Below are 72,089 nucleotides of genomic sequence, written 5' to 3' on the forward strand. Positions count from 1 at the left end.
GGCCAAGACTCAGAGACTATAAAAACCAGATCCCGGAAGAGAAGAGTGCAGTCTCCTGCCCCCACGCCTGACTGTCCTCGCTCGCCAGGACCCCTTGGAGGGGAGCGGGTTGAGCTTTCCTCCCCGCCCCGACCAGGGCTCCGGCAGCCAAAGACCTCCAGGACCAGCCACCACAATGCTGAGACCACTCTCCGCACACATGAAGGTACTGGCAGAGGGACAAAGTCACGCGGGTTCCGGGGCCGAGATCTCCAAGCCTACTCAGATTGGGGCCTGGCATCCTCCATCCAGATCCTCCAAACTCCAGTAGGTGGGGGTCACATCCACCAACTGGCCCCCTGTCGCTGTGTAATCCCATCAGCGGCCAAGACTCAGAGACTATAAAAACCAGATCCTGGAACCGCGTGGCCGCATTTGCGGCCACGCAACATCTTATTATGACATCTTATTATCTCATTCCTACTTTGGACAAACTGGCAGGTTACCGAATGTAGCCTGCCCACAGGGCAGAGTCTGGCAAACTCCCCTTGGCGTACCCAATATGCCAAATACCAGTAACAACGATGGGTCTCATTCTCCTAAAGAGCCTTGAATATAATCTCAGGGCTAGGATGAAGGAGGCGTTACTGGGGCCTGCTCAAGGCAATCGACGAATAACAGGATGATTTGTGATTTGTGATTAATAATACACAAAGACAACATAAACAAAGGCCAGGAGGACAGGTCCACAATAGGAATCTTGCCAAAAGAGGGAGGGGGACAAGCATGTGATCATCTAATCTTTGATAAGGGGGTAAGAAAAGTGAAGTGGAGCAGGGAAAGCCTCTTTAACAAATTGTGCTGGCAAAACTGGACGGCAACATGCAAAAAAGTGGGCTCAGATCTCTGCCTAACTCCATGTCCAAAAGTAAGATCAAAATGGATTAAAGACCTCAAAATCAGACCAGAATCCATAAGGTATATTGAAGACAAAGTTGGCAAAACCCTCCATGGTATTGAAGCTAATGGTGTCTTCAAAGATTTCACGCCACTGGCCAAGCAAGTGAAAACAGAGATAGACAAATGGGACTATCTTAAACTAAGAAGCTTCTGCACCTCAAAAGAAACAGTGACCAAAATACAAAGACAGTCTACAGAATGGGAAAGGATATTCGCTGAATACACATCCAACAAGGGGTTGATATCAAGGATATACAACGTACTGGTTGAACTCCACAAGAAGAAAACATCCAACCCCATAAAAAAAATGGGTCGATGAAATGAACAGAAACTTTCTCAAAGAAGAAATCCAAATGGCTAAAAGGCACATGAGAAAATGCTCTACATCATTAATCATCAGGGAGATGTAGATCAAAACAACAATGAGATATCATTTCACACCACATCCAAAGGAATAAAAGCAACTGGTGCTGGCGTGGATGTGGCAAGAAAGGGACCCTCCTTCACTGCTGGTGGGAATGCCGACTGGTTCAGCCCTTTTGAAAAACATTATGGATGATTCTCAAAAAATTAGAAATTGAGCTCCCATTTGACCTAGCGATACCACTCCTGGGAATATAACCCAGAGAGGCAAAAAAGTATAGTCGAAGTGACATCTGCACTTGTTTGTTCATTGCAGCACTCTTTACAACAGCCAGAATCTGGAAAAAACCTGAGTGCCCGAGAACAGATGACTGGTTGGTACATATACACAATGGATTACTATGTAGCTGTTAGAAAAGATGAAGTCATGAAATTTACATACAAGTGGTACTACATGGAAAGTATCATGTTAAGCGAAATGAGTCAGAAAAAGAGGGATAGACATAGAAAGATTGCATTCATCTGGGGAACATAAAGTAACCAAATAGGAGACTAACACCCAAGAGTGGCCGAGCTAAGTACCAGGAAATTTACTCCATGGCTTGGAGGCCAGCAGCACACTTTAGGTGTAAAGGCAGCTCAGATAGAGAAGGGAGCACCAAATAAGGGGTGTTGCGAGGATCCTCCTAGGATGGGAGAAGCATACTGAAAGTGGACTATAGACCAAAGATGATTGCCACTCAATGCCTTTTTTGCAGACCACAACACCCAAAAGGAGAGAGAAAAAAGGGAATGCCCTGCCACAGAGGCAGGGTGGGATGGGGGGGGATGGGGGGTGAGAGGGATACTGGGACCCGTGGTGGTGAAGGATGGGCACTGGTGGAGGGATGGGTACTTGATCATTGTAAGTCTACAAAAATTTGTAAGTCTACAACTGTACCTCATGGTGTTTCACTAATAAAAATTTTTTAAAAAAGGAGGAGGGGGAGTTCAGTGAGGACAGAGAAGGGAACACTATGACAGTGATAGTTGGAAATGATCACTCTGGACAAAAACTATGTGCTGAAGGGAACTAAAGTGATTGCATGATATCCTTTCAGTAACAGTATTACAAACCACAGTGCCTAAAAGTAAAATAAGAAAGAGAAAGAGAAAAGGGTTTGCCACTGAGTCAGTTTCTGGGAGCAGGCCTGGGGTGGAATGTGTGTGGGGGAGGGATGTGGGAGGGGAGAACCAGGGACATTGGTGGTGGGAAACATGCACTGGTGAAGGGATGGATGTTGGAACACTGTATGACTAGAACTCAATCATGAACAACTTTGTAACTGTACATCTCACAATGATTCAATAAAAAAATTCTTCATATGACTAAAATCAGAATGCATGAAGTTCCCATTTTGATAAAAAAAATTATAAGAAGTTGGGCTGATCCCTACCTCCTCATTAAACTGGAAACTGTCTGAGCTCTTATGGCAATGTCACACTCTTCTCTGCTGATATACTTTTAAGCACCTATGAAATATTCAGATAGACTGGACACGGCCACAAGAGAAAGTTCAAGATTTTCAGCCTGAAGAAGGAAGTATTATCATTGACTGATATAAGGAAAACAAGGTTAGCTAGGAAAAATAATGGAGATTATTATCTAAGAAGAGAAGAAAACATCCTTCTCCAGTGATGTTGGAGAAATCCCAGAAGAGATGTAAAATTATTGTAGGTGACCCATTCTGAATGTCCCAGGTGAGCTGATGGTGAAGTACTTTTATTACTATGGGATTTAAAATTTTTCTCTTAATCATACTTATTAACTGGTTTTGAAATTGTCAACCTCACACACTTAGTACGTAATGCACATGGCCTGGGTGGATTTTAGGAGAAAAACTCCTTGGCCACGTAGATGTTTGCCTGAGGGTCTCTAGGAGATTCCCACAACCTATGCAGTATGGTCATAATTTCTTCATGAGTAAATAAGAAATGACAAATCAATTCAAATCAACTTTAGATACATGAGCCCTACTCTACTAATTGATCAGTCACGGTCCTCCCATTATTCATCAATTTTCTCGAGCGGGCCCAGTAACATCTCCATTGTGAGACTTGCTGTTACTGTGTTTGACATCTCCATCGTGAGACTTGTTGTTACTGTGTTTGGCATATTGAATATGTCGCGGGTAGCTTCCCGTGCGGGCGAGATACTCTCGGTAGCTTGCCAGGCTCTCTGAGAGGGGCGGAGGAAATGAACCCGGCTCGCCCGGGCCGGCTGCATGCAAGGTGATAATGGTATTTATTACTATCCCACAGTCATATCAGCTTTGTCCATCTGTTTTATAACAATAAGCAATCTGAGCTTTTATGCCTATCAGGATCCCATCTACCCTTCAAGTTCCAGCAGAAAGTCCTATTCCTGCTTCTGAAACTGAGGTCTCTCTCTCTCTCTCTCTCTCTCTCTCTCTCTCTCTCTCTCTGTCTCTCTCTGTGCCTCTGTCTCTATCTCTGTGTGTTTGTGTGTCTGTCTGTCTGTCTCTCTCTCACTCTCTCGCTCTCCCGCTCTCTCCTAATCCTTAATGGTAGTCATGGCATGGATATATAGCAGTTATATGTAAATATAGCTGCACATGTGTATATACACACATATACATGTGTGTATATGTGGTATGTGTGTATATCCATTATATGTGTGTGCACACGCACACGGACATGCGTGTGTACCCATTCATGGAGAACAGGGAATTTTGCCTAATTTTATTTGGAATCCATTCATATTCAAGAATATAATGAGTGGTGCAAATTGATTAAATATACTTCCTTTTGTTTTATATATTTGTTTTTATTTGGGGGGCCACACCACACCTGGCTCACTCAGAGCTTACTTAGTTTTGTGCTTAGGGAATCACTTCTGGCAATGCTTGGTGGATTGATGGGGTGTTGGGTATTGAACTGTAGTAGGCTGCATGCAAGGTAATGCACCTTAACCTCTCTACTATCTCTCTCTATGTGTAACTAGAGAGAGGGGAGGACTGAAGAAAAATGTAAACTAAGTTATTCTTACTTTCCTCCTTCTAGCAACATTCTCTCCATTTTGTATACTTGCCTCTTCTTTCATTAACTCTCCTCCAAGTCTAGTGCGAGATCTTCTGCTCCATTGTGACCAGATGTTGGAGCCCCACACTTTTATGCTCCATTATTTTAGTGCTCTATGAAAAGTCAACTAATTAAAGCTAACCTACCAGTGCAATTAAAAAAAAAAGATTTAACATCTATGAGGCATGGGAAAATCTGGACTTAACCTATGGTAAAGACTGACTTCAGTTTGAGAGCCAAGTTAAAACTTCCTGCCAATATAGATTAAATCTGCAAACAATGCCCATTTTCTTTGTAATGATTTCTATTATTTCCATAAGAATTAGTCATGGTTGTAGATTTGGGCATGACTCATTAAGTTCCAAACAGCTAAATTCACATGGATTAGGCATTGCCAGAAAATCTTGCCTTTAGGGAAGCAAGAATAACCCATCTGTCAAAAAGTCATCAGTTGCTTCATTGCTCTGGGAAATACAGTGAAGTGATGGCAGCTAGGCTACTGAGGTAAGATTTGGTTTGCCTGGGCTTTTGTGGTAACTTCCTCTTGCAGTGGGAGAAACTGCCAGTAAAGGAAGAATGACAATTTACATACCATAGCAAGGCTAATTGGCCAGCCCCTGTCTTAGTCACTGCCTGTGTACTTGAGACATCCTGGGAAATCCCTATCTGGAAGAGAAGAAAAGCTAAAATCTCAGTTGCCGTGCTTATAACCTTATTCTCTCCAATTCACATGCAAGTGTCACTATGGATCATTTTTAATGAAGAACTATTGCTGTGACTTTCTTTCCTAAGTTAACTGTATGTTCTTTCAAAAACGTTTGTATTTTTGGTCTCACCCAAAGAGGTCTAGGAGATTTGTGTTTCTCTTTTCCCTAATTTTCCAAGACTCCAGGAAAAACAACTTCGATGGAACATTTTGTAGAGGGCACAACTAGAACAAGCAATCCAGAACATTCTGCAGAGCATTCTGAGGTAAGAACACACATTTCTAGGAGGTGACTTAGCCATGTTTAGAATTCATAGAATTTCTAATAATTATGCAATGATAAGAGAAGAAATGAGTTATTTGCTTTAAGATATGTTCTATAGGTTTCAACAACTCCATATAACAAAGAAAAAAATTGGGTGATGATTGTACTTTTCTTAAGCCATCTGAACAGTTTCTTCTTTTACAAAGTAACATTATATCCTATCCATATTTTTTTACCTCCCCAATTCATTGTGCTCCAAATATTTGCTCTTTATTTTTAGAAATTTGGTTCAAATTAAAATTTGAAGAGATCATCATATTTCTATAGTAAACAACAGAAGATATTATAGTAATAAGGAATCTGTAATGTAATATATGTATACACAATACCATAGCTTTTGTTCCGTTAGTGTTTATTTCAACAGTGCACCTTGACTGAAAGAAATAATGAATGTTATTTCTAAAAATGTTCAGAGATAAACAAAATATACAGAAAACTTCTTGTGTTCACAGAGATATTTAATTTGGCAGCATTACAATTTAACTCAGAAGCTGATGTGAGTGTTAAGGTAAATGAGAAATGTTCAGCTACTTTTAAAGTACAGACTACAGCAAAAACTTGTTCAGAAGTGGATCCTTAGTAGAACCAAACTAGAATTACTTGTATTTACTGCAATATTAAATGCCATCATTAGCAACTAGAAAGTCAAGCAATGACAAATGAAAAATTCCTCTTTAAACTCTGTTTGTTTGGTTTTGTTCAATTTAATTAACTTTTAGTAGAACTAGGAATTGAATCCATGCTTCATACAATCAAGGCAAGTGGCCTATCATTGAGCTAGATCCCTCACCTTTGCTTCCATCTAACATATATCTCAATATATATTTTACATTATATTATATGTTTAATATACACTAATCTCCAAAGAGTTCCCTGATTAGACATGAATGATTAACAAACCATTTTATTACTATAGTTTCTCTTAATATTTAGTAAGTAGTTTTTAATAATTCTTAGTTATAAAATAAAAAGGGTCAGGAGATACATAATTTTTCTACAGAAGATTATCTATGGAAAATATATTTCACTTATTACTTTTTTTCTGCAATTTTTTTACTATTCTCATTGTGTTTTGTCTGTCTTTGTTTCGGGGTGTTGCTCAGATGCCAGAGGGACCATGCAGTAAGGGGTCCTAGGCTCCCCTATACAGTGTCTGCTCCATCTCTTTGTCCCTCTACCTGATTAGTCTCAATATAGATGCCCAGAAGGCGGGCATCTAGATTGAGAATAGTTGCTTGGCACAGATTTTTTTAAAATTCACATTACAAACAGAGAAAGGATTTTTTCAGGAAACCAAATAGGCATTCTAAAGGAATAGAATGGGAGAACCTTGAACTTTAGTGTGAATTGTAATACACTGTGGAACTTATTTAAGGTGTGACAAATATGAAGAACAAAGGAGAATTTTAGGGTAGTTTACTACTTTTAGACATTTGTCATTCTACATTTCTCTATAATGTTTGATCTCTCTAACGATCAGCCTCAAGAGTAAACTCTAAGACAAACTATTAATTAGAACGGAAGTGATGTGTCTGTAGTGGTCCATCTATTGCAATAAGTGCCACTCTGGTGAGGTTGTTTACATTGGGGGAAGGCTAGATACGTGTGGATACAGAAAGTATCTGGAGAACTTTAGACTTCAATACCATCCTTTCAGTTTTGTCATGAACAGAAAACTGTTTTTGAAAATATAGTCTTTCAAGAAAAGACATGTTATGCTTTCTTCTTAGAAATTCTGGTCCCATGATTAAGATGCCTCATGCCTAACATGCCCCCACAGGGACTGGAAGTGTTTTTGCAGTAAGAACCAATGGTCCAGAGTCCAGGCTCCATGTGCCTTTATGTGTTCAGACTGAGGTTGGCTCACAACATCTCTCATATCAGAGATACCTGTTATTTAGTCTGTCCTAATCCGAAATGAGTCCTGTTTCTTAGCCAGCTTTCAAAAACTCAGGGAAATCCCAGTTGCAGAGAATATAACGTACTTGTCACCTGAATTCTACAACATTACTTCTGGAAAATAGCCAAACCAACTTCTTGAGATCAGAAGCAAGAATATTATGAATTTGTTGACTCAAAGAAGAATACTTTTAAAACGTGGTCTTAAATAGGAAGAAGCGAAGCTTCCTATTCATCAGCCTGAATAGGAACTATAAAATATCATCAAAACATACAACACAAGTAATTAGTGAAAATATAGAAAAATCATTTTAAAGTATTTTTGGGAGGGCCACAGGAAGGCCCCCCAAGCAGTGTCAAAGTTCTAGAAGCTAGTCCTAGCAAAGTTTAGTCTGGCAATGAACAAATGCTCCAGCCCTGCAATGCTGTGGGCCATTCACTAAAGCTACACTGGATGGTGATTAGGGGTCCACAGAGTGCTTGGATCAAACTTGGTTTCATGCAGAAGTAAGGCATGCATTCCTGAGCCCCAAGCCCTTTCTTAGGCCCATTATAAATTACTTCTAATGAAAAAAAGCCCTTGAAATTCCATGATTGCCAAAGAGCCCTCCCGTTGATCGTCGATTTGCTCGAGCGGGCCCAGTAACGTCTCTATTGGAGACTTTGTTGTTACTGTGTCTGGCATATCGAATACTCTCGGTAGCTTGCCGGGCTCTCCGAGAGGGACGGAGGAATCGAACTCGGGTCGGCCATGTTGGCCGCGTGTAAGGCGAACGCCCTACCTGCTGTGCTATCGCTCCAGCCCAAAGAGCATTTCCTATAATTAACTCTAGCAAAGACCATCTTGTTTTGAAAATATTTCCCAATTATTCATTAAGATCTTCAAGAAATTTCATGGTCCATAGTAACTACTGTCTGTACCGTACTGTACTGTCCTCCTGTTGTTCATTGATTTGCTTGAGCGGGCCCAATAACATCTCCATTGTGAGACTTGCTGTTACTGTGTTAGGCATATCAAATATATCACGGGTAGCTTGCCAGGCTTTGCTGTGGGGGTGAGATACTCTCAGTAGCTTGCCAGTCTCCCTGAGAGGGGCAGAGGAATCAAACCCAGGTCCGCCGAGTTGGCCGTGTGTAAGGCAAACGCCCTACCCGCTGTGCTATGGCTCCAGCCCTCCACAGTAACTATTGATCATAAAACTGATTAACAGATTGAGGGACAACACAAAGCACCCAATTCATTGTATTGTGTATATAATTCAGAGATGTCACAGTAAAAAGAGTATTGCGTTAAAATAGAAAAAACATTTCTCAAGTGAGCTTTGCTGGTGGTTGATTTGGACAGAGGACAGCCAATTTCCAGAGCTTCTGAACTTTAAATGAACACCACAAACCCAGGGGACTGGGGAAGAATAAGTCTTTAACTGTCTGTCACATGTTGCCAATGATTTATTAGTAATCTAAATTTGTAATACTTGTGGCTATATCCAGATGCCTAAAATTAACAATGCTAAAGAATCTATGTCCACCTTTACAACATAACTATTCTGTTTATTGTGATAACTAGTTGACTGCAATTTTTAAATCAGCTTCCAGCCATTTATTTATTCATTCGTTCATTTATTCATTTAACTCATAACTTCACACAAGCTTGTGATGTGGGAAGCTATATGGATTCAGCTATATGGACTGCTCTTTACTTTTTTCTTTATGGTGTACCACTCCGTTGACTCTTTAAATTATTGATACATCAACAAAATTCACTTTTTTAGAAATGTTTACTGTGTAAATACCTAAAATATCCTTGAGACTGACTTGATTCTGACAAGTATGCTCATGTTTCTTGCAAAATTATTGAAATCCAAATTTTATGAAATCCTAAACTCTTTTGTTTTCTATTGTAGAGATGTTTTGTAATTTATGAGTGGATTGTTTTAGTAAATAATTCACAATCTAAACTATAATACAGGGTTTATTCAACAACAGATCTATATGAAGGACTATGGTGAGAGGATGGTTACTGGCAGAATAAGATCTTTTTATGAATCACAACAGAGAAGTTGGTCAAATATGTGGAGTTTGTAAAGGACAACATTTGTCCTGTTTATTGACTTATAAACTATTTAGTTTGTTTCATCTATCATTTATTTACTTATTTTTAGTGTGCCCAGTCATCAGGAAGAAAGAATTTGACAAATTCTCTTGAACAAAAGATAAGGTGTTTGGAAAAACAGAGAAAAGAGGTAATTTAGAAATATTAGTTGAAGCAGCAGGTTTCATGCTTAAGAGGGTATGACTTAGTCTTTTTAATTTTGTTACTGAGTCATAGTACTTATTTCTAGGATACTGCACTACATTTTGACAGCAAATAATTTTTTTCTATTCACTTCCCTATACTCAGGCACTCTGTGTTTGGGCAAATAAATTAAACTGGAAGTCACAAATTCCATAATTATAAATTTCTTAAAATGTATTTGTTTCCGCTATAAGGATCATGGAAGTTTCTCACCTCTGCCCTTTATGCTTTGCAATTTGACACACCTTGAAACTCAAACTGTCAGCGCTTTTCAGTATAGTTGACTTTGGTGCTCTGACTACATGAGTTGGGGATCCCATTGCATAGGGCTAAAAATTGTCATTCAAAAATTTAAAAAAATAGAGAAAAAATTTCTGAAACGTCATTGGGAATGTGACTGATATGAGTTACATTTTTCTGAGTTTAAAGAATGTTAGAACTTCTTTATTCTTCTTGACAAAGAGGTGAGAAGTGTGACAATTTTAGCATTCTGTTTGTTGACAAGTTTCGTTGTCTTTTATAAACCATTCTAGAGGTCACATTCTTCATATTCTTTTCTATGATTCCTACAACTCCTTCCTAAGACTGCATAAAATACTGTGCCCTTTTGAAAATTACTGAACTATGCAAAGAAGTGTCACCATAAAATAGAGATGCTAGTCCCTAAAATACCAACTAATCTGGCATCTCTATATAATACTATATAGTTGTATGCAAAATGACTATCTATTTCAGCATAAGAGTTCCCTAGTAATCGCCATCCTAACTGGAAGTAAGTCTTGCTATTTTTTTTGTCAGTGTGACTGCTTTTCATCTTTTGGCACATATTTGATTAGTGTTAGAATCTCTCCTAATGCAGGAAATTGCAGTTTTCTCTTACAAGAAAATGAAAGCACTGACCATATTGCTTCTTCTTCCTTCTATTAGCATGTAATGTTAACACTTCAAATTGTTTGGAGCCTAAATGACTTCTAAACTTTGCCTCATGTAAAGCTTGTTTCTTGAGAATCTTTACTTTATGAAAAGTAATAGGATCCACTCACTGAATATCTGTTACAAATCATGTGTTTATTTTATGAAGCACCATATTACAAGCAAATGACAATCTATTCACAGGTTTTGGAATGTTAATATAAATTCTATTTTAACAAAGCTGGAAAAGGGTCAAAGAGACAGTACAGAAAGTATGGGCACTTGCCTTGCTCATGGTCAGTTTGATCACTGGCACTGGTGAACATGGCCAGGAGTAATCCCAGAGCACTGAGCCATGAATGAACTTTAGCACCACCGAATATAGCCCAAAAAGCAAAATAAATAAAATAAAAAGCTGAAAAGTATTTTGTAGAATCTATGAAAAAAAACCAGAAATTTTTGAAAAAAAAATCTTCCTATATGAATAAATATATAAGAAACCATCTTTATGATTTTTTGCTGAATTCTAGTTGAACTAAACAGAAAGGATTAATTAAGCAAAGTAAAAAGATAGTGACAATATGTTCAACAAACTCACCAAAATTTGAGTTTAAGACTTCACAGTTTTTCATATGTGACCCATTTATCAAAAGTTGGGTTTGTGTTTAATTCAATATTCCCAGTTCAACAATTTTTGACAGAAGGAACACTTCCTTCTTTGTGGCTATCAAAATCTTACTTTAGGAGAGTAAGTTGAGAACCAGAGCCAGAGAGAAAACAGCAGGTGAGACCTTGCAGTCCCCAACACATATATGGTCAACCATGGTTATCAGGATCCCTGAGTGCAGAACCAGGATGAAACCCTGAGCACTGCTGGGTGTGACCCAAACCCCACACTCCAAGTCCAAAAGTGATTTGAGGGTCAAAAAGATTGGTTATAGATAATACCTTGCATGCAGCCAACCTTGGGTTCCTGGCTCTTCATCTGATTCCCCCCAGTCACGGCCAAGGGGGTTCCCTGAGCACAGAATCAGAAGTAAGGGCTGATAAGAGTCCAATGTACATACCCCTCCCCCAAAGAAAAAAATTTAATTTGACCAATCTTCCAAGCAGGTAGAAATCCTTTGTTGATTTACCAAATGTTAATACTTTTAGCTCCTAGAAGTCAACCAGCAATGGGATCAGCAATTTCGAAATATGAAAACATTATATGAAAAAAAGGTAATGCCTTCTCTTTGTTTGGAGTTTATTTAAATTGGTAATATAGGGGGTCCAAGTGTGTAAAGATTTTCATTGATTTCAGTTGAGACAGGTTTTTTGAAAATTGACAGAGGTCTGGGTGGCAAGTGCATCATTGGCCTTTTGATGCTAAAGAGTGTGGCAAAAGAGCTTTCTCTGGAGGTTTTATGCACCTTTATCATAATAAAATAATTACCCTGGTGTTAGCTTTGTTACCAGCAATGATACTTACAGCAGGTATATCTGAGGTGAGACATAGCTTAAAGTTCATACTTTTTACATAAGTCTAGCACACTATTCTTACATTAGAAGGTACAAGCTACTTCTCACAAATAAAGACAGAAACAGTAGTAATTGTGTGAAGAAAGGAGGGTATTCCCTCTACTCGCTAAAGTTCTCTGCCCAGGATCTTTAGCTTTGATGAGAAAGGAATTTGGGGATAACATTATCCTTAAGTTAGTATAAAGTCCATTTACAATTTTCAATCAATCCACGCTTAAACAGAAGAGAGAAGAGAGAAAGTAAATTTCCCCCAAATAATTCAGAATTAAGAAACTTGACCACAAATGACTAATACATAGTACAGCTCATTTCTTCCCCATTTTTGATATTCAGAGAAGTATTGAATTTAGGAAATGTCCCCCACTCCCCCAGACAGACCAGGGCCAAGGCCGCTTTGTAATTTTCAATCTTGTGATCAACTTTGGAAGTCTCCAAACCTGAAAGACCCCGAGCCCACGTTGAATGTTTAGACTGCCTACCAGTGGAGAGTGGGGCTGAGAATCCCCAAGCCTGGGGAGGTGCGTTCGTGGCCTGGCTCCTCTGGACCAGTCTTTTTGATTAATAAGCAACGAATGAAACAAACAAAAAATCAGTATTCTCAGTGCTTGGGGCATGCAAAGGCCAGTGTAGTCTGTTGCTCCCTGTAGGATTTGGAAGTGTGCAGGGAGAAGTTCGGTTTTTCCCTTATTTTGAGGAAGTTCCATTTTTACGTGCAAATAGCTGGATCTTTAGCGGGCCAAGTGGGCTGTGGGAAGCCGAAGCTTCGCTTTGGGGACTCCTACAAGTGGCAGGTGTGGTTGCTAGCGCACAAATGACGACGAAAACACTGCCTCTGTGTGTTCAAGCTGTCTCTCTCCACGACTTCCTCAGGTCACAGAATTGAAAACGAAACTGGACGTGGCCGAGAGATTGTTGAGTGCGCTGGAGCCCGACCCGCCGCGGGAGGTCACCGCGGAGCCGCTGCAGCGCCCAGAGGTGGGCGCGCGCCCGAGCATCCCGGTCCTGCTTCTGCAGGAAACGCACGTCTGCAGGGAGATCAGCTCCTGCTGCTGGCACGGCTGCACGACACGAACGCCAGCCCCTAGGGACCCGACCACTCTCCGGAACCCGAAATAAAGGGAAATTCTCCAGAAGCTTTTGGGCTTTAGCAGCAGACAGAACTGATTCATAAATTTCTCGAGCCGCTGAGCCAAAGAGCATAAACGGGTTTTTTTCCCCTTTTTTTCCTACAGCTACTTATGATTTTAATTACTAAGTGTTATTAATAACAGGATGGCATCTTTGGGGTCAACAAGAGCTTTATAAACAGACAGGACTTTGACAATCACAAAACCAACATTTTATAATCAATGCTCGACTGTTAGATTTTTTTATAATATTACTGAAACAGGGCCTGATGAGTTACTTGCGTTCGCGTCGCCATGCCAGAAGCTTTTTTTAAATTACATTTTCAAAAGTAGGTCATTCTCGCGATCTCTAATGTGTACCAAGGTCAGATGACTTGAGATGGTCAAGGAGTACCAGCAGAGATGGAACCTGTGTCTAGATTTTAAATTCAAAGTTTCCATTAATTCTTGGTGGAAACATGTACAGTAGCCATTCAGATGGTTTCTCTTTTTTGTTTTTAGTTATTGGATCACTTAGGCTGGAAAAAGAAAAAGGAGGCATCCCTCAAGGTCTTGTGGCTTCTCACTTTTTTGTAGATACAAAAGAAGATATTCAGAGATGTAAATATCTGTATACAAGTACAAGTATAATCTGAAGCATTGGTTGTACTTTCAAACATGCTTCCATCTGAGGTCACTGTCAGCCTGGAAATTCCTAACTGGCTGGGTCTCTGTCACAGTGAGTCAGGGAGACAAGGTGTAGCACTTCCCTTTGGGCAATGTGCTAACTCTTTCCTGTTCCATTCACACCCTGACCTATCCCCCACCCAAGCCCAGCAGCTGGGAACTTTTCTTTTAAGTGACCCTAGAAGAGAAAAGGATTGGTTCTTTTGTTGAACAAGAAACCTGTTGCAGCTGGAACAAAGAGCCCTTTATTGGAGCATTTGCAGCTATAGACAGAGACCCCAGAAGCTCTAAATACTGTTTCTGATTACAGAGGGACAGAGAGGGCTGTATTTAGAAAGAAAAGAATCTTGCAGTCAGGTTGGCTAAGCAAACTAGGCCCTGAAGTGCCTCAAACTAAAATTGGTGGACCAATATGCACATTTAATGATGCACTGGTGAATGAGGGACTGGTTGACTTCCAATCCCGAGCTGTCTGTGGCTGGGAGTTGCAGTTTCCTCCAGGAGGCAGAAGTGTGCAAGCATACCTAAACTGGACTTACACTCTTGACAGTCTCTCAACTGTTTTTGCTTTACTCAAACCCTGATGCAGTTCTTGTTTTATAATTTTATTTATTGTGTATTTTTTAGCATTGGTTTTTGTTTTTTGTTTGGGACCACACCCAGCAGTGATGAGGGCTTACTCCTGACTCTATATTCAGAAACCACTCCTGGAAGTAGTGCTCAGGGGGACCATATGTGGTGCCAGGGATCAAATCAGTGTTGGCCACATGCAAAGTAAGCACCTTAACCCCTGTGCTATCTCCTTTGCCCTTTGTTTTACAATTTTCTAGGTGCATAAGCCCATTGAATTTAGAGAAAAGCAAATAAAATGCTTTCATTTTTAAAGAAAGTCACCCAATATAGACCTTCTTTTAAAAAAAATTGGGGTCGCCATACCTAGCTGTGGTCAGGGAATACTCCTTGCAGTGCTCAGGGAAACATATGTGATGCTGGAGATCAAATCTAGGTCAGCCACATGCAAAGCATCTTACTATCTCTCTGGCCTAAAATAGATTTCTTAAAATAGATCATTTAAAGCAAATTATTTTATTAGGAAACATTAATTCCTAAGCTACCAAACATGTATAGCTACTTTCTCAACTTGCTTTACCTAAATTCTAAAATATTAATTTGATTAAGTTAAAATTTCAGTCTCTTGGTACGGAATATAGCTCAGTGCTAGAGCACTTGTCTTGCATGTGGGAGTTCAATCCCCACTTACACACACACACGCACACACACACACACACACACACACACACACTGATAAAATGAAAACAAATCTCAACTTCATTAAGAATCCAATTCACTCCTCCTCTCAACTTCATTAAGAATCCAATTCACTCCTCCAGTTTATTATCTGCAATATATATTTGAGTTAGAAGACAAACATTATCTGAATTTAAAGCCTGTTCGTGCCTAAGCAGCTAGCTTTGCTTTAGTTATTTAAGACGTAGGACTCTGGAGATAATCTGAAACTTGGATGAATGATGGTTTTATAGCAACCAGGTACTGAACTCAAGGTCGCTGACAGGAGAAGTCTTGACTCTGACACTTGAGTCACATCCTCAGGCCCTAGTGCTGGTGGGGGTGGGGTATGAGTCGTACTTTCCAGAAGTTTTCTCCATCCCTCCAATCTCTTCTCTGCCTCTCCAGTACAGAATGAATAGATTGGGTTTTAGTATAGTGAGTATTTCTATTGCAATGATTCTTTTTTATCTTAGGAAACCTGAATTACTTTCACAGAGCACTTGCTCCATTATCTTTCAACAGTGCATAGAATCAATTTACTCAGTTGAATGATTTTGACCCTTGGAAGTGAGGATTAGAGATTTTTATATCTTTTTTTCTGGGGGATGTCTTTTTCTGAGGTGGTGGGTTTGAGGGGAGAAAACGTCCCAAAACTTAGGAGCACTAAAGAGAAAAAAAAGATTTCTTGTACCATAATCCTCTCACCCAAAGACTATATGACATTAATGTTATAAGAAGGTCCTGTTTTTGTATTTGATTTCATTAGTAATCCTACAATATCATTTATATTTGATTTTCTTGTTTTTTACTTCAGAAGGAAAAGGAGGGCCTAAATGAAGAATTACATGACTTGAAGAAAGAGAATATGCTTTTGAAGGAAAAAAATGCTCTTGCAAAAAAGAAGAAGGAACATTATGAATGTGAAATAAAACGTCTCAATAAGGTATCAGGGCTGGTCAAGCTGGGAAAATCAGACTTAAGAGAAAAGGAGCCTTTTTTTTCAATTTGTAACAGAATTTCTTGAATTTTTTTTTTTAATTTTTATCAGTGAAACACCATGAGGTACAGTTGTAGACTTACAAATTTTTGTGCTTGTGTTTCAATTATAAAATGATCGAGTACCTATCCCTCCACCAGTGCCCATTTTCCACCACCACTGATCCCAGTGTCCCTCCACCCCTCATTCCCCCCATCCTACCCTGCCTCTGTGTCAGGGCATTCCCTTTTGTTCTTTCTCTCCTCTTGGGTGCTGTGGTTTGCAAAAGAGGCATTGAGTGGCAATCATGTTTGGTCTATAGTCTACTTTCAGCATGCATCTCCCATCCTGGGGGGATCCTCCCAACACCTTTATTTGGTGCTTCCTTCTCTATCTGAGCTGCCTTTTCCCCTAGCTTGTGTGGCTGGCCTAGAAGGAGCCTTTAAAAACATTCAAGACTAAAAGTTTCAACAAAAATCCCTTCTGCACTGGGACTCTCAGACTTGCAGAGAAGAGTCTTCTTAATTTTATAAATCACTCCTATCTGCAATTTTCAAACGGCCCTGCTTGGAGCTTACAGAAATCCATTCTACAAAGAATCACTATGAAAAAGAGAAATAAAAGAAAATGAGAGAGGACAGTTAAAAAAAGTTTTTTTAATTTTTTTTGTTTTTCAGTTCAAAGAACATAAACCAAGTACTTATATGAAATGATAGCATCTCTTTCTGTCAACCACAAGAAAGGATCCTGAGAAAATAGGCTTCTCTTTAAAATAATCACTGTGGGGCTGGGTGCTCGGTAGATTGCACTGAAGCAGGCTAAATGAGGCCCTCTCACCCCCTAGCCTCTGCTCCTCAGCCCTCCACCCCCACCCCCAGGTCAAGATGGCTTCCTTCCCAGGAACCAATCTGAAATTCACCTTTAATATGGTTGAGGTGGAAGGCATGTCTCTTGGGAAAATCCAAGTGGTTTGATATTTTTGCTCTAACTTTATTGCAAGGTGTTACCTGTGATTTGCTGCAAAGGAATGATGTAGATGTTTGTGTGTGTGTGTGTGTGTGTGTGTGTGTGTGTGTACATGGTTTATAGACAAATAGTTTACATTCCAAATAGTTTACTTTCCTAGGGGCAAGGGATCACTGACTTATTCAGGGAACAACTTAAATCCCTTGCTGTTGCTGAGTTTTCTAAGAACCAAATTATGGGTGGACCATGTAAGCTATGACTTATTTTGATAGGCATCACTCAAGCACAATATATTTTGACCAAAACTAGAGAAATTGTCTTCTAGAATAAATGTGGGTGGTTGGAAAAATTCCTATACTTTGGACTGTGTGTAGCATTATAGTTAACTAGTATTCAGAGATGTCACTTAAGTATCAAAAGGATAGTTGAAAGAGTATTTTAGAAATGATATGTTCAGTTTGTTTGCTGGGAAAATTATTGTGCAGGAGAAAAGGGAAAGTGGAGAATAACTTCATAAACATGTCCGTCTCTGTCCTCTCATTTCATTTCATTTCATTTCATCATCCTGTTAATCGTCGATTGCCTCGAGCAGGCCCCAGTAACGTCTCTTTCATCCTAGCCCTGAGATTATATTCACGGCTCTTTAGGAGAATGAGACCCATCATTGTTACTGGTATTTGGCATATTTGGTAGGCCACGGGGAGTTTGCCAGACTCTGCCCTGTGGGCAGGCTACATTCCATAGCCTGCAAGTTTCTCCAAAGTAGGAATGAGATAATAAGATGTCATAATAAGATGTCACGCGGCCGCGTGGTTCCGGGAGCTGGGTTTTATGGTCTCTGAGTCTTGGCCGTTGATGGGATTACACGGCGCCAGGGGGTCAGGTGGTGGGTGTGACCCCCGCCTACTGGAATTTGGAGGATCTGGGTGGAAGATGCTCGACTCCAAATCGAGTAGGCTTGGAGGTCTCAGCCCTGGAACCCGCGTGGCTTTGTCCCTCTGCCAGTACCTTCATGTGTGCGGAGAGTGGTCTCAGCATGGTGGTGGCTGGTCCTGGAGGTCTTCGGCTGCCGTAGCCCTGGTCGGGGCGGGGAGGAAAGCTCAACCCGCTCCCCTCCAAGGGACTCCGGGAAGGAACACCCAGGCGCGGGGGCAGAGACTGCACTGTTCTCGTCCGGGATCTGGATTTTATAGTCTCTGAGTCTTGGCCGCTGATGGGATTACACGGCGCCAGGGGGCCAGGTGGTGGGTGTGACCCCCGCCTACTGGAATTTGGAGGATCTGGGTGGAAGATGCTCGACTCCAATTCGAGTAGGCTTGGAGGTCTCGGCCCCGGAACCCGCGTGGCTTTGTCCCTCTGCCAGTACCTTCAGGTGTGCGGAGAGTGGTCTCAGCATGGTGGTGGCTGGTCCTGGAGGTCTTTGGCTGCCGTAGCCCTGGTCGGGGCGGGGAGGAAAGCTCAACCCACTCCCCTCCAAGGGACTCCGGGAAGGAACACCCAGGCGCGGGGGCAGAGACTGCACTGTTCTCGTCCGGGATCTGGATTTTATAGTCTCTGAGTCTTGGCCGCTGATGGGATTACAGGGAGAAAAATAATATTTAGAGAAAAAATTCAGGAAAATAAATCTTCCCCTTTTTGTTTCATGCTAGAAAGTCCTTTCCCAAATGAATTAGAGTCATTAACATTGAGATTCTTTTAATATTGTTCTCCTTTTTGATATTTCTCTAGTTCATTTCCCCTAATGCAGGCACTAACGTCTAAATCCTGTAAATATCAGTAGTCAAGAATTCTTTTATTCTTTAAATTTTTTTGCTCATGTTCATGTGGACCTTCAGCTTTTTGTGTTTTTATAGCTATCAAGATATAGTAAGTCAGAATAATACAAATTTTTATTCTACTGTCTATGATCAAGTCTCACTAAGAAAAATTTGTATCAGTAAATATTTTTGAGAAATATCACCTTAAAAGGACTTTTCTGCTATGCTAATTAAAATGGCATACTATACTTATAGTACTTACTATTTTGTTGGTTTTCTCTTGAAATTTCAAACTACCTAATATATGTTTAATGACTCATGTTTATTATGTTATTTGTTTTCTGTTTACCAATCATGCAGGTAGGATTTTGCAGGCCAGGTGCTATATTAAATAGTGGGCAGAATTGAAAGCTCATAATACTTAATACAGGAGTCCTTGAATATGGTTAATTATTCTTGAAATGCAAAATACAAAAGAAACGTTTTAGTTGAAAAATACTTTCATAGTAATATACTTATAACAATGAAGTTACAAACTATAATTTTAACATGTACATAAATGAAAAAAGAGCCATAATGTAATAACTATCATGTGTTTCTGAGCTTTTCTCTTTTGTTCAATGTTCTGGGTGCTAGAATAGGACCTTGCTTATAGCAGGTTCTTAAATGTTTGCTAAATAAATGATTTAATCGACTTAATTAGCTGGTTTATAGTTTGCTGCAGGTTTTAAAATGTTCAATAGTCAACTCTGGATCTAAGATTTATACTTTAAGAGGCATAATGCATTACATACAAGTAATGATGAAAACAAAAGGGTGTTCAAACAGGAAAAGATTTCTTTCCACATAGCTATCCTTTAAGCTGTTTCTTTAAAAAATATAGATAAAAAAGTGATGAGTGGTGAAGTGGGTAATTTTTCTCATTTAGCACATGCATAGGGAGATCCTGAGATGTAAGAAATTATGCCATTACAGTGAAGATTTTTCTGTTTTTCTTTTTCAATCACTATAATAAATAAAATTATTCAAAATGTCGATTTGTGCAGTCAGTTGTGCAAACCCTCAACTTTAGCCTGGGGTCTGGAGCCTGCCCTTCCCGCACAAACTGACTGCCTGCTGAGTCATTCACCCAGAAATTTGTAAGAAGTCAGCTTCATAATTAACATATGGTTTTCAGAAGTCCACATGAGAATGTGTACTCAGTTCTACTTACTGGCTTTGAAGGAACTACCCAAGGGCATTGTTTTCATCCAGTTCTTAAAAAGCCAGATGTTTTAACTAATGGGAAAGAAATTACCTGAGGCTAGGCAGTCAGTGCCACCCATGGGCAAAACTGATTTGTCTGAGGTCTCACTAGGGTGAAGTGGACTGAAGCTTGTTTAATAAAGTATACTGGTGCTGATGGTCACTATTTTAGAATAGTTACAGGGTTTTTCTCAATAACATAAAAAAGCTCAGTCACTATTCTAAAATATTCAGTGATTAGTCTAAAATAGTTACTTACTCCCCTGCATTATTAAACAATGTGGTCAAGAGAGAAGATAGTACCAAGCAAATGTATGATCTTGTCTCTGTGAAAAGAGAGGAGGATAATAAATAGATAAATAGAATAAATAATTATTTGTTCTAAAATATAGTCACTATCTTAAATAGTGACTATCAGCACCAGTATACTTTATTAAACAAACCTTCAGTCCATTTCATGCTGAAAAATGTCTGAGTTAACCATGATTCAAAATTTGCTGCAAAAATTTTAGAAGAATAACATGAAGGGTAGATCTAGTCATTTAAATATAAGAAGACCATAAAATATTCTACTGGGGCTGGAGAATAATACAGGGGCAAGGCACTTGCCTTCCATGTAGCCAATCCAGTTAGTTCAACCCTACAATTGCCAGGAATGACCTGGAGTCTAAAGCCAAAAGCCCAAAGCCTGAGTCCTGCCAGGTGCAGGCCACTTCCCACCCACCCCTCCCCCAGTAATCAATCCTTAGAACAGTCATTTTCACAGGTGCTGTTTCATGAGAGTAGTACTGGACTCTAGGTGTGAAATGGTTGGAAATCACTGGTGTAGGATATGAAAAGTGTTATATTTGATTATTGTGACTTAACCTCTATCTTGCTACTACTAACCTGTTTTTAAAATTAGAATTTACAAAATTACGGATTATATTTCCTTGAACTATGTCATTTGGCAACAAAGGCTAACAAAGCACAAATTGTTAAACAGCTTCTTGTTTTGTTTCTTTTTAATTATTCTTGGAGGAAGAGAAAAAAAATTGTTTCTCTTACAAATTTGGGTGGGGGTGACCAATTTACATCAGAGTGGACAGTGTCCACAGATTTTAAGACATTCTGTTGGGAAATTCCTCCTCTCTTTTCACAGAGACAAGATCATACATTTGCTTGGTACTATCTTCCCTTTTGACCACATTGTTTAATAATGCAGGGGAGTAAGTAACTAACATTTTCATCAAAAGGACATTATTGAAGCTACTGAAGAATTCCCAGAGGAAACACATTCTTCTTAAAGCTCTGAGAGTGAACCTTTTCTTTTTATGTAAAGTACTCATCCGACAATGTGAAAGTCATTGTATTATGTGTGAGCTCTGAAGCATCACTAGGATGAGTTTTGTTCTTTTACTATTTGGGGCAGTCATTTCACTGAACTCATTCTAAACCAAAGGTATTCAGAATTGAGAAAAGGACTGGTATTTGTCTTTTGTGTTTCATTTGACACAGTATAATCTATGGGAGAGTATTGTGGGCTAAAGGGTAAGGAGGATAATCTTGTTAGTAAATGTTCCTTCCTCTCCTTGCTTGTTCGATGATAATATCAAGATCCATAAAAGCAAAATTCTCTCTCTGCCCTGTGGTGAATTAATAGATGTTGAAGAATATATATAACCGTGGCTATGTCAGATCACATCATGTGTAAAGGACAGGATTAAAGAACAGTATCACCTACCTAATCAATAGTGAAGCTACATGAAGTCACACGTAGAAGATGTCCCTCCTACAGGAAGTACAGTTAGACAGCAAGTATTACTCAATACGCCATCTAGAGGACTAGAAAGATTGTGCAGGGCTTATAGCACTTTAACCTTGCATGCAGCTGATCCCAGCTGAATCCTTGGCACTACATATGGACTTCCTGGTACTGTCAGTACTGACCCTAAGTATAGAACTGGGAGTTACCCCTGAGCCCCTGAGCATCACTGTTGTGGTCATCACACACACACACACACACACACACACACACACACACACACACACGCATACACACTGCCACCTGAAGGAATACCATCAACTTTTTGAGTAATGCAAATTCTCAGATCCTGTCTACAGATCAGGATATTTGGGGCAGTTTCCAGAGATGGGCACATTTATCACCTATCCACCAAACATCAGATGTTTCTAATGTTTCAAAGTTTCATTGTGACAGAGTATATCTAATTGCTGCAAGGAATCTAGAGAAAAGCTATGGCTATGGTTTTTTTCCTTTCATGGTTGGCTAGGCAGAGGGAGTTTCAACATGCATGCCTTGCCAAATAACCAGTAGAGCTGAATAATTATGAATATTCTTAGAGAAAGGACAGAAGTTCTAGTAAAAAATAATACATATACTCTAGAAAATCATATAGAAGAAAGTTAGTCACAGAGTTCACATTAAAAATTCAACCTGGCGGGGCCAAACAGTATTGCAGGTAAGGAGCTTGCCTTGCTTTGGAGCTGACTCAGGTTCGGTTTGGCACCCCATATGGTGCCCTGGGTCCACCAGGAGTGATTTCTGAGAAGAATTGAGTACGGGCCCCAAAACCAAAAAAAAAAAAAAAAAAACCCAAAAAATAAAAAAAAAAAATCTACCAAGTGAGTGTATTTGAGATGATTGTAGCAATTACGGAAGAATTTACCGACCTGATGTGGGAGCTCTTAGATCACCAGAATGCTTCTCTTGTAACACAGGCACTTCAGGATGCCCTGAAAGTTGACTGTTCTTCATTTCCTGAGCATGGTTTGGGGAAGTATGAAAGGGACTGCAGCCATGAGGACCTAAGAACAGAAATGGAAGTTCTCAAGCAACAGGTAAGACATTAAAAGCAGCATGGTCATATGGAGAATGAATGTGGGTTCACTGTTCATGCTCCTTTGGACAGTTTTGGAAATTTTCCCACTCAAAATGTGCTCGGGGTTTTGTGGCATTGATTTTATTTCAATGATCTAGTTTTAAAGCCTAATGCAAATAAATGGATTATCTTGTCCAACTCATACTTTGTGAAAGAGGGCATGAGTTCCAGCTAAATGGCTTACCCAAGATCACACAGCGAATAGAGGGGCATACAAATTAACTTTTGGTGAGATTTTACGAATGCCAGGTCTAGAGCACTTCAGGTAGATTTGATTTATTTTGAAAAAGAATATTAATCAAAACCCTAGATGTTAATCTGCAAGTGCTAGCCTCCAGGTCTTCAAACAACAAAAATCACTCAGACTCAGATATACCATCTATTCCTACATACAAATGGCACCACCAAGTAATTAAATGATGTCTCTCCTCATCACTCCACCTTATTCACTATCACCAGGTAGATAGCAACAGGAAAACAGGTTCGCTCTTTAAATTTCTATGTCATTTCCGTGTCTATTCTGCAGCACAAGTCTGTGGAAATACAGCACAGACTATACACTATTTGAATCTAAATTTAGTTTGCCCAGCTGGAACTGGCTTCAGTGAGGGCTGCTCATGCACATCACATCTCTTTTCCTAGGAGAGGCTAAATAAACTAATGCAGGTAAAAGACTGGAGCAGTTCATGGGTATATGAATGAACACAGGCTATACATAGGAATTCCCCCCTGGAGCTCACATTGTCAGTAATATATGATCAGTGGGTGGGGGGTGGGCAGAGATAACGATTAGACTAATATGCTGGAAAGTATTTTTCTAATATTCTTGAGTATGATTTGCTGGCTTTTATGCTATGATTAAATGCCAATTACAGTCATTCTTATAGCAATATATGGAAGAATCCAGCAATCACATTATTTCTGTGATTGACTTTACGGAGGTAAAGCACTGATGGTAAAGTTGGATTTTCTCTCTATTAACTCCTTTGGAATGACATGCTTCATTTCTTCTAGGATCAAGTAAATAGTTTAGAAATAAACCCAAGAGAAAATAGAAGTAGTGTTCAGAGTACTATAGCACCACCGCAATTCTCAACCTCTAAAGTACCATTCCTCTTTAAAACAAGAGGAAATTATGTTCTGCTTATATCCTGACCCTTGGATCATCTTCCACGCTCTCATGCAATGCACACCACATGTGAGAGGCAACCTCACACATGGAGTTCACAGTAATGGTTTAGCTCATACTTGATACAGACAATGACAGGCATTCTTTTTCTTTTTTTCATAATCCCCAAGTGAAGTGCAGATTCTGTCTCCATGAGTTTTGTGTGGCTCTCTTGCTACTTTCTACGTACACATTTAAAGTGTTCACATTTCTAAATGGGCACCCATAAGCATTTCATCATCAAGTGCCACGGGAAACACTCGAGGGTTTGAATTCACTAAGAAATTGAGCTAGAATCTTGGCCACCTGACAAAAATGATGACATCCATGTTGGTGCTGAGTTTGATAAACAGTGCTTCGTTCTGATCAGACGTCTTTCTCCCATTTCAAATGTGTCTGGCAACTGTTTGCAGAATGTTAGCTTGAATATGTCTGGAATTGACCCTCGGCTCTCAACCAAAATAACAAAAACAGAATGTCAGCTTGGCTGGTGTATAGTTCTCACAAAATTTCTGGTGAACAAAACCATTAAAACTCTATATATAGTATTAAAGATTTTAAGGCTAGAAAGATAATATACTATATAGCACCATATAAGGTTCTTGCCTTGCATGCAGCTGACCTGGGTTCAATCCTAGGTCACTGACACATATGGTCCCCTGTGCACTGCCAGGAGTTATCCCTGAGTGCAGAGGTAGGAGTAATCCCTGAGCACAGCCACATGTTCCCCCTCCCACTCCACAAATATATGTATATATATATATATATATATATATATAATACACACAGACAAATAAAATGTCTATATAAAATGTTTTTTTCTATTATCAACTGTACTATTATTATTGACTTACAATTAATAGAACTCGGGGGGCCAGGGAGATAATATAGAGGTTATGGTGCATGCATGTACCTTATCTGGGTCTAATTCCTGGTATCATGCATCCTCCCAAGCATTGCCAGATATAGCCCTGGAGATCCCTGACCACCACTAGTCCCCAGAACCACAGGGTCCAAACAGTACCACATTGGGATGTCAACACTAAACCACTGGCCTTAAAACAACCATCCTTAAATCAGCAGTGGATGATTTATCCTGAAACAGTGACTCTTAGCAGTAAGCAGGGGACAGAGATGGTCACAGTAATGGAAAGTTTAGTAGGATCATGAATGAGGGGTGCTTTCCTCCCAAATATCCATATTATTACTCATGAATTCCTGATTCATGCTGAAAGAGGAACAAGAACTGCCATTCTAAACATAGTTAATGATATTATTATAGTTCCATGTATCCAGAGGGAATCCTACCTTGAACTATTTATGAAAGGAAGTTAGGAGTATCTCAGACTGCAGAAGTCAAACACTAGCTCTTCTGAAATCTCTAATATGGCATAAGAGAAAAGAAAGCTAACATTAACATCAAGTTAATGTTTTATAGGTACAAATATATGAAGAAGACTTCAAAAAGGAACGGTCAGACCGAGAAAGACTTAATCAGGAGAAAGAACAATTACAGAAAATTAACCAAACCTCACAAGCCCAGTTGAACAGACTACATTCTAAGGTATGAGTTAAAGCAAAATAATTTTTGCCAGCATATGTGTCTTTTTTATTTTCTTTCTTTAAAAATTCAATTTTTTTTAGTTTCTGTTAATTGACATACTTTGGGGATTTTTTTTTGAGAAGTTAACACCTGCTATGAAATCATTCTCAAACAATCCCTTAAGAGTTGAAAATGAGTAGAGCTTTTTCATTTTGTGTTTTAAGGTGATAGTTACCAAAGAAACTGAAATCCAAAGCTTTTTATGAAATTTATTTCTTTTGATCTTTTTCTTACAATATTTATTTTGGTAGAATGGAAAGTGAATTACCTACAGCTCAAATTTAAGCCTATAGCACTCCAGTCTAGTGATGTTATTTTTAAAAATCCTTATTTTCTTTCAAGAGTTATATTGGTATGTCTCCCTGAAACATATACTTTTCTAAATATCACTTATATATCTGATTAAACCAAGAATTTATTTCAGTGGATTTATAGATTTATTGTAACCAGAATACTCTCAAAACAGCCAGATAATGCTAACCAGTGTATTGGAATAGAATATATCAAATGTAAGCATACTAAAATTAAGTGTAATAAAATATATTAAAAATAGACCCAGGAAGTTTTCACGATGAGTAAATACTGATGTTAATGAAGATCAGTGTAACAAAAGCAATTTGGGCTAAAAAAAAGAAAATGAACCACAAAATATTTGATTTCCTGACTGCTTTTCAATAAGTAGGAAATTACTGTGAGACGTGATGGCATCTCTGTAGCTTCAAGAGCCTTGGTTTTACAGTAAATTTTAAATTAGTCATTATTTCCTTCCTAATACAAAGTAAATTGTGAATTAAGTTTAATTTCTTCCTTGACATATTTTCAAGGATTAACTTGAAATTTCTAATTTCTCTTGAAAAAAATTATTTAGCAGAATCATTTTTTTTACCCAAAGAAATGGAAAGAAATGAAATAGTGGTAAAATAATAAATGTTTTTCTGAAAATAATTTATGCAGTCTACTTTGTAGAACAATGGGAGAGAAAAGAAAATGTTTTATTTACTATGTGTGAGGAAAGGTCACTTCTAGGGGTGTTTGGGGGACCATGCAGTGCCAGAGACTGAATCAGAATCTGTTGGCAAAGAGTCCGGCTCCCTGAGTTGTTGCTGCAGAAATGAATTTACTCAATTTTATCTATTTTGTGACATTAAATTCAGATTGTTGATAAATTGGTGTTTAACATTGGTAATATTAGATTCTAGAGATGTTACTCAGTGATAAGAGCATTTGTCTTGCATGTATCAGGACCTGGGCTTAATTCCTATACTGGAAGGAAAAAAAAAGATTTTTGGTCATGTTCTTGTTTCTAGTACATAGGAACACATAACTATGCACTATAGACTATAACATACAAGTGATTCTAAGTTCACGTAATCTGTAACTTCTAATTAATGTCAACAAAATAAATGATCTAAGGTACAGTATGGTGTAATTCTGCTTTAGGAGCAAAGAACTATTTATATAGTATCTTAAAACTATCCAAATTTTTCTTTAAAGTAATAATAGTCTAATGATTCCTTTTAAAAAGTCTTATTCACTCTAGGAAAAGGATGATAGACTTCATAGGAAGATGTAATATATGATTTGATGATCTGTTAAATGTATTATAAACAGAATCAATGCATTTAACATTTTCATGGAGTTTCCTGCTACTTTTACTTCCTGGTAATCTAAGTTGATGCTGTTTTCTGCAAGGCACACTTCTCTAGATCATGAAAGAATGAAAGAAGATCCTTTCTAGCTCACATTAGCATAAGTAGAGGGTAGGAACCCAAACCAGCACACTCCTGGGAGCACTGGTTTAGTATTTGCTAATTCACTATTCATGTTGGTTTTATAGAATATGACTATTATGAATAATGATAATGAGAGAAGGGAGTACCAAATAAAGGGTGTTGGGAGGATCCTCCCAGGATGGGAGAAATATGTTGAAAGTAGACTATAGGCCAAACATGATTGCTAATCAGTTCCTCTTTTGCAAACCCAACACCCAAAAGGAGAGAGAGAACAAAAGGGAAGGCCCTGTGACAGAGGCAGGGTGGGATGAAGGGGATGGGGGGTGGGAGGGATACTGGGATCCATGGTGGTGGAAAATGGGCACTGGTGGAGGGATGGGTACTTGATCATTGTATAATTGAAACCCAAGCACAAAAATTTGTAAGTCTACAACTGTACCTCATGGTGTTTCACTAATAAAATTTTTTTAAAAATAGGGAGAATAATAAGTATCTCATAGAAGCACTGAGAGGATTTAGTACTGTAGCACTGTCATCCCGTTGTTCATCTATTTGCTCGAGTGGGCACCAGTAACATCTAGACTTGTTACTGTTTTTGGCATATCGAATACACCATTGGAGCTTGCCAGGCTCTGCTGTACAGGCAGTATACTCTCAGTAGCTTGTTGGGCTCTCCGAGAGGGATGGAAGAATCAAACCCAGGTCAGCTGCATGCAAGGCAAATGCCCTGCCTGCTGTGCTATCCCTACAGCCCTGAATTATTATGTAAAGCCCTGATATTAGTAACCTGGCCTACAGCACGGATAGATCCAACTTTGAAGAAAAAATGTTTTATATATATATTTTTTATTTTCATAAAAGTGATTCACAATAGTTTGGAAAAGTTTTTATGGAAGGCTCTGAATGTGTGGTTGGCCAATTAATCAATCCTGATTTCATTTACTAATCAACAGAAATAAGTATCTATCAACACATTAATTTAAGATGTAAATTACAATACCCTCAACAAATCAAAATAACAATTTTAATCCCACCAACTTTACCAAACTGTGTGTGTGAAGAAATCAATTCAACTACATCCATTGGCATAATTGCTATCACTGCTTGATCCCTGGGTCAGGAGTATTTCGGGAACTAATAATGTGAATTCTTTTTGTTAATTAAATTCTTCTTTTTGGTTCATAGATGAGAGCTTGTGAGATGGAGAGAGAAAAACTAGAGAAGCAATTAAAACAGGTACGCTGTCCTTACCTAAATACACCAAATCCTTTTATCATTGTTAAATTTGACAATTTCTCCCTGTGTGTTCTCTTTCTCTGTTCCAGTTTCATCAGTATGTCATTATCTCAACTGAAGACATATTCAAATTCTGCTAGAAACCAGTGTTTCTCAAAATTGATTGCACATTGGAATGACCTAAACAGAATTAGAACACTGAAACCTGGGTTCCATCCCAAAGATGAATCTGATGTATGGTCATGATTTATAGTTTGACCCTCCATCATGTTATTAGATATACGATAAAGGCATTATAAATTTTCTTAAGTTCTCCATGTAATTCAAATAAGAAGGAAAGTTTGAGATCTTTGCTAGAGATGGCCTAGAACAACCCTCACTTTTCATTGTCAGCAAGAGCAGTTGCTAAATTGTACTTTGAAATCAACCAGGCTTCTTAACTGTGGCATTCATGGAAAGCACATACATGGCATAGCCTGTTTCCAGAAGCATGAGCCTTATTGTGAGCTCATGCAAATGGATATTTCCTCACAGACTCACTATCACCTGGAAAATACATTTCCTTGGTATTTGTTAAATTGCTTATGCAATTTACCATGGAAAACTACATCCAAGGTATTTGCTTCTTTTGAGAAAATCGAGTATCTTCTTGGCCATTCTTCATTAATTCATTCTATGCCATTGATTTTCCAGAAGCCTTAAGGAAAGATCTCTCTTAATTCCCAACTTCCTTGCTGGACTTTTGTTATGCTGTAGGAGTCTCTGAAAATTTAAGAAAACTTATTTTATGCCTCAACAGCTGCTGCTTCTTAAATGAGGACCCCTGTGAAGAGAACATAAAGTGAACTCTAAATACCTAATAAGCGTTTCTTGTTTCTCCAAAAAGGAATATAACCATCATTTCAACTTTGGCAATTTTTTGTTAGTTTTTGAGCCACAAATGGAGATGCTCAGACCTTACTCCTTGCTCTGTGTCAGGGATCACTCCTGCTAGGGCTCAGAGGCCCATATGGGGTCTTGGGGAGTGAATCCTAGTCCGCTGTGTGCAAGGCAAGCACCTTAGCCACTGTATATCTTTGTAGTCCCCCGAAAATTTGGTCTGAAGTATTATTGCTTGCACACAGAGCATCTACACAAGGACTTGCCTGCTATTCTAAATTAGAATGAAGCTATATTTGAACCATAAAAATCTAAAGAAAACCTTGTGGTAATATAAATCAAGGGTCAATGGGATCCTCCAACATTCCCCATATTCAGTGAAATGTCCTCATTGTTTCCCTCAGATGTATTTTCCAACCTGTAATTGCAAGTTGGGTTTTCACCAGCGGGATCCGGGTATACACATAGGCCCTAGGACCGTGCGTGAGCCAGAGAAGCACCCTGTAAGTAAAAGTTCCCACTTGAATCGATTAGTACTTAATGTTCACTTTGGGTAGAAATTATGTCTATGCCTGTAGTTTGTGCACCTTATATTGTCTATTTAACTCAGTCTCTAATGTGCAGTTTTACAGTGCTTGATATGCATTATAATTACCTTTGGAGCACTGTATTCACAGAATACAGACATGAATAAATGTTCTCATAAAGAGTACCAAATTGAGCTATAATTCCTTGAACAAATATATGTCATATTATATTGGTCATTTTTCACAACATCCCCAACTGCACTGAAAGGACATTTTTATGTAGAAATAAAACAATGTGTATATTACACAAATGGTCTGGAACATAGATGCTGTTTTCATGGGTAAACTGATATTGAGCAACTCTGGACCTTGCTACCTTTGCACAAAACACATTTTGACATTTTCCAATCAAAAGGATATTCGCAAATGGTCCAGGGGAAAAAGTGACCCACTTAGTTGCTTTCCATGACTGTGTCTACTCAGCCAAAATGAAATGAACAGTGGAGCAATTATTTGTGAGTGGAATTGATTTGGACAGTCAACTTGAATAAGTCAGACCCAGAAAGCTCTTCCTTCCTTATTCGCATCAGAGTTCCTCCCACCCTCCCACAAGGAATTTTGTCTCTGCCATTTTGTCTACATAGACAGAACCTTCACCCAGGGAAAACAGTATGCATTTTCCTGTATTTTGGATTCAGTCAACAACAACTATCCTCCACTGCTGCACCCCCTCTCCCCCACCAAGTTCTTTATTAACTGTGGTTCTCATTGTGCAAGGAATCTGAGATTATAATTGAATTTTCGCTAGCAGAGCACTCACAAAGAGTATGAATCTCCTGGTTGCTTCAGAAACCTCCCGTACTTTTTTCTGTTTGAGTTTGACTCAAAGCCCTTTTCCCTAGGGAGAAGATGATGACTCTCTGGGTGGCCAAGGATTTTCAAATTCAATGACCATTTTTCATCTGACCCTAATATGACATACACACTGCTGAGTAGGGAACCTGGTTCTCTCCACATTGTAGTTAGTAGCTACTTCCCTCTACTCTTCCCTTTCCTATTTCCTTTTTTTTTTTTTAATTTACCTGTTTTCTTTTCAGTCTTCCCTAGAAATGTTTCTGGGAATCTCCAAAGGGGGAGATCATTATCTTTTAATACTTTTTCTCAGGATGTGGAAACAATATTGCAAGAAACAAAAATAGAAATTTAGTGCCCACTGGCTGGGGAAATGGAGGAATAATACTCATATGGGAAGGGCTGGAGCGATAGCACAGCTAGGTAGGGGTGGGGGCATTTGCCTTGCATGCAGCCAACCCGGGTTTGATTCCCAGCATCCCACATGGTCCCCCGAGCACCGCCAGGAGTAATTCCTGAGTGCAGAGCCAGGAGTGACCACTGAGCATCGCCTGGTGTGACCTAAAGAGCAAATAAATAAAGGTAAAAGGTAAAGACCCTCCCGTTGTTCGTCAATTTGCTCAAGCAGGCCCAGTAACGTCTCCATTGGAGACTTTGTTGTTACTGTGTTTGGCATATGGAATACATCACGGGGAGCATGCCAGGCTCTGCCATGCGGGCTAGATACTCTCGGTAGCTTGCCGGGCTCTCCGAGAGGGGCGGAGGAATCGAACTCGGGTCGGCCATGTTGGTTGCGTGCAAGGCAAACGCCCTACCGCTGTGCTATCGCTCTACCCTGCTGTAAATACTCATGTAGGGAATTAAAGGTTAACTATAAAACTAGTGAATCATTCAAGTTTATCTAGAAATAAAAAATGGCTATACTTTATTCTTTGAATCGTCATTTATGGAAAGAGGATAAAAACTTGCCTACTATTAAAAACAAAACCTCATCAAACTCTATCAATGGAAAGAGGAATGTGGGCCACATCTGTGAAGTTATCAGCAAATGAAGGTGTGGATTTGAGAAAAGACTCAAAAGCATGTTGAAGGACTTACATTTTCAAGTGGCATTCTGTTCAACAAAATCTTGATCCCACAATAGAATTCACAAGAACTTTCGAAATTAATTTTAAAAGTACAGTTTCTACTTCCCACATATTTTGAAGCCTGCCCGAGCACATGCACAGCGTTGGTAAAATGACTGCATATTCACCTTTTTTTGGCAGCTCTCCTGGAATATAAAACTCAGGCTCACGTCACTTATCCTATGTGTTATTTGAGACATCTAAAAATAAACGAGGAGATAAAAAACAGAGGTGATCTCATTTCCTCTTTGAGTTTTTTCCTGGTCTAAAAGGAACCCTGAGCCTAGGTGTCTGAGTGGGGGTAAAGTGAGGTCAGACTCCATTCAAGGCCACATTTCTCTGTGTCTTGTCAGGTAATTGAACTTTTCAGCTACTTTCAGTGGTCTGGCAGCCCTGAAAATACTCCCCCTTGGCTCACTCTTAGAGAACGCTTCCCCCATGTTATTGCATCAGGTAATGGACTAGTAGAACAAAAGGACTCTTTTCTCTCTCATGGGGGGAGAAGAGGCAGTGGAGAATATTTGGAGCTAACAGATTCACCCCACGGGCAGGTAAAACAGAGATGGTGCCCTTGATTCAGTTGGATACCTTATGATTTATTCAAGGCAATTTGTTGGACATGTTCCCTGATGTTTGATATCCAGCTGTTCTTAAATGTTATAAACCTAGGAGAAAATCCCAGAGAAAAATCTAAGTCTCCCGGTTCCTCTCACTGCCTCTCTGTTTTAATGGACCTCAGCAGTTCACAGATTAGGTACCACAGAGGAGCAGGGTAAAGAGCAAGGTGTACCTTGTTTTCGCCCCCACCCCCACCCCGTTCCCTGTTCCACATCTATCAATCATGTCCCCATGCAGTTGCTTAAAGGATTTCTTCCTTGACCCACTAGAAAGCATTAAGCTTGTCTTGTTTTTCACCCTTGATCTTCTTGTTGCTTCCCTGTTTGAGGGCTTTAAAAAGACTATTTGTTGGTGGTAGAACACTTTGTTTTATTTGTGGGCTATAGGACGCTTTACCAAAGTATTTATACTTCTGCAGATATTGAAAACACATCTGGTTTCAGGGAAAAGAGAAATAAGCTACAGCCCCAAAGTAATAGAAATTCTGGCCCGAGTAGATTTTGGAGGGGTGCATTTCGATGGTAGCTGTGATGAGGGTGGTGAGAGAGATGAGCAAGATTGGCAACAGGTTTGGAAAGAAACTACTCTTGTTTTGCCTGCGTCATAAAAGCCACATCGGATAATTATATTTTTAATGCGCCGCAATGTTCCGTTTGAAGTCCATATTGCTATAATAATGTTTTATTGTTCCACACAGCCAGACTATCAGTGGTATGCTCCTGACCAGTTTCCGCCAGATGTGCAGCACAAAGCAAATGGTAAGACCACAGCTGGATTGAGCATTCTTTCATGTTTACATTTTAATGGGATCTTTTGGAGATGTTTACGCCAACGTGCATTCATTCGTACTTGGGGAGGGAGGGCCTACTATAAAGTTGACTTGCATACCCAGCTCTAATGTGATGCACCTGGGGTTAAATCAGACTCCTTAACACAAAGAAAATGTTCAACTACAGAAATGCACGGACATCAATTCTGGCTTCTGTTCCTATGCTAGCCTCGGAGTTCGTATTCCATCTGGGGTTAGAAACAAAAACATTGAGCAGGGCTGTATTAGAACAACCACCACCACAGAGCTCTGTGATCAACTACAAAGGACAGAAGCAGACCCACCCTTCCAGGTTGAGTTTGCTAGACAGATGTTTCAAATGTCACTGGCATACGGACAGAGGACACCAAAGGCTCAGAACTGTGTTCCTTACAGACTAAAATGTCAAGGTTAGGTCAGGCTGGGCCATAATACACACCTCTGTGTATGCTGAAAAATAACAAACCAATCACCTATATAGAAATGACCCACGGCCTTTTTATTTACTACTTTATGAACTTATTTGAGTTTTCTTTTAAACCATTCTCCTTCTTTCCAGGATCTGCTGTAATTTCTACATCTTGTCTCTACAGTCTCATGAGACCACCAATGAGTGGGCTGTGTAAACTGGGCTCTAATAACTCCACTTTTGTTCTCATCACCTATAATCAGAAATTGGCAATGTCTGTTACATGTTTACAATCTTACATGACACACATCTGTGACTCTACATTCTCATTTCCAGAGATTTAAATCTGCCTTGAAAAGCTGAAGATGAGCCATATCCTTGTTTTATGCCATATCTGAAATTGGATCCCATTTCGTTTCGAGCTGAGATTATTGAATTTTAGTTTTTACTACAGAGTCCATTGTGGAGTGGAAATAGGGAGCACGGGACATCACAAACAGTTTTGGGGGTTGTAAACTTCACAAATACAAGAGGCTGTTCATTGTCATATACGGAAACAGCTTCTTAGAGTTGTTCAGTGCTCAGGGGAACAGACATACACAGAAGCATTTGGAGCGACAAGGAAGTTAAAAAAGTGAAATTTAATCATTATATGTCTAGGTATTTATCAGAAAACTGTAGAAATGTCTTTGTATTTTCTTTCCTTTACGAACATAATAATTGATTTTTAGAGAGAGTCTTGGGTTTCAGCCATAACAAAGTTTTTATTAGAAAGTCATACTATTACCCATAATGATGGTTGCACAGACAAAAAAGTCTGTGTTTTTGAAATCTATTGCTACATAACAGCTGTTACCATACAATTATAATTTTCCATTTTCCATTGGTCTGGAATGAATATTAACACTATTTCTCTTGGAAGTAATTGCTAGAACATATAATTACACAGATAATTAACTAATATTATAGGCACTTATGTATAACTATGGGATTTTTCCTGTACCAATGTTATAGAAACTATTAATTATGTAAGAAAGAAATGACCTTTAGAAACTAAATAAAATGTTTGAAAATAGAATATCATAGTCAGTATAAGAGACCTACTGGCTACTAAGGAAGAAGTATAATAAACTTTGTGATGTATAGTGTAGCAGCATCTATCGATGTAGTATTAAAATAGAAGAGTAAACCTCTATAATTCACAAATCTAACTTTTCACAACAATGATACAAGCAGGTTTTATTGTTATATCATTAACAAATGAGGAAACTAAGGCTTGGAAAATTTACATGGCAAGACTATTCACACAATTAGTAATATTAGCCCCTTTGGGGCTAATATTAGATTCCAGATGTGTCAGACTCAAAATCTGTAAAAGAGAAGGAAAATTGACTAGATGAATCAAACTGTCTTTAGTTGTCTATAGATAAAAAATTTCTATAAACACTTTTACATTTTATTTTTATAATAAATACTCAAAATAATTTACTTCTATTTAATGAAAATAGAAGTATTTCAGAAAGTTAATATGTTATATTTTGTAAACTCTCTTGGATTTTATTAATTCCCTTCACAGTTGATAATTTTATTTTTCTGATTCAACATATGTAGCAATTACAAATTATCCTAGTACATTCCCTTATCGTTATGACTCCTCTTATAATTTTATCTGAAATAGTGGCTGTGATGTTTATACATTACATGCAGTGTAGTAGCCTTCAAAGGCATGGAAGTTAAAATTAAACTGCAACAACATCAATAGACTTGTGGCCTAGTACAAGAATACCAAGAGAACTGCATATTATTTGTGTACACATCACAACTAAATAATATAAGCAAGAAACAGTTTGTATAGTCTAAACATCTATTAATATATATACCCAGAGGGTCAGAATGCTCTAAATCCGTTTATGATTCTTTGCCAGAATACAGTGGCAAGAGAGAACTAAGCTACAGGGCACATCCGTTTTTTCCTCTTTCCATCTTCCCACTCTCAGGTGTTTTGGGGGTGGATTTAAGGAGGAGATAACAGGCACATACCAACTTCATCCATACACCTCTCACCTATCTATAAATTGGGCCCTGGATAAGTCTTCAGACCTGGCGGAAAGGACCCCATAAGCCCACAAGAACAGAGAATTTAGGGCTCTACATATGGGTGCCAGGAGCTTGGCAGGCTCACTCTGTGAGAGGGTCAGATCAGGGTCCAAGAAGCATGGGACCAATGAAGGGATTCCTGGACAGGAACAAAGGATGTTAGGTACTGGAAGCCTCAGTGAAAATTCTTTAGGTCAGCTAATTTCCAACTTTGCTTCAGGCTCTGTCTGTAGTTATTTAAGAGTGCTTTGGTACACATTAAAAATCAACTCTTCATTCAAAATGTAAACACCTAAATGAAGGTTTTCAAGACTTTTGAGACTTGTATGTCTTTCTCTCTGTAGAGCATCAAGTAGAGACATTTACATACATTGAAGTCCATATCTGTTAATGGGTTGATTATCATATCCATTTAGAAGCATATGATGTTTACTGAGAATATTTTGATCAAATTTTGTCTGTTATCAGAAAGGATGCAAAATGGCTTTCATGCTTGTGGAACAATTATGGTACAGTGGAGTTTACTAAACCTTGTGAAATGTCAAAGGCTGATTTTAACCAATCACTTCTGTACCATCCACATCTTTCATATGGTGCAGAACTAAACTGTGTGTGATAGGTTGGACCTCAGTTCTTACATGTTTGTAAAAGCAGAACATGTAGGCATGTGAGATTTATGACAAGCAATCTTAGTTATTTCTTTACAATATAGAAATCAAAGCTTAACTATTATAATTGGTCTTTATAAAAAGTCTAATAATAATGAAGTTCTTGCATCCTCATTGACTTTATTTCCTAGGACTACCCTAGCAAAGTACTACAAACTGGGTGGCTTAAAATCCAGTTTTAAAGCTCTGGAGACTGGAAGACTGAATTCAAATGTTGGCAGGGTAATGCTCCCTCTGAAGCCTCAAAGGGATCATTCTTCCTTGTCTCTTCTCTCCTCTAATAGCAACAGATGTTGCTTGGCTTGTGGCTGTGTATTTCCAATCTGTGCTTCTGACTTCACATACCATCTTTCCTCCGTGTGTAAGTCAAATTTTCTCTAATGGGAACACCAGTTATCTTAGATTAGGATAATCCAGTTTGACCCATGTTAAACTGATTCTGCCTGCAAGACTCTATTTCCAAATACATTCACGATCCCAGGTACCAAAGGTTAGAACTTACATGTGTTTTGGAGGGACCTAATCCAAACATAAAACCATGCCAGAAACTTTTAAACATTGTAGGAGCTGAGCACATATACAATATGTATGTGTACTTTTCTACATATGATTTTTTATGTTTATATCATCAAAACTTTAGAGCAATCTTAAGTGCATGCAGACTCAGGACACTTGACTGCCATACATGAAACAGCAAACTGAATTACAGAAAGCTATTTAGGAGCTATATAGAGAGTGATATAAGGCTTACAACCAAAAGAAAAGGATATGATGAACTTAAAGCAGTCCTGTGAAGCTAGTACTGATGTTTTATGAATGTGGAAACTGAGGAACAGAGATAAGTCTATACTACAAGCTATTGGCTAGGCCACAGACTAGCTCAGGAATTCTGACGTTAAGTCAGAATACTAAGTAGCATGGGTAGACTCCTGCATGCTAGACATAACATAGCTATAAAAGCTATAAATACAATTTAATATTGCAGTTTGAACATATTTTATTCAAATAAACATTGGTATTCATGCTGTAGAAGCCAGAATCTTTATTCCTCAGTTTGTCTTTTTATAACTGCCTTTATATATAAGCACTACAAATAATTTTACAATAATAAAATGATTGGATTAGTTGGAATTTTTTCAGTTCCATGGCCGTATGCAGAAATACAGTAGCCAGTTTACATTGTAAAATCTTCTTAAGAAATCTATGAAACAGAAGAAACAAAGACCATATTATTACAATTTTTAATACATATTATCAAGTTATAATGTTTTTAAGGAGAGTTTCATTATTAATGATCTTGCCATGTATAGGCGATTAATCAAATATAAGGGATTAATAAAAATGTTATATATTATTTTTAGATTTTTTAAAAAGAATGCACAAGACAAATGCCATAAGTTCAGCCTATCAGTAATTCAGTGATATGTGAGGGAGTTAAAAAGAGCCTATTATTAATAACATGTACAAGTATATTCACATGTACATGAACATATGGAAATATTGGAATAAAACATGTATGTAGTAGGATCATTTGAATTCTGAACATTAAAAAAATGACAAATGGATTCTCAGATTTTTCAGATACTAAAGATAGGTATCATTAATGTATGGAATGATAAACTTGGAATTGCTTAAATTTCAATTGGCTACACTTCTGAATCCAAATTTATATTCTCAGCATAATCAAACCTTTTCAATATGAGTCATAGTCATCAGAAGCATGTTTTTAAGCTTGGAAAAGTAAATTCTTATCTATTATTAAAATGTTCATCTGGCAAGTCTGTGAAATTTCAAAATCAGGACTGCAAGTATAAAACAATGAGCAATGAGCATATTCATAATTGTAAATAAGGACAACACCTTAGTTCCTGATATTAATATAATCATTTTCTCTTCATGAGCCACTTATATTATACTAATTTGTGCCATTCTATCCTGGTCCTGTCAAAATATACCATATTTTCCATATTGGTCCACACAACACGCCAACACATCTATCTTATGAAGAAATATTTCTACGGTTTTGACAATAATGTACCAGGAACCATTATTTTAAAAGTAGTTTGTTTAGCAAATTTTCCCTCTGTGGGGCAAGGTACTAAACCTAAAAGTAAAATACATGAGTTACTTGCATATGTAAAATGGCAAAGTCACCAAAATGCCAACAAGATTGAGAAGTGGTATAGTAGCTTCTCTTTAGGCATGATTACAGATGAGGCCACAACTGATTTCACCAAATGGTAAGCATATGGCAATGCTTAAAATAATAACCCTCTATTTCCCACCTCCTGATTTCTCCATGTAAACTTGTGGGGAGCTTATGAATAAAATATTTCTCTTTTTTGCCAGCCTAGACATTTACGTGAGCCTGAAGTCAGAAAGAGAAATGAATTTTTAATTTTTAATGTGAAACATTTCCCTGCTGTTTTTCATAGGTCTCTCCTCAGAAAAGAAAGTCAATCAGTAGGAGCCTGGACAAGCAGAAGTGCAGATGGAGCAGGAGAGAGTTTCACTGAGGGACCAAGTTTTGTTTTGTTTTTACCTTGTGGCTGTGTCTAATACAACTGCACACCCTCTACTCTGTTGCTTGTGTTTGCCATTGGCCTGGACTGAGGGAAAGAGTGAGCTCCTGATCCTGTCTGAGGAATCAGGACTATAAAACCAAACACAACTTCAGTGTGTTTGAAATGAGACTCCGCAGATGAATTATTCACCATACTTCTATAACTCTTCCGTGCATTGCTGTGGGATTTACCAAGATGGTTTCATGATTTCAACAACTTTGAGGGCAGGGCTATGGTCATTGTCTTAAATATATATTCCCTGGTGGTGAGAGGGTCAGGGGGAGTTGTAGAAATGTTTACATTGCTCCCATTGTTTCTATTGGAACTTAGTTCTTTAGCCAGTTTCACTAGATCTTTATTAGATACTATATTGATCATCATTGGCCTCAGGAAACCTGAAGCAGAATTGAAATGGTATGTACACAATTCTTAAATCAAGTTAATGCTTCAATTAAAATAAAATAGTGAAGCTGTAACTATAAACAATATTTTTGTAGTATGAGAAATTGTGAGTCAACTTCACTAAAAAGAATAAATTTTTAGTTATGTCATTTATTATTATTATTATTTTTATTTTTGTGGAGCTGGGGCTGGAGCGATAGAACAGCGGTAGGGTTTTTGCCTTGCACGCAGCCAACATGGCCGACCCGAGTTCGATTCCTCCGCCCCTCTTGGAGAGCCCGGCAAGCTACCGAGAGTATCTCGCCCGCACGGCAGAGTCTGGCAAGCTCTCCGTGACGTATTCAATATGCCAAACACAGTAACAACAAAGTCTCCAGTGGAGACGTTACTGGGCCCGCTCGAGCAAATTGATGATCAACGGGAGGGCCTTAAATTTTGTGGAGCTTGGGATTGAACCCAGAACTTCACATATGCTAGGCATGTGTTCTACAACTGAAATACATCCCCAGCCTATGGAATTGATTTTGAAAAATAAGTCCTAATGCGACGGTGATGGCTTTGCCGAATTCATATGTACATATGGAAATAATTCAGAGATATACAAATCTGCAATAAAATCTGATTTTACTTTCGGTGGACTTGAGCAACTATTAATGAAAAATATAATATCACATCTTAAGTCAATCAAAACAGAAAATAAATATAACCCCAATTATAATTCTATTGCACAGTGGCCTAATGGATGTCTAAAGATAAGCAGATTTAGAAGTATTTAGTTCAGGGGTCAGGTGATAAAGCACAGTGGGTAAGGTTATTACTTTGCACATGACCTACCCAGGTTCAATCCCCAGTACTCCACATGGTCCCTGGAATCCTGCTAGGAATGACTCCTGAGTACAGAGCCAGGAGCAAGCCCTGAGAATCACTGGGTGTGGCTGAAAAACAAACAAAAATATGCGAAGCTCATCCTTTTGATACAGAGCCTGCAGGAACAACTGGAGATTCTCTGTGAGGAGACACAGCACAGGAGAGTGAATTCTAGCATGTATATACTTCTAGAAATATCTAACAAAAACCAGGAAATCACCTGACAGTGTCATAGAAAGCAACCTAAACATATTAGCTCCAATGTAAAGTTATGCTGCTTAATTGCAGCTCAGTTATGTTTTTCATCTTCTGAACACACTCAGAGACTTATATAATGAGGTGAAATAGCCTGAGGAAGTTAAATACTGCTAGCCTCAATGAGGAACTCAAACATAATTCTTGAAAAAAAATTATCCTTCTATTACATTCGTTCTTGAAGGCTTTGTTTTGCTACCACAAATCATTCTTGGGCAATACTTCAGTAGAAGAGAATCAGAAAAACTGTAGCATTAACAAGTTAGTTGCATTGATATTTTGGCAATTTTTTAAGCTTCCATTTCCTGAGATTAGAGAAAAGGTCATTGTCATATCAATTTCTAGTGGTTCATTGTTAGTCACCTGAATAAAAGGTGAACACACACACAAAGACTTTTAATAGGCTCATTATAGATGAGTTCAACAGCAGAAAAGATTTAACTATCCAAATACTATTACTAAAGTCATTCTATGACTAATTAGCAAGTTGCCAAACATTGGCAAGATTGTGCAAATGGTAATGTACTGGGAGTAAATCCAATTTAAGTGAGACCTAATTTAATTTGAACTCCCAAGGGAGGACCACATTTGTGAGAAAAGACTTCTTGCCTGGAGTGCAACTGCCATACTGAGCAGACAGATGCCGTGGACCTGCCTTCAAGGCAGCTAAGTGCTTGGGCATCCCTCACCCTGTATCCCTCAGGCACTTCTCTGTGTCAGCTTATTATAAGGCTCAGACCCCCTCTGTTTTGGCATTGTTTCATTATCACACAAAACTGGTGGAGATTTTGTGAAGAAAAGATGTCTCCCTTTGAAAGGAGAGGAAGTCACATAACCTGGCCTCTCTGACTTAAGAAACACAATAATATTTTGGGGTTATGTTGACGATGGAGAACTTGATCTTTGACTTGAAAGTATCACCTAAAGAGAAAGTTTGTGTTCATATTCTCCTGGTGATGTGAATAAAATTGTCCTTGGGATCCCATTAAATCTTGGATTGAGGCCAGACTTTATTGCTTACCAACGTATTTGGAGTGGGGGGGAGGGGTTGCTTATGTTTCTCCTCATCAAAAAGAATATATTGGCCTAAGAGGGCAGTTAGGATAGAGAAGGGACCACTATGGCAATAATGTTTGGAAATTATCACTCTGAACAAGAACTGGGTGCTGAAAGTAGGTAATCTTTCAGTATCTGTATTACAAACCATAATGCCCAAAAGTAAAGAGAAAGTGAGACAAAGACAGAGATAGAGAGAGGAGAAGTACCTTGATAGAGGCAGGCAGGTTGAGGGACAGGAAAGAGACTGGGTATATAGGTGGTGGTACTCTGGTGAAAGGATGGGTGTTGAAACATTATATGACTGAAACCCAATCACGAAGAACTTTGTAACTGTGTACTCACAGTGATCCAATTAAAAATAAATATGTACATATATTTTTTAAAAAAGGATATCTTGACCTACATCACAAAAATGATTAAGTATAGACGAATTTCTAGATGGTACTTCCTAGTTTACTTACTGGGCTCTGTCATCAGTAGGATACAACAGGACAGGTACAATTATCCCATGTTAGAGATGATTATTAGGGGGGAAATTGATTTGGTTAGTCTCTCAGCAAGAAAATGTCTGAACCAGATTGCAAAGAGCAAAACAGATTGTGTGGCACTAAGTATGCTGGATTTTGTTTTCTAGATCCCAAAACAAGTCTGATTTACTTTTATGGTTCTTAGATGTTTTCATCGAGTCACACTATAGCAGTATTCTTTAATCTATTCTAAATATCCTTTTGAAAAGGACATTTCTATAATGACACACCATACACATACTAGGTTGATTTATGTAAAGCTTAAATTTTTCTAATGAAATATTCTTAACAAAAATACTATAGATCATACAGAATTATGCTATTCCCTGGGTTAAAACAAGTATTTCATTTTGGCTACAATATGGAAAAAAAAGAAAGAAATTTTATGTTAAAGAGTATGAAATAGTGTAGGCCTAAATGACTATTAGCAGGTATAAACATTATTTTTTGTTTTCTTGTTAGGTCACAATCAGTGGTGCTTGGGGTTTATTCCTGGCTCTGTACTCAGGGGTCACTCTAGGTGGTGCCTAGGGGATGCCAGGGTTAGCTACTGTATGCAAAGCAATCACCTTAATCCTTCTACGATCTCTCTAGCCAACATTTATAAAATATCAATTGGCCGCTAGTAGAAAGTAAAGTAAAGTAAAGTAAAGGCCCTCCCGTTGATCGTCGATTTGCTCGAGCGGGCCCAGTAACGTCTCCATTGGAGACTTTGTTGTTACTGTGTCTGGCATATCGAATACTCTCGGTAGCTTGCCGGGCTCTCCGAGAGGGGCGGAGGAATCGAACTCGGGTCGGCCATGTTGGCTGCGTGCAAGGCAGACGTCCTACCCGCTGTGCTATTGCTCAAATTTAAAACACTTATTATCTTTCCATTAATTGCAGTTAACAAATTATTACATTTCTTATTTTCAAAATGTTTAGCTAGAACCCCTCTCACACCGCCTTGTTCTCTGTGTGCTATTTTTGCTGAATCTGTATTTGGAGGAAGGAGAAAGCAGCTTTTCTTCTTCCCAGTGTCAGGGTTTTTTCATCCCTTTTTCATTTCTGCCATTCTCCTCCCAACTTCCCATTTAAAAATCTCCAAATTTTGCAATAAAATCACTCGTATTGCTGTTGCAATCACACGATGTGGTCGGTCTTTCCCTGGCTCAAAATTGCCTATGCTTTCACTGCACAGCTCAGAAGAAAAGAAAATATTTGCTATAATTCTTACTTGCTAGTACTTTCAGAAATAATTTATCTTATCTTTTCATTTATTGTTTTATTCTAGTGTCACATGCGATGGTATTTAGGGGCTACTCCCAGCTCTGTACTTTGGGTCACTCCTAGCAGTTCTCAAGGACTATGTATTACCCGGGTCTGAGACCTGCATGCAACCCTTTGAGCTATTTCTCTGGCCCTCTTTCTCCTTGCTTCCTTATATATCTAACTCTTCACTTCCATCAGTTTTCTTCCAAGAGAGAAAGTTACTAGGTATATGAGGGATGAGGGGTTGGGGGAGGGAAGACATTGGACTCAGCCTGTGACTCCATAGTAAAGGACATTTGTATAATCACTCAAACACCCTACACACACTCATCACACATAGCACACACAGAGATATATTTTGTCTCTCTGCTCCTCCAAGTTTGAAGGAGGAATTTCTAGTTTTTCCACTTAGACTAGATTCATTTAAGTTTAACTTTTTCTAAGTACTGCAATATAATTCTCTATCTATGTGACTCCAAATTTAAAACTTGGGTTATATATGCAATAGGTATCTCATTGATAAAATAGAATACTTTCTATAAACTTAATTTTAGATACATCCTGATACTCCACCCTCCATTCCCTATCAACAATCTGTTTTAAACTGTTTGGCAATCTTGTTCTTTAAAAACATTTATCATATGTGCTTACTCTAGAATGGCAAAAAAAAATTCTGATTCTCTGAGGAAAATTATTCTTACTCCATTAAAGGTATCAGAGAAACCTGTTGCTTTCTTGATTTCCAAACAGCAATTTCTTGTTCTTTTGGGAATAGTACCTCAGTATCCTTTAATAAAAATAATCCCTATTACCACTGGAGTTATTTTATTGAAAATTCCCTCCTGTGTCCTAGGAAAGTGACAACCAAACAACTGAGGTTAGATAGTCACTTGTACTTTTGGAGTTGAACTGCAAATTGGTACCTGAGGGAGCCTGTGATAATTATCTGAATGCCCTTAGATCAATCATGCTCCACAGCTTCTCCAACATCCGTATGACCAACCCAGTACTTTATTTTTTTAAATTTTTTTATTGAATCACAGTGGGGTACAATTACAGACTTACAAACTTTCATGCCTACGTTTCAGTCATACAATGATTGAGAACCCATCCCTCCACCAGTGCCCATTCTCCATGACCAGTGTTCCCAGTGTCCCTCCCATCACCGTCCCCTCCCCCCAGCCTCTGTGGCAGGTGCATTCCCTCTTACTCTATCACTCTTTTAGGATTTTGTGGTTTGCACTGCAGCTATTAAGTGGCTATCATGTTTGGTCTATAGTCTACTTTCATTACGCATCTCCCATCTTGAGTGGGCCCTCTAAGGACCATTTACTTGGTGTTCCCTTCTCTATTTGAGCTGCCTTTCCCCCTATCATGGGAGGTCAGCTTCCAAGCAATCCTTCTGGTTCTTATCTCTACTATCCTTTGGTGTTAGCCTCCTATTCTATTACTTTATATTCCACAAATGAGTGCAGTCCTTCTATGTCTGCTCCTCTCTTTCTGACTATTTTCTCTTAGCATGATACTCTCCATATTGATCCACATATATGAAAATTTCATGACTTCATCTTTTCTAACACTTGCATAGTACTCCATTGTGTAGATGTACCAAAGTTTCTTTAACCAGTCATCTGTTCTCGGACACTCAGGTTTTTTCCAGATCATGGCTATTGTAAACAGTGCTGCAATGAACATACAATGCAGATACCATTTCTACTATATCTTTTTGTATCTCCAGGATATATTCCTAGAAGTGGTATTGCTGGATCGAATGAGAGCTTAATTGCTAATTTTTTGAGAAACGTCTATACTATTTTCCAAAAGGGATGAACCAGTCAGCATTCCCACCAGCAGTGAAGGAAAGTCCCGTTCTCCCCATATCCATGCCAAACACCAGTTGCTTTTGTTCTTTTGGATGTGGTCCAGTCTCTGTGGTGTGAGATGATATCTCATTGTTGTTTTGATCTGCATCTCCCTGATGATTAGTGATGAAGACCATTTTTTCATGTGCCTTTTGGCCATTCAGATTTTTTCTTTCAGAAAGTTTTTGTTAATTTTGTCACCCCATTTTCTAATGGGGTTGGATGTTTTCTCCTTGTAGAGTTTAACCTGTGACTTGCATATCCTTGATATCAAACCCTTATCAGATGGGTTTTGAGTGAATATCCTTTTCCACTTTGTAGATTGTCTTTGTATTTTGGTCACTGTTTCTTTTGAGGTACTACAAAGTGGTAATAATTAAAACAGCATGGCACTGGAACAAAGGCAGAGCCGCAGACCAATGGAACAGGGTTGAATATCCTTACACAGACCCTCAATAAATGATCCTCTAAACTTTGATAAGGGAGAAATGTTAAGTAAAGCAAGGGAAGACTCTTTAACAAATGGTACTGACAAAACTGGATAGCTATATGCAAAAAAAAAAAAAAAATGGACTCAGATCTCTACCTAACACCATGCACAAAAGTCAGATCAAAATGGATTAAAGACCTCAACATCATCCATAAGGTACATTGAAGCTAAGGTTGGAAAAACCCTCCATGAAATTGAAGCTGAAGGTAGCTTCAAAGATGGCACGCCACTGACCAAGAAAGTGGAAACAGAGACAAACAAATGGAACTATTTTAAACTAAGAAGCTTCTTTACCTCAAAATAACCCAGTACTTTAATCAATTCTTAAAGTCACTCAGTTAGTTTTTCTAGTTTAAAACATACTTACTAATCACAAGTATGGGAGTTAAAACCCAGAGAGTTTATGACGAGTATTGTGAAGAATATCTGTGTCCATATACGTTGACCATTACATTAACTTTATATTATCTTTGAAAATGCAGGGTAGGGACCATAGAAGCCATATCATAATAGGATTAGATACAACATAATCACATGAATTAATCAACTCAGTTGTTGTGCTTTCCAGAATTAGCCAGGCAGGGCAGTGGACTATGTGGTGCCTGGAACTGAGCAAAGAGTTGGTCAGATGTTCTGCTTTTTAACGGCTGTGCTACCTCTCCAGTTCCTGTGCAGTATATTTTAATTTATTTTAAAGTGGAAAATAGCAAATAAAAAGTAAAGCATAAGTCTTCATTTAAATTTTCTCTTAAATCTGACAGAGTCCCATTAAGAAGATAGTTAATGAAGCAACCTCGGCTAATGTTCCAGTAAAATAAAATCACCAGAGTCCAAGTCTAGTTTTCTTATTTCTTTATCTGCCGGGTTTATGTGCATATAACCATTTTAAGAGGTTGCTAATTATTGTTAATAAATTAGTCATAGGAAATATATTTCTTTTGTATAAGAACTATTGAGTTCTACTTTGGATAAATTACAAAATCAGTAGAACGATGGAGTTTCTGTCCAGGAAAATCCAACTTTAGTATAATACACCTCAAGGTTTCCTGTAGCAAATACTGAATCAAATACAAAATAGATCCTCAATATAAATTTAAGGTAAAATCTTTAGTAGTTTCACATTTTTCTGAAAATAAGTGCTTTTTTTTTTTTTGGTCAAACCTAGCGATGCTCAGGGGTTACTCCTGGCTCTGCACTCAGGAATCACTCCTGGCAGTGCTTGAGGGACCAGAGGGGATGCCAGGGATTGAACCTGGGTCAGCTGCATGCAGGGCAAACGTCCTACCCAATGTACTATCGCTCTGGCCCCTAAATGCTTTTTATTTGATAGTTGGTTCTATATATATATTCTAATTCTTATCTTGGCCAGTTATCTATTTTTTGATGTTATTAATTATGGATAACATTTATTATAAATTCATTGGTTTAAAATTATATAAATTTGTACAGTGGAACTGCTTGTTAGACAGAGATTGAAACTTTTTCTTTTCCATTTGTTCCTTAGTCTCCCATTGTTTCTAGAAGTAGCATCTGCCTTATAAAAAGAACAGGAGTTAATTATAAAAAAAAATCTATCAATTTAAAACAAAATGTAATATTCATCTATTTCATAAAATTTTATATTTTCTTAATAAAACATATTTTAATAATCAACACTATCTAGAACTATTTTCCCCAAAAGATAACTATCCTTTATTTATGTTATTCCTATTTTTATTAATAAAAGTAAATTTCAGGGATGATACAAGGGTATGAGAAATGATTAAAGCAATGTAATTTTATCATTATAATTTCTTTTACAGTTTTACTCTTTTACAATTGTTTCCCTCCTCCTGTTCAGCACAGCGGGTAGGGCGTCTGCCTTGCACGCAGCCAACATGGCCGACCCGAGTTCGATTCCTCCGCCCCTCTCGGAGAGCCCGGCAAGCTACTGAGAGTATTCGATATGCCAGACACAGTAACAACAAAGTCTCCAATGGAGACGTTACTGGGCCCGCTCGAGCAAATCGACGATCAACGGGAGGGCCTTTCTTTCTTTCTTTCTTTCCCTCCTCCTGTATGATATCAAGTAGAGATGCCTTCCTTTTTTTCTTCTTGATTTACTACATTTTTTGTTTTTAATCTTAAGTTTGATCTATCTATAGCCTGTTTTGTTATATTTTTATTTTTCATAGTTTTATTTATTTATATTTTAACCATTTTAATTGAAGTATTGGGATATATAGTATGTTAATTTTTTTTCAAATTTATGCTTTTCAAGCATACATCATTCAAAAACCACATCCATCATCCAAGTGCCCACTTCCCTCCACCAGTGTTCCAGGGCCCCTTCCAGTCTTTCTTCCATGAGAACTCAGATATGTGGACAAAGTCTCCAGTTCCAATGATTTACTGCTTTCTTCCTATGTTTGTTTATATCCCACATATGAGAGAGACCTTTGCTTTTGTAATTTATTGTGGGGGTGGTAACACATAGAGGTGAATAAACCTTAACTCCTGAGATTTCACAAAATTGCCAATGATAAATAAATCATTTTTTCAAAAATTTATATTTTTCTTTTTTACAGGTATATAAATTATTGTAGCACTGTAGCACTGTCCTCCCATTGTTCATTGATTTGCTGGAGCGGGCACCAGTAATGTCTCCATTGTGAGACTTGTTGTTACTATTTTTGGCATACCAAATAGGTCACAGGTAGCTTGCCAGACTTTGCCATGTGTGTAGAATACTCTCAATATCTGCTGGGCTCTCCGAGAGAGGCGGAGAAATCAAACCCAAGTTGGGTAAAAATGTTGGATAAAAATGTTTTATCCTTAGAAATGGTATATGACTTTACATTTGAAAGTATTATAGATGATGCTTGAATACCTGCATTAATAAATGTTTATGATAAAAATCTCTGTATATGTAAACAAAATCACCTGAACAGATATAAAACATTTAACATAAATGAAATGTTAATCCATTACTGAAAAGTGTACCATTCTTTAGCAAGCTAAGATATATTACTCCTGTTTTCATAAGTCTCTCTCAGTAAGACACGAGTTGTCTCTCACAAAACACTTAAGACTACACCTGGTATATAGATTAATTCAGAAAATCTACAAAGTTAAAATGTATTTCTTTAAATAAAAGGAAGTATAAGACTAACGGTTTTGACATTAAACTGATTCAACACTTTTCTAGTTTTACTATATGCTTTTCAAGTGAAAATAGTTATGATAAGTGACAAACTTTTGAATTTACTTTTCGATATTTATTCTTGTCTTATTACCGAATAATTCAGGTGGGTCCAGGTTTAGTTTCCTGAATGCAGAGCCAGGAGTACTCCTCAAGTACTTCCAGGTGTGAGTCCCAAATAAAAATAAATAAAAAGTGTTTGAAAGATTAATTCATAAAAAATAAATTAATAAGTAAGTTCTCCAGGAAAATGAAATATATCATAAAATAAGTTGTGTAAATTTTTTGTTTGGGCGCCACACCTGGTAGAGCTCTGAGCTTACTCCTGGTTCAGGGATCACTCTTGGTAGGACTCATAGGACCATATAGGATGCCAACCAACTGTTGAACTACTTTCATTAGGTACAAAAACAAAACTGTTGTGCTTTGTTTTGTTTTTGTACCTAATGAAAGGTCTCAGTAGTATAGAAGTTATTATCCTTAGGTCCTACAAGATAGCACATACATTGAAGACAAATGTAACAAATGAAAGAAGCAGAATTTAAAGAAAGGTCACAGGGTTACTGTTCTAATCCTGGTCACAGTAGGTTGATGACCACTGAACTGTCCAGTCCTCACAGATAGGGAAGTGGTTCCTGGGCTCCTGAGCATAACTGGGGAGTTTCCTGCCACTCAGCAGGGAAAAAAGTGTCTGCAGAAGTATCGTACTCTTTAATCAGACATAAAGTTCCTGTGTAAAATTTTATGACCAAGGAGATACATGGAGACATTGACTTGCTTTCCTTCCTTTAGCCTCTCTGAGCATGTGCTTTGATTATACATTCTATTTTAATATGGTACCCTTTTTCCAGAAAAGTTTCTTCCACTGGTATTTGGGTATGTTCAAAGAAATTAAAGAAATAGAGTAAAATCCTCCCAGCGAAAAGAGACATTATCAGATTATAAAAAATGACTGCTGCTGAACTATGAGATACCATTTACAGTTATTTGAAAGTTTAACAAAGACTTCTTAGAAACAAGATTTTCACTCTAAAATTGTCTTCAATTTGTAGTGAATTTAATGTTAGCAATTTCTAACATTTCCCAAATTCTTTTACTATTTGTTTGTAGTTTTCCAATTCAAACAGTTGTTCTATTTTTTTTTAAATCAGGCATATATTATCCAAACAAGGATCCTGTGATGTAGTCAAATGGAAAGGCTATAATAGGAGTCTAAAGCTCCATCAGCCTCACATTTGTTTCTAAGACTGGAACTAGAATCAGAATATCACATAGTTGTTGTTGTTGTTGTTGTTGTTGTTTACACAAAAGATATGAGCTTGACCTAAAATTTCTTAAAATTTCCCCATAAGCAGCCCCCAATAAGACAAAAACAAAAGTGTTTATAACATAAGACACTTTGAGGAGTTTTTCATCATAGATAAATAATCAGGCCAATTTTATAACTGAACCCACAATACACATTTCTTCATATAAATAAAATTGAGATGTCATAAAATTGTATCATGTATAGTCACTGACTCCTATAGTACAGACGTACCGCATTCTTTCATGAATATTTATTCTGAAGTTTTGAAGTTTGTCAGAACAGTTTCTTGGTATTCTAAAATACTAAGATCATGTTTGTAATAATGTTAGTTTGCAATATCAAACATGATCAATTTGATCATGTTATGACTGAAACACAAGCAGGAAAGTTTGTAAGTCTGTACCTGTACCTCACGGTGATTCACTAATAAAAAAATTATACAAAAACATGATCATTAGGTGCCAACATTTAATATAATTCACAAAACTGTGAGAATTCAGTAGTTTTCAATGTTCTCAAAGTTATTTGTACATTTAAAAATGAACATCAGAAATGTAGATATCTTAAGTAGTTTTATTAGAGTAGAAACATTTTCCAAAACCATGTTGAGAAAATCTATCAAGGACCACAGGGCAAGAGAATAGAATCCTAACATTTGAAATTCTGTGAGCTGCATTTCTAAATACTCCATCCAAGTCTCTTCAGATGTCAGTAGACAGGCTTAAACAACAAATAGTTGGGATCTTCATGCTTAATGTGAGATTTTGAAGTATGAAAACAAAAGCCATATGCAGATCTCTATGGGATTTTCACTCACAGGTTTTGTAAAACTAGTTTTTTTTTTGTTTTGTCTTATTTTTCCCAAACCCTTGTTCTTAGTGAAACCGCTCACCCACTTGGTTAGTATTTTGGCGGTGTTTGTGACGCTGGTTTTCCTTTGCAGAGGCCCAAATGTGTATAGAGCAAGATTAAGAGTCACACCTGAGTCTGGAGAAGGAGTTGAATTAACAAAATTTTTTACCACCATGACTCAGTATGTTGCCGTCACAAAAAAAGTATCATTTCTAAAATCCCTGGGACTGACAACCTCCTGCCTCAAACAGAGGATTATTTAATAATTTAAATGAGCAAAATTGGCAATGTTTTTTTCACTGAAACATGTGGAAATTAAAGCAAAAAAAAAATAGGATGGAGTATTGGACACAAAACTACCCAACAAAATCAAGGCCAAGTCCACTAGTGCCTCATAATTAATTGGCATCAGACCACTAAACTTCTGGCACCGATCAAAGATAAGAAAGAAAACACAAGTTTACAGATGCCAGCCATATGGCCAAACTTCTTATTTCTTAAGATGAATAGTCAGTATTAGTGTCAATAATAGATATTCTGAAAAATCTTCCTTTGATGCTGGAAACAAAAGTTCTTTGGGGGAACTCCCTGAAAACCAGCAATACCTGTGAAGCTAATAAAGGTAGACTCTGCAATCCTCCCTCACTGTGGCCTCCAGGATGTTCACCCTGATGCTTGCACCCCCGTTCATTTTTATGTTTTATCCCACTGGTTCCACAACACTTTGAAAAATTTTATTTGACCTAAAAAGAAGAAATAAATGGGGGGTTGGTAGTAGAGCTATAGTAGAGCAGAGAGTGTGCTTGCCTTGCACTCAGCTGACCCAGATTTGATCCTCAGCATCCCATATGGCTCCTTGTGCACTGCAAGGACTAGTTCCTGGATGCAGAGCTAAGAGTAACCCCTGAGCAGCGCCAGGTGTGGCCCTAAAACAAATTATAGGGATGAGAGTGTCCTCCATGTTGGGGAATCCCAACACTTCCAGATGCCATAACACAAACACCCAAAACATACACCTAAGTGCTTAAATAAACATGAGCTGCAGGCGAGCTAGTGAGTCCTTTCCCCATCAGTCTCTCTAGAGATAGTGGTTACTATCTCTATTGCACTCATAGTCCCTCACAGTCTTTCATAGATAATTGCAGGAAACTCATAGTGGCATAAGTCAATAATCAAAATACATCGTGGGAAGAAGGCTAAATGAGGTGCCTCTGTGTGTATAGTTAAATAACACTCCACATTGATTGTAGTGTTTTCCATTTACATGCATGAATTCCACTCGCAACACACAAGCATAGAACATAACTCGAAGGGAACAAATACACATTTTCCAGCATGACAGAGGAGTAACCAAAGGGTGCTGTAGCGGCTGGGTCACATTAATCTCAGCCCTTCTTTATTTTACCATCTGGCTCCTTTTTGAGGGTTTCCTCAAAAGGTTATCCCTAACTAAACCATGAGGGCCTTCTCTCCCACACATCCGTCCACGAAGAAACAACAAAGGAAGTCAATTGTGCTGATTTCTGTGTAAGCCCCCATGCAAGGCTTGTTAGCAGAAGCCTCCCCCTTGACCTAGCCTGGCTGGTCTCACTTCACAGTGAGGAGTCCACATTAAGTCCCTTTTAATGAGAGGAGCTCAATAGACCCAACCTTTACTTAAAGGATCTGGGCTCCACCCTCACCCCATAGCTCCTTGTAACAGCATATCTAATAAGACTCGAACACTTTTCTATGATACATACTCAGTTGCCCATACCTTTTTATTCTCAGAACCAAGAGTGCTTTTTTTTTTTTTTTTTTCAGAAAAGCAGTGCTGTGTTAAACTTATCCCATTTGAAATAGGATCCCATCGTGGACTGCTTTCTGAAATTAGCTTCTAAATGGAAGGTTACGTAGAATAATTTTCACAGGTAACATACACTAATGAAGGTTCAGTCACTCACAGATAATTGTAGGAAACTCCATCAGCAATTTGAGCTCATTCAACAGCTTTCATACCCTTATCATTTCACTGGGGAAAGCCTGTTTCGTGAAGAGATGTGTTCAACAGTCAAACCAGGACAGAATGCAAAAGCCATGCCTGTTCCCAATTATTTCAGTGATGTATCTGAGACTAAATAAGCCACTGAATCTAGGAGTGTTTAAATAATGCAGAGGCGAGCAGAAGCTTGCTGCATCTCAGCAGTGACTCTTTTGATTTAATATCCAGACCTGCTTGTGCCCGTCACCAGGAAGTCTGTTCTATGCTTGTCTCTTTACACTTGTTTCCAGCTGACAATGTTCTTCAAATACAGAGTGGTATGTTCAAAGATACCATTAGTGCCCTCTCTCACTCAAATTCATGAGAGAAATAAATATATGCCCTCAAATTTACTTTTAGGAAGTCTTTTTAAAAATATCTGTTGAAGTTGTATTGGTTTAAAACATCTTAAACATGGGAGTCTTCTATCACTTAATAGAGAATTCTAAACAAGGTCATCTCTCTTTTGAACTTCTACCCTTTAGTTGGTATGGTATAATCAATCTTGCCTAACTTTAGAATCCACTCTCTTCCACTGGAATGCCTGACACATAATAGGTACTGAGTTCCTGTTTGTTGGCTGAATGAATAATATATGAATTTGTCCATCAAAATTAATCTCAGGGGTTAAATATTCTGAGAATAACCTCTCTCTGCCATCTTCTTCTCTCAAAGGACTCTGCTATGTGATTTAGTGGAGGGCAGAAGACCATTGATCTACAAGAGTCTTTCCTTGTATTAAATTAATGATCCTTGGGTTGGAGCAATAGCACAGCGGGTAGGGAGTTTGCCTTGCATGCAACCAACCTGGGTTTGATTTCCAGCATCCCATATGGCCCCCCAGCACCGTCAGGAGTAATTCCTGTGCATTGCAGGCTATTATCCGAAAAGAAAAAAAAAGTAATGATCTTTTCCATGACTTAAACTAGTGCTCCTTGAGGACAAGAACTGTATTCACTGGACTTTATTTGTGTGCTCCTTAGCACTGTATTGGGCCTAATGGAACTCAGGTGACTTCAAGAAAGTTTTATCTGTGGGAAGAATTCCCAAGGGGCCACACAAGCTTTCTGCTATGCATGGAAAGTGAAGGTCCTGCCGGTCTTACTAAGGCAACCATCAAGCTGCACCAAAAGCCTAGTTGAACTACAGGATGTGGCATCTGGTCTTTGGGAGCCATGACTGAAGTGAGGTTATGCTTTTTTCAGGAAAAGGAGAAGTCAGTCCCAACGTCCACCTGGGGTTCATGTTCTGGAAAAAATTTCAGGAAAAGACAGCAAAGCAAAATAGTTTTAATAAATAAAGATGGAAGGAAGGAAGGGAAGGAGGGAGGGAGGGAGGGAGGGAGGGAGGGAGGGAGGCAGGGAGGCAGGAAGGCAGGAAGGCAGGAAGGCAGGAAGGCAGGAAGGCAGGAAGGCAGGCAGGCAGGCAGGCAGGCAGGCAGGCAGGCAGGCAGGAAGGAAGGAAGGAAGGAAGGAAGGAAGGAAGGAAGGAAGGAAGGAAGGAAGGAAGGACATGGTATTCTCCAGAGAGAGGAGGGAGTCACATAAAGTAAAGGCATCTATACACCTAAAGTAGGGATATTGGAAGTTTCAGAATAAAGTGCAGTGAGTCTGCTGTGCACAAATTGACTATACAGGGTCTTTTCCTAGCTGCTCCTGCTTGACCTTCCCTGCAGGTAAGAGTGACTAGACTCTGGCTTTTGATTCAGCTGTGAGTAGGCACCAGGATTCCTTTAGAGATCAGATAATCTCTGAGCATTTCTTGGTTTTATAGATTCCTGAAAGTCATTGCCAAAGGCCTCTCCTACCTGACTACCACAAAAGGAAGCAAAGAAGAGAAGATCCAAAAAAAGCAAACAGACAAAAGTAGTAACTGAGCCAGAAATTGCTACTGCCCTAAAAGGAGAAACCTCTTTTCATTTGCTTTATATTTCAGTATTTAGCTTGAGGGTTAAAATAATCATTTTGCTAGTAAAGTATAACATGCCAAAGTTTTGAAGTCAGACAGTAAATGCTATTTCCAACCTCAAGAAGTGCAAACTTGGGCAAGCAATTTCATTCCTCTGGGATTCAAATTCATCATCAGTTTCATAAAATAATTTGCTCAGCAATTATTAAATTGATTCATGTAACAATTTCTGTTGGACATACTATTGCAGAGACAAATGAAAAAATATATATGTTTATATGTATATGTATATGTATATATGTTTATTTATATAAAAAGCACTCATATATTGCCAGGCTCATAGTAAGTAAATAACAAATTATGGCCATTAGGACTATTTCCAAATGGTCATATGCCCCAACTCTGATATTTTAAGTCTAGCCACACTGCTTAATTTCATTTGTCGTAAGTCTGGATTTTAATTCACACTTTTTTCCTCTGGTAGCTTTTAAGAGCTTTATTTCATATGTTTGCATAGATCATAATATCACTTCCCAGTTTTCTTTTTCTTTCTTTTTTTTTTTCAGTATTTGTGCCACACCTGTCTGTGCTCAGGACTTATTCCTGCCTCTGTCCAGGGATCATTCCTAGCAGTACTTAGTATCATGTACTGAGAATTGAGTTCGTGTTGACCAGGTGAAATACCTTATCTCTTGGGCCCCTCATTTGCCAACTTTCTAACCTGCTTAGCCATTTATTATCAAAAGGTGAATTCTACCAATTTTATCATAAGATCTCAGATAACTTCTACTAGATATTTCTGCGGAGAAATCATTAAAAGTTTTGGAGATTTGGGGTCATTTGTATCTGAATTACTTTATTATGCATATATACGTATATATATGTATATGTAATTACTTAAATCTTCTTCCAACACAGTAAAAGAAAAAATGATTATCTAGGTCTTTATATTATAAATGACTATTTGATATTTTGTCACCCAGAGAATAAACATGAATTCCTGGAAGGAGACTAACATATGTCTCAATACAAGAACCACATTAGGTGCCAGTACCCCTAGTCAGGAAGAACTTAAATCACTTAAATCACTTAACTTCCCGTTAGTCGTCAATTTGCTCGAGCGGGCGCCAGTAACGTCTCCATTTGTCCCTGTCGCGTGCTAGTGTAGCCCAATGGCATCTGTTCGCTCCGGGAATATGAAGAGCCTCAAACCGATCGTTCATGATCTTGACGAAAAAGTCTGACCATCTGGTAGGTGGGCGGCCACGCGGTCTCTTGACATCCCGTGGAATCCAATCAGTAACAGCTCTAGTCCAACGGTCGTCTTTAAATCTCATTACGTGACCAGCCCATCTGATTTTCGACACCTTGGCAAATGAGACAGCGTCCCTGATCCTTGATCGTCAACGGATGTCAGAACTCCGGATTCTTTCTCTCATTTGAGTGAAACGTGATATTCCAAGCATAGCTCTTTCTATTCTTCTTTGGGAGACCTGAATAGCTTTCTCATCCTGTTTGCGTAGGGCCCAGGTCTCTGAGGCATATGTTAATGCAGGAAGAACAGTGGAATCAAAGAGATGTGCCCGGAGCCGGAGGTTCTTCGTCCTCTTAGCTATTTCTTCAACGTTCTTGAAGGCGTTCGAAGCTGCTCTCTTCCTCCTGCACAGTTCGGGTGCCAGGTCATTTGTCATGTTGACCTCTCGACCTAGGTACACATAACTGTTGCATTCGGAGATGGTCGTTCCATTGAGAGCGAATGGGGCATCAGGAACAAGGCTGTTTCTCATAAACATTGTCTTCGTAAGATTCAGCTGTAGTCCTACCTTTCCACACTCACGGTCAAAGTCAGCCAGCATTTGTGCCGCTTGGCTGATGTTTGGTGTTATTAAAACAATGTCATCAGCAAAGCGGAGGTGGTGTAGTTGCAGACCATCTATCTTCACTCCCATTCCTTCCCATTCCAGTCGTCGCATGATGTTCTCGAGGGTGGCACTGAAGAGTTTCGGTGAAATGGTATCACCCCGCCGCACCCCTCTCTTGACATCAACGATCACTTCTTTGTAGAATGGTGAGATCCTGGTAGTGAATCCGCAATACAGCTCACAGAGGATCCTGATGTATTGGGCTTGAATGCCCTGATTGGCTAGGGCTTCAATGACCGCTTCCGTCTCAACAGAATCAAAGGCCTTCTTTAAATCAATGAACGTTAAGCAGAGCGGCATCTTGAACTCCCGAGAAACCTCAATGAGCTTGGTTATCGTGTGGATATGGTCGATGGTGCTGAATCCTTTGTGGAACCCTGCTTGCTCGCATGGTTGTCCTTCATCTAGTGTTCTGCCAATCCTATTCAGGATGACTCGAATGAACAACTTGTAGATGACAGACAATAGGCAGATCGGGCGATAGTTGCCAATGTCATGGATGTCTCCCTTCTTGAACAGTAGTATGGTCCTGCTGGTTTTCCATTGGGACGGAACCTTGCATTCAGATAGGTAGCGAGTGAAGAGCCAAGCCAGTGTATTGATGAGTACTGACGGCAGGTTCTTCAGGTGTTCAGGTCTGACCTTGTCTGGGCCGGGTGCTGTTTGTTTCTTTACCGACGAAATGGCATGTCGGATTTTGTCACCCAGAGAATAAACATGAATTCCTGGAAGGAGACTAACATATGTCTCAATACAAGAACCACATTAGGTGCCAGTACCCCTAGTCAGGAAGAACAGAAAAAGAAATATAGAGTTTAGGCCCTAGAATCTTATACTAGGGTCATGAATCTGTGTGAGGTTGCATAAATGAATGTAAGAATCATGAAAAATTTGTCAACAGTAAAAGGTTTCTGTAGGTTCAATGACCAAAAAATTTACTCCAAATCAACTTGTGTAATATAGCTGAAGTATTTCTGGCAGCACTCACCCATTACATTTCTTGAGAAATAAGGAGTGTTGGGTAGAAAAAGTTACTGAAACCCTTCTTTAGGCGATCTTAGACTGCACTGGGAGTCAGTCTGTCTACTTTGGACTGACTCAATTAGTTATGGCCAAGAAATATATGGAGTAAAGAAAACCATAAGTATCTTGCCTCAAACCAGACACCTGGAAATACAATGTACACACTTCAGAAGATTTACTCAGAACTTAATAGTTTTAATTTAAAACCAAATTAAAAGTAAATAATGATTAAATAAACCATTTTGGTTTTTAAAAATAAAATCAGTTATAAACCTGTAACACAGAAACATTCATAGACTTAGGTTGTAATCCATGATAGGCCTGAAAACAATGGCTAGAACTATGAATTTAGGCTTATTTTATATCCGAGGCTTAGAAGTTTACTCTGAATGAATGTTATATGCTTTCATTGGTAACATAATTAGAAATAACACTCGACCAAATCAATAAAAATTTAAAAAGCCATGCAGGTACTTTGGAATGTGCCAGATGAGTAATAGTTGATGAGATACTGTCTTTCACTCTCCTGTTGCAAGTTTAAACTATTGTCAGAAGTCAAGCCAAGTTTTCTGGGTAACCAACATTCTGTTGTTCAGAATTTAAGGATTTCTTTTAGTTTTGTAATTATTTGTTTACCTTGTTTATTTATTTTCCACAAAAAAGTGAAAACGTGGTATTTGGTTTTTTCTTTCTTGTTTCACTTAGCATGACCTCTTCTGGTTCCATTCATATTATCTCAAAATACAAGATTTCATCTTTTCTCTTTCTATTTTCTTTTTGGCCCATACCTGGTAGTGCGTGGGGGATACTTGGCTCAGTGATCAGAGGTTTCTCTGAGTGATACTCAGGGAAACTATTCAGGCTGGAGTTCAATCTGGACTACCTTCATGCAAATCATGCTGTGAAGTCTGTTGAGCTTTCTTCTATTATTGCTGAATAATAGTCCATTGTGCATACATATATGTATATGTACATATATATATACATATAATGTCTTATTTATCCACTCATTGGTTAGTGATTACCACAGGCATTGATAGATTATCCCTCTTGTACTAGAAAGTGATTGGCATGCAGTTTAATCAGTCTAATATATAGTTTTGCTTAAATGAATCAATGAAAGGATTCTATTATTCTGTATATTTTTAAACATTTGTTTCTGATTGTTCAAAATCAGCTGCATTTTGTTCCTGCTAGTCCAGTTTTATCTAATGTTGCACTATATATTAAATCAATACATGTTCTCAGCCATCCAACAAATTTCTGATATGTTTTTAAATATAGCAAAGGTTTTTTAATGTTTTTTCCAAGATAATTTTTCTATATTTATAATTATAATATTTTAAACAAATTCTCTCCATTTTTTGCATTATTTTCCTTCAATGCCGATTTCATTAAAAGAACAAAAAAGACAAGAATTTACCCTACCCTTTTGTGATAAAAGGTTTGTTTGTAAGTAAAATGTCCACTAGATGGAACTATTGCCTCAAGAGAACAAAGACCGTGTAGTTTAGATTCTTCTAAAACTCCCAACAGAAAGTTACATAACATAACCTCAGAGAAAATACTTTTCTCCATCTACCCTACAGTGACATTAACAATTAAAAATGCATGTGACCTAAGAGCTTAGAATCAGAAAGTCTCTGCATCTCTAAGGCCTTGCTTAAATGTCTAACTGCTAAGCTCTCATTTTAAAACTTTCTTCCTGTTAAAATGACAATAAATGAAAATATCTAAAGTTATAACATGACTCTAAAAACCAATCATAGGTACTTGCTTAATAAGTCAGAAATAAAACAACACAATACCTAGAAGTTAAATAAAAACGCTAAAGCTAAGGCGTTCAACAAAAGGATAATGAAAGTTTTACTATGTAACACATACAAAGATTAGCTTTATCCATTAGGTAAGTCTGTCAACTTATCATAAGAACAAGTATTGTGTAGTTACTATTGTGTAGTGTGTCTTGCCCTGTATGCACAACTGCTACAACTGAGTATAAAATTTATCTTTATTAGGTGAAATGTGTCTCCACATTTCTAAAATTTTTGTCTTATTTCAGGATACTTAGGGCAGCTTCTGAAGCAATTTTTCATTTTTTAACTGTAATGTTTGTCACTAATACTTTTTAGTCCTGAGCCTCACTTTGTTCTATAATTAATGCTTCTAAAACTCATTATTAATTTACAATGCTTAGAAAGCACATTTTTGAGGTAGCAATGTTAAGATACAATATAAAAGCATTTTACCTGAAGACTTTACACCTACAACTTAATGGCAAGATTCCTCTACATGCTATCCTCACTAGCATATACCTTTAACATTGATAAAGAGAAATCAATCAGCCCTTCAGCAAATTCTTTAAGGTAATAGTTTCAAATTTTTCTTCCACATCTTATCCTTACTTGCATATACTTTCAACAATTGATAAAGAGAACTCAATCAGCCCTTCAGTAAACTCTTTGAGGTAATGACAAAGAGCACATGTTTCATCATTCTGTGAAAATCACTATGATGTCATTGAAAATATTGCAGTTCTTTTTTCTTGAAAAAGCTGTTGAGAAGGATGTGCTTCCCGCCCCCCCCCCCCCCCCGCACCTCAATTCAAAGATTTTGACACTTCATCAAAGGTTTTTTTCAAGCTCTCACATTAGATACAATTTGAGAATAAATGTTCTTCCTTTATAATTCATTTATGTAATTTAGAAAAGGAAAACAGTTTCTCGTAAACTAACATGACAATTCCATAGTCTTACTTTAAATTGGTGCTGGAGCGATAGCACAGTGGGTAGGGCATTTGCCTTGTACGCAGCCGACCCGGGTTTGATTCCTCCATCCCTCTCAGAGAGCCTGGCAATCTACCAAGAGTATCCTGCCTCACCAGCAGAGCCTGGCAAGCTACCTGTGGCATATTTGATATGCCAAAAACAGTAACAAGTCTCACAGTGGAAACATTACTGGTGCCCACTTGAGCAAATCAATGAACAATGGGAGGACAGTGCTACAGTGCTACTTTAAATCACTTATCAAAATGAATGTCAAGCATTAGGTTTTTACTTCATATAGCATTCTATGTACAAATACAAAAATGTTCACATTCTGTAAATTTTTTTCTTATAAATTATTTATATTTTGGAACATCTAGAAACTCACTTTTTCATCTTAAAACTAGACAACTAAATTTAGTATCCAAAGTGTCAGTTTGTGATATAAAGTTCTCTCATTGCTGTTCATTGCTGGTGTTTGGCACAAACAGTAGAGGAGTGAATGTAGTCACCTTCTTCACACCGCTGAAGTTATATATTTGAGACAATGTAGGACTTTGATCGAAGTCTTAGAATGACTGCATGTTTATTTTTTTTCCATCCAGTTACCTCTTGTTCAATAATTGACAATACTCCTATTCCTAACATACCTTATTTTAGCATTCAATGGTTTTCATGTGTTTATTTCTAGTTCTTATCATATCTTTCTAATTTGATTCTTAAATGGTCTACTTTGTAAATGTTAAAAAAAAAATCTGTAACTTCTCACTGTCCCCAATGTGCTTTACTCTAGAGGGCTCGGCTTACATTCTGATATGTATCGCCCTTCCACATATCTTGCATTTTTGTTCAAATCTTGTCTATTCGCCATTCCCCAACACCATATTCACTTGACTGGCATTAGCCTAAACGATTCTCTTGTTTCATAGTGGCCACCCCTACTGAGGTCTTCACATCTTGATGTTTACTCCCTTGAGGAGCTGCTACTCTGTTCCAAGTCAGAAATAATCTTTCCACTTGATAAGCTACCATCCCTTGCCTTTATTCTAAGTCTGCCATGTCATTTATCACTTTGGACTTAACAACAGAACTACTTGCACATGACTTTTTCCTCCCACTTTCAAAGAAAGTCTGGGGTTCTGGCAATTTCATCTTTGCTTCCTCTTTGTCTTAAAAGCCCTTGTACATCTACCTATACTCAACCTGTGACCATCTGTACCATCATCATTCCATCTTCCTGATCCTTGGAGGAATCGCTTCCTCCAGTACATTCTATCTCAGATCTTCCTTCTAGCCTACTTGGGGATCTCCTGAATTTGACTATTCTCTCTTCCTTATTTCTTGGCTTGCTTCCATGAGCATATAATCGTATTTAAGTCTCTCCTGAAACTTCCTTTTCAACATGATACCCTCTTTACATTCACACTCTATTTTTCTCCCCATCTCAACAGACAAGATTTTTAAATAATTTTTTGCACGCAGCGTTATCACATCCACAGTTTCCATGAATGGAATACAATGTGATCTGGCTTTTATCTGCATCATTTAGTGAAACTGTTCCTACCAGGGGCACTAATAGTTTCTGTTAATGCCAATGGGCATTTCTTCAACCTTTATTTTTCCTCTTAATCACCTAACATTATTCACCTCACTTTCTTCTTTTGAGTGCCCACTCATTTGAATTTCTGTGATTCCTTATGTTTCTGGATTTCCCTCAATATCTGAACCCAACTCTTAAATGTAGACTCTAGTCAGTGCTCTGTCCTTGGCTTTCTCCAGCACTAGGTCTGCATGCTATCTATGGATAGTCTCATAAACCAGAAGTCATTATACTTGGTGACTTGTGTGTCTTTGCTTTATCTTTAGCCCTAACTTCTCTTTTTGCTTTATACCTATTTAAAACTGTTTGTGAGATATTTCTGTTGAATTCTTCATAAGCACCCAAAAGACAGTATGTCCCCAAACTCATCACGCTTTTCAACCTTCAACCAAATTTGTTGCTTATTTCTTGCCACACTGAAAAGTAGTACTTTAAATCAAGTTTTAAAAATAAGAAATCAGATTATCTTCTCTGACAAATGTTGAGCTATACAGATTCCACCAGTTACTAAACTTGTGAGTTTGGCCCTCGTCTCCCTCTCTCTCTCTCCCACCACCATGGTTAGCAACCACCTTAATTTCTCACCTGGATTCCTGCCATGACCATATAATTCATTCACTCAGTCTAAGTCTTACTGTCTGAAAATCCATTTTCCACGCTGAAGGTTGAGCAAACTTGACAAATATAAATCCAATCATCTCTCTTGTAAAACACATCAATCACTCTAATGACTTGTAGGATGAAGTCCAACTTCCTTAAAATAGTTTACAAGACTATGCAAAAGCTGATTGCTGCTCCTTTCTGTGCTCTCATCTTTGGCCTCAGCCCTTTAGAACATGATATTCTAGCCTTCTAACTTTTATGGATTCCCTCTTCAACTTACCACATTCTCCCCTTCACACTGTATTTTTCATTTCTTGATCACCTCAATCTTATCTCTCAATTCCTTCATAAATATAATTCCTTCCCATTTAGAACGTATCTCATCATACACATCTATTTCCTTAGCGAATCATTGTTCACTTAGCATACCTAGGTCAGATATTGGTATTATATGGTGGTATCTAACAATTTCTAAACTATACTTTGTTGTACAGAGCCTAACACAACACCTGGTACCTACCAAATAACTAACTGATACATGTTGAATGCATCATAGTAGCTCATACACACACACACACACACACACACACACATATATTTATATATATGTATTCACTGTATCACTGTCATCCTGTTGTTCATCGATTTCCTTGAGCAGGCACCAGTAAAATCTCCTTTGTCCTAGCCCTGAGATTTTAGACAGTGCCACATTGGAGGCTCTTTCAGGGTCAGGAGAATGAGACCCATCTTTGTTACTGGGTTTTGGCATATTGAATACACCATGGGGAGCCTGGCTCTGGCATGCAGGCAGGATACTTTCTGTAGCCTGCTGGGTTCTACAGAGTAAGAACTAGATAATAAGACGTAGCATGGCTGCATTTGTGGCCACACACTTCCTGGAGCTGGGTTTTATAATCTCTGGGTCTTGTGTATTGATGGAATTACATGGCGCTAGGGGAAGTTGGTGGGTGTAATGCCTACTACTGGAAGATAGGGGATCTGGGTGGAGGAGTCCCAGTCCCAATCCGAGCAGGCTGAGATCTCTCTCTCTCTCTCTCTCTCTCTATATATATATATATATATATATATATATATATATTATAATAAATTTTTAAAGTAATAAACCCTATCATATTATGTACAAAAAGACCTTCCATGGTTAGTTTTATTTTATCATGTGATGAACTATAAGATAATCACTTTATTTAATCAAGTTCATTACATAGCCAGAGCCATGGTTCATATGAAGGGGTAGGAGAAAATTCTATCAAATTCTATTTCACATATGAATAGATGGGCAAGTTGGCACATTATGGTGTTATAGCTGTTGGATCATGCGATCATGCTGTAGTAATTAACAGTGATCAGTAAGAGGATAAGAACAAATAAATTGGCCAGGGAAATTTATGTAAATTACTTAAATTTAAACCCACCTATATATGCACTTAAATGTTGCAACTTTTACGAAGTAGGAGGAAATTATCACAGATTATGTTGAATACTGAATAATTTGGATAATTCACTTTATGCAGGTCAATTATTGTAGTTTACAAACCTAACTGAATTATTCAACTTAGTAACATCAAATATAGCACCTTTGACATCCCCAAATGGCTTACTGCAGAGAAGAAATTAGTAGATTTCAGTGTGCTTTCATAGTTTCCCGGAAAGTGTTCAGCATTTAATTGGTAATTTCTACACGAAAAGTTCCTATACTATAATTCTTTTATTTTAAGATGAAGTTATTCCAAGAGATCAGGTTCCTGTACTCAGGGGACCCTTCCATATGGAAGCAAATTTCCCATATTGTTCGAAGCTCATAGAGGAACCATATGTCATGACTTCCTACTCAGTGCTTCTTTAATTACAGTGTGCTGCAATGGACCACCCTGGCTTCCCTTCATTCCCATCCTAAACATCCTCAGCCGAGCACAGCATTTCCCAATCTTGCCACGTTGAGTATGTATTTCAATGACATATGTTTTCTAGTTTACATTCTTTTTAAAGAAATTCTCTAATGAAATCTTATCTAGAATCAATAAAAACAAAAAGAAAACAAAAACAATGAATCCTTTTCCAAGAAATCCAAATCACCAGTAAGGACTGCTGAAGTCCTGCGTAGGGTGTAAAGATTAAAAAGGATTTTAGAGTGAGAGAAGGGAATATTTGACAGTGGTTGTTTGAAATGCTAGATTCTGTCATTCTCCTTCAAGTCCACTGGCTATCATAACAAAGTATTTTTATTGTATTTTCATGCACCTTAATAGGGTAGAGCTGCTTTTCTTTTTATCACAATAAAACATCAAATACTTACAAGAATAATATAATATAACTCAATGCTCAGTTAAGACAACTAGGGGAAAGGAACTCTCATGCTTTCTTTCCTTTTTTGACAATTTACATTTTTTTTTAAATTTACAATGTTTTATTTTAAGGCAACACCACCATATATGGTTCTGGAAATCCAACCAGGGTTGGCTGCAAGCAAGGCCAGTCCTTTAACTCCTGTACTATCTCTCTATTTCCAACAATTTACTATTAATCAACATTTGGGGAGATACTAGTTTCCCCTAGAGTTTTGGATTACATGCATTCTATCAAATCTCCCCGCAAATTAGAGATCTGACTCAAATATATATTATTAAAACGGGCTGGAGCGATAGCACAGCGGGTAGGGCATCTGCCTTGCACGCAGCCAACATGGCCGACCGGAGTTCGATTCCTCTGCCCCTCTCGGAGAGCCCGGCAAGCTACCGAGAGTATTCGATATGCCAGACACAGTAACAACAAAGTCTCCAATGGAGACGTTACTGGGCCCGCTCGAGCAAATCGATGATCAACGGGAGGGCCTTTTACTTTACTTAAAACAGGCTGGAACGATAGCACAGCGGTAGGGCGTTCGCCTTACAAGCGGCCAACATGGCCGACCCGAGTTTGATTCCTCCGCCCCTCTCAGAGAGCCCGGCAAGCTACCGAGAGTATTCGATATGCCAAACACAGTAACAACAAAGTCTCCAATGGAGATGTTACTGGGCCCGCTCGAGTAAATCGACGATCAACGGGAGGGCCTTTATTTACCTTTACCTTTATTATTAAAACAGAGTTTATGTTCCAGAGACAGACTAGTTATAAACATTCACACATGCTATCTGCAATACTTTTCCCCCCACTCATGACCATTGGTCTACTATTCTTCAGTGCTTATTTCACATCCAAACCCTCTCATGAAAATGGATCTAACTCACCTCAAAGGTCTCTTTTATGGCATTTTTCTATGACTTCTCTTCTACAACCTTTCAGCCCCTCAATCTTACAATTTTCTTAGTACTAACCTTCTTTTTGCTCCGACTTCCTCTCCTCCTCCACACCCCAGGTGCACACTGCCATTTTGGAGACTTTGCTCCCTTTATACTTAGTGTGTGCCTCAAAGTCCCTGACCTGAACATATAAAAAGAATGGGCTTTGAGAAAAACAAAATGAAAACAAATTCTACTCTTGTGATTTGACCTATCTCAAAATTGCAAATAATGTATCAAAGGTCCTAAACAAGGAAGTACTATAGCACTGTAGCACTGTCCTCCCATTGCTCATCAATTTGCTTGAGCGGGCACCAGTAACGTCTCCATTATGAGACTTGTTCTTACTGTTATGGACTATTGGATATGCCACGGGGAGCTTACCAGACTTTGATGTGCGGGCGGGATACTCTCAGTAGCTTGCCGGGCTCTCTGAGAGGGATGGAGGAATCGAACCTGGGTTGGCCGCATGCAAGGCAAATGTCCTACCCATTGTGTTATCACTCCAGCCCACTGAAATACTATAGGAGGACTAATTGTTGAATACATCATTTGTTTAATTCTTATGGGATGGAAGTCTTATAACATGGGAATCTGAACATGAATGTGGCTGCAGTTACAATTTTCCACCAGGTGGAGAGAAATATGCCAATCCAGAACTTTGCTGTAAACTCTGTCTTGTGAAGGCAAGATTCCCAATCTATCTTGCAATCCTCAGTGCATCTAAGGCAATGAGATGCAAGACAAATAACCATTTGAAGCAAGAAAATAAAGTTGTTAACATAAGTTTTAACTGTTTGATGAGATTGGGGAGTCAAACATATGTGTCTTTGGTTCTTTCACACACAAAATGAGAATTTCTGGCATATTTTCCTCAGAGGCTTTTAGCGACGAATAGGGAAAATTGTGGAAGTGAGAGCCACTGGAAACTGATCAGGGCAATACAAAGATCAATTAAAAGCTCAGTTGTTTTCTTTTTATTTTGGATAGATGACATGTAAACTTTGTACTGAAATAAAAATGCAAATTGATGTCAAAGGCAAGTCTTTCTATCACTCCTTTCCCTCAGACACTCAGCTCACTACACTAGGGGAAACAGATGTTGTCACTTGGTAGATGTGGTACTTCCACAGATCTTGTGTTTATATGCAACTTATTATGTAAAAATCGGTGCATCATATAAACTCTCCAACTGTCCCCACACCTTCTTCCAGATTGTTTCTCCTAATACTGGTATGGCCAGCAACATTCAGGGTTAACTCCTATAGCTGGTCCACTTGCAATGCTAAAGGTACTTACATTTTTTTTAGTGAAACAAAATAGCTTCTATTAAGAAACTTAGATGTGATAAGAGAGAGAGAAAAAGATAGAAGGTGAGAAAGAGACAAAGTAGCTTTTATAAAACAACTAGAGAGATGTGAGAAGAGAGAGAGAACAAGAAAGATGGTGAGAAAGAGACAGAGAGACCGAGAGACCGAGCTTATATTCAGGAGAGAACAGAGGCTTAAAAAAGTAAGCCTGCTGAAAGTAGACTATAGACCAAATATGATTGCCACTCAATGCCTCTTTTGAAAACCACAGCACCAAAAAGGAGAGAGTAAACAAAAGAGAATGCCTTGCCACAGAGGCAGGGTAGGCTGGGGGGAATGGGGGGTGGGAGGGATACTGGGATCAGTGTGGTGGAGAATGGGCACTGGTGGAGGGATGGGTACCCAATCATCGTAAAACTGAAACTCAAGCACAAAAATTTGTAAGTCTACAACTGTACCTCATGGTGTTTCACTAATAAAAATTTTTAAAAAATAAATAAAACAAAATAACAAAACAAGCCTGGGGCTGGAGCAATAGCACAGCAGGTAGGGCAGTTGTCTTGCACACAGTCAACCTGGGTTCGATCCCCAGCATCCCATATGGTCCCCCAAGCACCGCCAGTAGTGATTCCTAAGTGCAGAGCCAGGAGTAACCCCTGAGCATTACCAGGTATGAACCAAAAAGCCAAAAAATAATAAAAATAAAAATAAAATTAAAAAAAGTAAGCATAACTGTATTTACTATTAAGAGCCACTCAGTCATAAAAACTGCCACAAATCTGATAAAAACTGTAATTCTCAGAACAAAAGACCTCTAACCCCAGGGACCATGGGTCCAGTGATGTCCACAGTTGTGATCTACATCTTCTGCTCAGAACCAAGTGATCAAGATTAACATTGTGAGGCTGGGAAAATAGCTTAAGTGGTAGAATAAATTTCTAACCTGTAATACCTGACACCACATTGCACACTTCCTGTACCACTCACTGGTGGCCCATGAGCATTACTGAGTGTGGTGCTGGTGACTTCTCACATCCAGCACCTTTAGTACAGCACCAGTAAAGATAGTCTTAAGCAATAAAAAGATGAAATTTATGTTGTTATTTTATTAGCTTTGCTACTCTTTCATCATTAACTTTATCAATGAAATTTCTAAATGAATGGAGCTGATGCTAATATTTTATTTTTTGAATCATGTAACAGTATCTACCCACTAGAGCCCAATACAAATATAAAATCTGTGTATTTTTAAACAAAGAGAATTTAATTTAACTAGTAATTGAAAAAAAAGATCACAGTAAGGGTAAAAATAAGAATATCAAGACGTTACAGAGATAGAAACACATAGCAGTGAGGTTCCCTACACACAACAAAGGAAGGTGGGATTATTAAAATAGATGAAGCTATTTTGAATAGAGGACATAGGTGGACTCAGGTGACTGTGTCTGAACTGAAGAAGAGGCCCCTATTGCACTGTGACCCAATAACTAAGGATTGGTGTGTCTGAGGAAGTGTGAGGCTGAACTCTGCAAAACTATCTGCTGGAGTCAATCACTGCTTCTGCGCACAATTATTCCTTCCAGATGATAAGTTGGTGCTGTGAGGAGCAAGGAAAAAAGAACATCCCATCACCTACAGAAACTCGACTTCCTACCTCAGCAGTCTCACAGACTGAGCCACTGGCAGAGCAAGGACCTTTGTGGGGTCCCAGCCCCAGTCCACAAAGCACTAGCGGGAGAAGGAAGTGAGAACAAATGGAGTGAAAGATCTTAATGTAAAATGTTATATATAATCTCATTCATTTTTAGACTTAGCAAAAGTAATCAAGCCCAAATCCCAGCAATGAGGAAACAGTAGCAATATTTAAGTAAGGCCTATGAACTTTTCACTGCTTCTTAAATATTTGTCAATAGGATTCATAATTCTCTTCTGTACTTTTGGAACAGTGAAAGGATATTGGTATTTGATAAAAGGGTCTAACATTACTCCTAGCTAAAATTAATTAAATCAAATCACTTGATCACTTGATCCCCCGTTATTCATTGATTTACTTGAGCGGGTGCCAGTAATGTCTCCATTCATCCCTGTTGCGTGCTAGCGTAGCCCAATGGCATCTGTTAGTTCTAGGAACATGCAGAGCCTCAAACCAATCATTCAGGGTCTTGATGAAGAAGTCTGACCATCTTGTAGGTGGGCGTCCACGCGATCTTTTGACGTCCCGTGGAATCCGACTGGCTCTAGTCCAGCGGTTGTCTGTAAACCTCATTACGTGTCCAGCCCATCTGATTTTTGATGCCTTGGCAAATGAGACAGCGTCCCTGATTCTTGAGCGTTGACGAAGATCAGAACTCTGGATTCTATCTCTCATTTGAGTGAATCGTGATATTCCAAGTATAGCTCTTTCGATTCCTCTTTGAGAGACCCGAATAGCGTTCTCATCCTGTTTTCGTAGGGCCCAGGTCTCTGAGGCATATGTTAATGCAGGAAGAACAGTGGAATTGAAGAGGTGTGCTCGTAGTTGGAGGTTCTTTATCCTCTTAGTTATTTCTTCAACACTCTTGAAGGCATTCCAAGACGCTCTCTTCCTCCTGCGCAACTCAGGTGCCAGGTCATTCATCATGTTGATTTCTCGACCTAGGTATATATAACTGTTGCATTCAGAGATGGTGGTTCCATTGAGAGCGAATGGAGCGTCAGGAATGAGGCTGTTTCTCATATACATTATCTTCGTAAGATTCAGCTGTAGTCCGACCTTTCCACACTCACGGTTGAAGTCAGTCAGCATTTGTGCCGCTTGGTTGATGTTTGGTGTTATTAGAACGATGTCATCAGCAAAGCGGAGGTGGTGTAGTTGCCGACCATCTATATTCACTCCTATTCCTTCCATTCCAGTCATCGCATGATGTTCTCGAGGGTGGCACTGAAGAGTTTTGGTGAAATGGTATCACCCTGCCGCACCCCTCTCTTGACATGGATGATCACTTCTTTGTAGAATGGTGAGATCCTGGTAGTGAATCCGTAATACAGCTCACGGAGGATCCTGATGTATCGAGTTTGTAATATCCTAATTAAATAGAATATTAATTATTTTTTCATTTTTATTGAAGTAAAATTATCTTTTAATTGACTAAGATGCTTGAATTAGTCCTTTTTTGTCTGCTGAGAAATGAAAAATATAACATTTTCTGTTTGCTTTGGGTTAAAATTAACTAAATTGGCTTTTAATTTGTTTTTTCCTACCTATAATATAAAAGAGTTTTTTCAGTTTATTTGAACCAAAAGAGTGCAAGAAATCTATGTGTGCATGTACATATGCCAAATAGGATCTATGAGAATCAACATCCCAAAATAAAAGTGAGAGTTAAAAAAAAAAACTCTTTGCATATCCTCTTCTCCCTGACCTAATTCTGTATAGCTCAGTCCCAAATATGTTAGACCTGTAAATTAAAAGGGCTTATATTTAATCAATTTAGTTCCAATATGTTATATCTTTAAAAGACAATTCAAATGACATTCCAAATTAATATTACCACATGATTCTTTGTGCAGTTTCTGAACCTATGATTTTATGAATTAAGATGGATTAAAAATAGCTACAAATTAAAATTTTGCTTTATTTGTTGTTCATTTGGGGTCGTACCTGGAAGTGCTCAGGGATTACTCCTCCCTTTGTTCTCAGGGATTACTCTTGGTTGGTCCCAGGACGCCATATGTGGTCCTGGGGATTAAACTGGAGTTGGCTTATGTGCAAGGCAAAGGGCTTAACCTCTGCACCATCTCTCTTCCCCCCACAAATCGTCACAAATTGCTTATACTTAATCCCATCAAGAAGTGGGATTGGCTTCTTTATCTCTCGAATCTGGGCTGACTGTGGTTTACTTTGATCAGCAGAATGAGATAGAAGTAACAGTGCTTCCTCCATGCCAGACCTTAAGGGACCATTTCCTCATATCTTTCCCATTCTTTAAGCCTTGGGTTAACTGCCCTTTACTTTCCTGTATTGCCTGCCTTTTTAGGCACTTTCAGGAAAGGTCCCCATCACTGTGTATCAGACCACATCCCTTCTGCCTTCCTGAAAGGCTCAATCTATCTCATACCCTCTGCCTGAAAGGCAGTCGTGGCATGAGGCAGTATTTTTTAAGTGGTTCCATAGCAAATATTTTATTTGTTTTAATGTTTATGAGAATAAAAAACATAACCATCACATGAAACAGATATTACTGTTTAGGTTGCTAATTTCCTTTTAAAATAAGCTATTTAGTAAAAAAGAAGGCCTACAGTTTAAACAAATCAAGAAAGTAATAGTAGAGGTTGTGCTTAAATAAGAAATGCTTTGGGGAAATTTTG

At 38.3% G+C, this 72,089-nt stretch overlaps 1 protein-coding gene across 1 annotated transcript; it reads left to right on the forward strand.

Annotated features, from left to right (window-relative positions):
- The first annotated feature begins 5,274 nt into the window (after window positions 1–5,274).
- On the forward strand, window positions 5,275–39,193 carry TNIP3 (TNFAIP3 interacting protein 3). Its single transcript, XM_056116949.1, has 11 exons — window positions 5,275–5,355; window positions 9,476–9,556; window positions 11,677–11,742; window positions 12,913–13,017; window positions 15,940–16,068; window positions 22,791–22,910; window positions 25,558–25,683; window positions 28,641–28,691; window positions 29,975–30,073; window positions 33,392–33,452; window positions 39,112–39,193. Exons 1-11 carry the CDS (start codon window positions 5,290–5,292, stop codon window positions 39,141–39,143), a joined length of 936 nt encoding a protein of 311 aa, XP_055972924.1. The 5' UTR covers window positions 5,275–5,289; the 3' UTR covers window positions 39,144–39,193.
- The last annotated feature ends 32,896 nt before the right edge of the window (window positions 39,194–72,089 follow it).

This window comes from Sorex fumeus, unplaced genomic scaffold, assembly GCF_029834395.1.
Source record: "Sorex fumeus unplaced genomic scaffold, SorFum_2.1 ptg000033l, whole genome shotgun sequence".
Taxonomy (NCBI): Eukaryota; Metazoa; Chordata; class Mammalia; order Eulipotyphla; family Soricidae; genus Sorex; species Sorex fumeus.

Coding starts and splice junctions, on each gene's coding strand:
- TNIP3 (XM_056116949.1), top strand. CDS start 5,290: ATGGAACATTTTGTAGAGGGCACAACTAGAACAAGCAATCCAGAACAT. Junction 22,911..25,557: donor TGGAAGTTCTCAAGCAACAG/GTAAGACATTAA, acceptor AATGTTTTATAG/GTACAAATATATGAAGAAGA. Junction 28,692..29,974: donor TAGAGAAGCAATTAAAACAG/GTACGCTGTCCT, acceptor TGTTTCCCTCAG/ATGTATTTTCCAACCTGTAA.